The following is a 68,718-nucleotide window of genomic DNA, read 5'->3' on the forward strand; positions in this document are numbered from 1 at the left end:
TTGTTTAGGTTGTGCAGGTCACGGGTTGATTATTTGCTTACTTGGTTATTTGGTTACTTGATTATTTGCTAGCTTGATTATTCGCTAACTTGATTATTTGCTTACTTGGTTACTAACTATTTGTCTTGCTTCTTCTTTTGTTTTTTGTTGTGCAGGTCACGGGTTGAACATCTACTGGCGTGTTTAGTTCCTTCTGCAGGTCACGGGTTGTACTAGCTAGTGGTGTAGTTGTGGTTGTAGTAGGTGTGTTTGTGTCACGGGTGATGATGATCTCAGAGTTTTCTACAGGCTAGTCACGGGTTGTAGTAGGTAGAGCTGTAGTTGATGAATTATGTTTGTGTCACGGGTGTGAAAGTGTAGTATTTTGTTGGTTTCTACACTTCACGTGTGTTGTAAAACAATGACTATATAATCTGTCTCATTTATGCATTGCTCTCTCAAATATTGTTCACCTCTTTTTTTCTTAAACTTGTACTTCTTCATCGCTTCTCTCTAAAACAATAAGAACACAACTATCATCCTCTATCTTCTTTAAATCATATAGCACAAAACACTCAAGCCCACGCCACAAAACACTCAAAACACACTTAGCCATATATTCTTCTTCTATCTCCAATTTTTTTTTAAAAACCATTAATCATATTTTCTTCTTCGATATCCATTTTTTTTTAAACACACTTAGCCAAATATTCCTATTCTATCTCCACCTTTTTTTTTAACCTTTAATCATATTTTTACTAAATTAAAACAAAAAATGTCATCCTCATCGTCAGATGGCGTAGATGAAGCTGTTGAAGAATGGTTCGACGAAGAATTTGATAATCTCGTCGACTCCCTAGTTAATGATCAAGCAAAAAAACCAAAGAGACGGGCTTACTACGAAAGTCATCGGGAAGAAGGACACAATCAACTATGGAATGACTATTTCAGGGAACATGCTACATACCCATCGGAAATGTTTAGAAGACGTTTTCGAATGCACAAGCCATTGTTCCTTCGCATTGTGGATGCTTTAAGAAATGAAGTTCCATACTTTCACCAAAGAAGAAATGCTCACGGAAGGTACGGCCTATCTACACTGCAAAAGTGTACAGCAGCTATACGTATGCTGGCATATGGTCAATCAGGAGATACGTATGACGAATATCTCCGACTAGGTGAAAGTACTGCACTTTTATGTTTGGACAATTTCACTAATGCGATAATACAATTGTTTGGCCATGAGTATCTAAGAAGACCTACAGCTGATGATCTTCAACGACTACTGGATATTGGAGAGTTACGCGGGTTCCCAGGAATGGTAGGCAGCATCGACTGTATGCATTGGGAGTGGAAAAATTGCCCAACAGCTTGGAGAGGACAGTACACACGTGGTTCAGGAAAGCCGACAATTATCTTAGAGGCGGTGGCATCACAAGATCTATGGATATGACACGCATTTTTCGGACTTCCAGGTACCCTCAACGATATTAATGTTCTTGATCGGTCACCAGTTTTTGATGACATTATACAAGGTCGAGCTCCTAAAGTAAATTTCAAGGTCAACAACCACAATTATCGTATGGCGTACTATCTTAGCGACGGAATTTATCCGAAATGGTCAATATTTATCCAATCAATCTCACTTCCTCAAACTCCAAAAGCACAGCTATTTGCTCAACATCAAGAAGCCGTAAGAAAAGATGTCGAACGTGCTTTCGGAGTATTGCAAGCGAGGTTTGCAATAGTTAAAAACCCAGCACTACTATGGGACAAGGAAAAGATAGGAAGGATTATGAGATGTTGTGTCATACTGCACAACATGATAGTAGAGGACGAACGCGACAGATTCACTCAGTATGATACAGATGAATTCGAATCAGGAGAGTCAAGCAGAAGTTCCCAGGTTGATGTCGTCTCCTCTACGGAAAGCCTTTCTAATGTCGGTGAAATGCGTGGGATTCGCAATCAAATTCGGGATCAACAGATACATCATCGCTTGAAAGCTGATTTAGTTGAAAATATATGGCAAAAGTTTGGTAATCTTGATAAATAATCTTTGTATGTTTAAGATTTCTCTATGTATTAAATAATTTTTAACAAAAAAAAAATTTAAAAAATAATTTAAATTTCTAAGAACTCCATATTCGGGTTCACCAATGAAAAAACACAATCAATACAGGTTCATCACTATTTCTGACCCCTCCATAAATATAATAAAAAAATCCAATGAACCCAAAGGGATTCATTGATGTGGTTGCTCTTAGTTGTTGCTGGCTTTGGATCGGTTGTACAAGAGTGGCTCTCACGTTAACACAATAATGCCCCATCCCCTAAAATATAGTTTTATTTTCTTGAAAAAACATTAAGATTTTGGGATTTGATCAAAAAAAAAACATTAAGATTTTGGGCTAATGTTTATATGTGTACATTTATTGTTTGGTCAGAAAATACAGGACATTTGAATTGATTTTGTGCTAAGATTCTAATGTTTTCTAATAAAATATATCCAGTCTCATAAAAAATAATCAAATCAAATCCGAAAGAACGAATCAAATGCCAGGAACTAACTGGTTTAGAAATAAGAAAGTCGTAGAGATTTGGTCAACGATGTAAAACTCTGTTAGACTTTGTATTAGTATCATCAAAATGTACATTCGAACACTCTACCCACACATGTATATATAAATGATGATAATGTACTCTTGAGAAAGTCACATACGAACAAAGGAAAGCGAACAAAACAAACATTTGCTTTTTTACCCGCTTTAGACAACGATCTTTCATGGCTTACACTAACAAGATTCCAGCAGCAGCTGCGGTTGCGACAGCGATGCTATTTTTAGCAGTTATGATGGCTCCCCGGTGGACGGAGGCACAAACGATGCCAAATCTGGATCCAGTGTGCACAATATTGATTACTGACATCATGACAAAATGCTACTTATCGGGGAATTTGGCGCCATCTACAGAATGCTGCGATGATCTCAAATCGGCGAACAGTAAGCAAGTAACTTGTCTCTGCGACAATTTCATTGCACATCCTTCTAACAACAACGTCACACAAGCTCTCTTGGAGGTATACCACCACGACTGTGGCGTTGCTGACAAATTCGCCTGCAAAGGTACCTACTTTAAATTTTCCAGCCTTATATGCTTTTTTTATTTTGTGTGGTTGTAGCCTTGTAGGAGTTTTATAGTTTCAATCTTATGATATAGGTATGCATTTTATTATATGGTATATTCACATCTTTGCATTATTATGTGTATAATTTGTATTAGTTGTAGCGCTTGAGCTCGTCCTGCCAAAATCCAAAGAGAAATGACCTTAATTATGTTCAGAATCAGTTTTGTCTCCAAATATTAAAAATGTATAGACAAAAATGTTCAGGAATCTTTACAATTTTACTAGAATCTGCCATGAAAGGAATGCGGGATTGTAATTTTCTGGAAATTAAGCTTTTCAGTGCAATTTTGTAACAAGAGTTGTGGTGGTTTTATGGTAATTAAATTGAATTTGGTTTGGTTGCAAAGCAGGAAACTCCAATGGAGGAGCAGCTAAGAAGATCAGTGCATCAATTGGTCTACTTGGTTTGGCTACAAGTCTATTCTTTTAATTAATTAAAGATTGGGCTTATCAAATACTATTGTGTAATTCTTCTTCTTTCTTATTTTGTTGTTTATATTTTTGTTTTCTTCCAAATCTGACAACTGGAAAACCAATATATTCATTTAGTTGGTCTTTGCATTTGTAAAAAGCTTTGTTAGTAAATGGTTATATTGTAACTTGTAAGTCTGCTTCTGAAATATATTATTGGATTATCCTTCACTATTATTACAGAAAAGATCTTAGACCGAGTGCAATGGCTTGTTGAAAATATTAATTCAACAGTTGACCAGGTGCAGTGGTATGTTTAATCATGCGTTTAAAATGAGCTGGTACACAACTAGCTGAAAAAATAAACCCGTTGAGAAGGAGAGAGACAGTTCGATATGGCGCAATTCCATTGGCCAAAGAGAAAGCGGTTCTGGCGACTTTTCTTTGATTGACTGTGTTTTAGTTTTTTTCTCTCCTACATTATTTGATTCAATTATTGTATATTAAAATATTTATTTTTAAAAAAAGTTATATCAAAATTTATCATTTTCATACTCTATAAATAGAGACTTGTTTCATTAGATTTGGACACAGAAAAAAAATTATCTTTAGTCTCTCATAACTCTCGTTTTTATATTTTTCTATCTTTTTTGAAAAAATGGATCCCAACCAAAACCCTTATAATAAGGGAAATTGGGTGAGATAACACCCAAAAAACCATAATTCACTATCTAACTAAAATTCCACCCTTTCTCCTTCTTTCTCTTCCTATCTCTCTCTACCTTCTCTCTACAAAACTAATTTTCCTTTTTTTTCTTAGCTATTTCACAAATAAGCCCTTCTAATAATATTCAAAACCCTTCAAACAACTCTTTTAACTATCCAAATCCCAACAACTATTCATTCCAGCTCGCTTGTGGGAAATTTCCGATTTGGCTATCATAGAGATCGAGTATCATATTGCATAATATGATTGTTGAGGATGAACGAGATATATATGCTCAAAACTGGACTGATTATGATCAACCTGAGACAAGTGGATATAATGCACCACAATCATTCTCGACCGAAGTGTAACCTGCATTTGCAAATCACGTACGGGCTAGATCTGAGTTGCGTGATTCAAATGTGCATCACGAATTGCAAGCAGATCTAGTCAAACACACACAACTTTGACCTTCTTCTCTCTTTGTCCACCAAGGTGTCAGACTAAGGAAAGAGGAAACGAACAAACAAATAAATAAAAACGTCTATAAGAATGGCTTACATTTCAGTAATGTAATCCCGTATTGGAGACTTAAGAGATGAACATGAATCTCTATTATTAATTTTAATCATCTATCATCTCACATGTCTCTTGGAAATTTTTTTTTTTGACAAAAAACGTTAAATTGCTATAAAAATTAAAATTTTTAGATGCGTGTTATAACAATATTTTCTGGCGACGGCGACAACTTTCTAGGGTTTCCATGCTTTTTCGACGATGGGATCCGGGCAATCAGTGGAGGATACGGGATCGAGTAGATCTTTGTTAGGACGACAAGATCAGAGTGACATGGAATCGACAAGGGTATATGGTTACAAGGGTTTTACCGAAATCGCTACGAGATTTCTCGGATTCACGAAGGATTTTTTGGTATACGGGGAAGACTGGGATTGATAGGCTTCGGCTATCATTAAGAGGCACATCACAGGAGGAGCTGGGTCGGTCTTGCAGGGGCTCAAAAAGGGAAATAAGTCCTTTGTGCAATATACGAAAGGAACCACATGAAGAAGGAGAGATTCAGGATAACGTGTTACGGAGCGTTCAAAAGGGGGAGGAGCAGATAACTAAGCCAATCCCTTCAGTGGCCCAGCTGGAAACAAACCTGGCTCAGACAGACCCTACAGAGGTAATTATGAATTTTGTAGAGATGGAGAATGGCTTAGAACTAGCAAATAAAGCATTAGAGGTTGGCGCTAAGGTTTTAGATGAGGATGTGATGGAGGTAAATGAGGAACAGATTAATATGTAAAAGACAGGGGAGAATGAAGGTATTGATAATGACTTTCAAAACCTGATGGATGGGGAGGAAAAGGACAAGAGTCTGGATGGAGCTAGTGGTGTTGCAGAGGAGAATAACTCTATTGAGAATGTGGATCAGCTTAAGAAAGGGAAAAAGTTATGGGAGCAGTTTGTGATCGTGGATTTCCTTGTTTCTAATGTTTTAATAAGCTCTTTGAGCATATTTGGTTTTTTCTTTATATTTTCCTTATTTATTTTTGGGTTAACGATGTTGGTTAGCTCCTTAAAGAAGATGAAGGCTACTATGCTTATTATCATAGGTTCTTTCTTTTGATAAGCGTTGATACTGTTTGGTTGATCTTCATTGGGGCAGTTTCACATTGGTGTTTGGTTTTTATTTGGAACCTAAGAGGGATGTTTGGTGTTACTTGGTCACATTGTCTTGATATAAATTTTCTGGTTGTCTTGGTTGCATCGCTTGGATCACTCGCAGCAAGACAATTTCTCTGCCTGGCTTCATCAACCCAGTTGCAGAGATCCAGCTTTGGTATTACAACAGTTATGGAGCTCTTCTTCATGGTGGCACAGGTGGACGATATGGTATCAATAAAGCTTGATGTTTATCATCATCCTGTTGTAATTACAATTCTTTCAGAACAAATGAGGAGTACGTATGATGTTTGGATGGTATATTTGGTCAATGGAAAGAGTTTCAGGAAAGGAAACAATTCTGTTACTGATCTGAGCGGAAGAGGGGCCGAGAGAACATGGTCTCTGGTTTACGTAAATTGGTTTGCTACGGATTATTATTCGTATAATGCATTAGAGTTTGATTTCGGGGATGGGTTATATTTTCTAATATAAACCATCTTGTGGAAGCGGTTTTCTTTGGTCTGAAGGCTCAGTGATGCAAAAGGTCGAGGGTTTTTACAAATCCGGTTACGTAGTGACGGCATGAGACGTCTTACTATGCTACTTCTCATGTGTTTGGTCTCCTTAAGTCAAACACAGACACTATTGAAGTACACTGAGAAAACGGTTATGGGCGTGGATTATGGGTGCAAGGTTTTTCAAATGATGTTAATATGGCCTGTTTCTGATGATTTTGTCAAGTTGGAAATGTTTGATATGGAGTGGACTCAACAGTTAATGCAAATATGGAGTGTTTAATTTGATCAAGGCAACTGTATGGATATTTCTCAGTCGTGGTCTTTGTGGAAATTTATGTCGATACAAATGATATTTCTTAAGTACTCTTGGGTCGTCTCATTATGTGTTGTTCAAGATGTTGCATTTGTCGGGTCCATTATATTAACGCTTCCAAATTTATCATCTTGGGTGGAAAATGTATTAGCCTTATGCTCCCTTGTTGATTATATTTTTTATCGGAAAACATGGCTACAAGAGTGTTTATATGGGTATCAGGCTACAGGTTTAATGTTGCATAGTTTCAAGGACGACATAGAGATTGTAGTAATACTAAGAAGCCAAAGGGATAAATATAAACATGTTTCTGGGTATATGAGTTACGTAAGTACATCCATATCAATTTATGGACTGTTAGGGTCTCTTCACTCCCGGTTGACTAGCTCTGTAGAGCTTATTAATAGGAAATTTTTATGAAAGTATTGAGTTGGAATTGTAGAGGTGCGGGAAGTAATTAGACAAACAGTTACCAAAGGGAAATTTGGCATAAACACAAACCGGATTTTCTATTTTTGTCGGAAACAAAACAAGGTTTAACTTTCATTCAAGTTTTTCAGGCCCATTTCGGCTATGACAACTTAGTTACGGTGGACCCAATTGGTACAAGAGGAGGACTTTCTTTATTCTATAATAATGAATTCTAGGTAAATATTTTATATACTAGTATAGGATGATTGATGTGAAAGCGATGGCTCTAGGGAAAAAAGTTTTTATGACTTTTGTATATGGAGAGCCAGTACAACAGCTGAGAGATCACGTATGGTAACGTTTAACCAGGTACGGCCTGGAAAGATCAGAGCCGTGGTTTATAATATGAGATTTGAATGAGATTACCGGTAATCATGAAAAAGAAGGAGAAACGCTAAGGAACCCAACATCTTTCTTATCTTTTAATAATATGATTAGGGATGCGGGATTACTGGAATTCCCAGCCAGAGGAAATAGGATGTCCTGGCAAGGAAGAAGAAGTAAAAGATCGGTTAAGTGTCGGTTGGACCGAGCATTGACCAATGAAGATTGACATGCACTTTTTCCATGTTCTTTCACAGAATACTTAGGAATGGTGAGTTCTGACCATAGACTAGTGGTGGCTTACTTGGACAATAAAATACAGCGGCGACAAGGACAATTCCGTTTTGATAAAAGGTGGATTGGACATGAGGGTTTATTGGATTCAATTGAGAGGGGTTGGGGAGAATCGGCAGCGAAGAATTCGGGGGGTTTCATATCAAAAATTATTAATTGCCGACATGAGATTTCCACATGGCGTAAAAATAACCTACCATATGGGAAGGAAAAAATCAGTGAGCTGCAACAAGCGCTGGAAGAAGTTCAAAACGATAATAGTAGAACTCAAGAGGAAATCTTGGATGTTTCGAGGAAATTGCAGGAAGCGTATAAAGACGAGGAAAAGTATTGGCAACAAAAAAATCGTAATATGTGGCATACTTCAGGAGATTTGAATACAAAGTTCTATCATGCACTGATAAAACAACACCGGGCTCGTAATAGAATTGTTGGCCTATATGATACGAATGGTGAATGGATTATTAAGGAACAAGGTGTAGAGAAGGTAGCAGTAGATTATTTTGGAGATTTGTTCCAGACAGCCTCTCCTACAGAGTTTGATGGTTTTTTGGAAGAGATTATACCTACGATTACTCCTCAGATGAATCAGCGGTCAAATCCGGCTTGCAACTAAGGAGGAAGTACGTCAAGCTTTGTTTATGATGCATTCGGAAAAAGCCCCAGGACCGGATGGGATGACGGCTCTTTTCTTTCAGCTCTCTTGGCATATAATAAAAAAGGATCTACTGGAAATGGTTAATGATTTTTTGTCATCAGGGATCCTAGATACAAGGTTAAATATGACGAATATTTGTTTAATCCCTAAAACGGATAGACCTACGAGAATGACTGAACTCAGACCTATCAGTTTATGTAATGTAGGATATAAGATTATATCGAATGTCTTATGTCAGAGGTTGAAGGTGTGCCTTCCTTCTCTTATCTCGGAAACACAATCGGCCTTTGTGCCGGGAAGGCTGATCTCGGATAACATACTTATAGCTCAGGAGATGTTCCATGGATTGAGGACTAATAATGCGTGTAAGGACAAATTTATGGCCATAAAAACGGATTTGGGTAAAGCTTATGATAGAGTTGAATGGATTTTCATTCAACAACTTCTATCTAAAATGGGTTTTGATCACCATTGGATACAACTGATGATGGAATGTATTTCCTCAGTACAATATAGAGTGTTATTAAATGGGCAACCGAAAGGAAATATAATTCCACAGCGAGGGCTTCGTCAGGGGGATCCTCTTTCTCCTTATCTATTTATTATGTGCACGGAAGCGCTGGTAGCGAATATTAAAAAGGTGGAGAGGGAGAAACATCTGACGGGTATAAAAGTGGCTAGGGCTTGCCCTTCGATATCCCATTTACTCTTTGCAGATGATAGCCTCTTCTTCTGCAAAGCAAAAAAAGAAGAATGCCAGGACTATTCTGCGGATTCTTAAGGAATATGAAATGGTATCAGGTCAGCAGATAAATTTTGAAAAATCTTCGATTCAGTTTGGGCATAAGGTCGAGGAAGACTTAAGGCAGGATGTACAAGACATTTTGGGAATACATAATCTAGGTGGAATGGGATCATACCTGGGAATACCTGAGAGTTTGGAAGGTTCAAAGATACAAGTCTTTGGTTTTGTTCAAGAGAGATTAAATAACAGGGTCAATGGATGGACTTTCAAGTTTTTCACTAAAGGGGGTAAAGAAGTGATTATAAAATCAGTGGTAACAGCTCTGCCAAACCATGTAATGGGATGTTATCGTATTCTGAAAATGCTGATGAAAAAACTGACAAGCGCAGTGGCACGGTTTTTGTGGAGTCCAGGAGGTAATACTAGAGGGATGCATTGGAAATCTTGGGATAAAATCTGTGTGCCTAAGGATGAAGGAGGTTTGGGTTTTAAAGACCTTACATATTTGAATACGGGAATGCTTGGGAAACAATTCTGGAGATTAATTGAGAAACCGAACACTTTATTTGCACGAGTGTTCAAAGGAAGGTATTTCAGGAATGCTTCACCCCTATAACCAATTAGATCTTACTCTTCATCTTATGGCTGGCGTAGTATTGTCTCAGCTAGATCTCTGGTTAGCAAAAGACTAATCAAAAGGGTGGGATCAAGATCATCTATTTCAGTATGGAATGACCCTTGGCTCCCATCCACCCGCCCGAGACCAGCAAACAAAAATCAAAACAACCTTTACCCGGATCTTACGGTGGATTCTCTTATTGATGAAACATTAAGAACAAGGAATTCACAGGTTATCAGGACTTTGGTGGACCCGAACGATGTGCAGATAATGTAGAGTATACCTTTAAGACGGTTTCGAACAGCAGATCGGGATGGATGGTATTTTACAAAGAATGGTAGATACACGGTTAAATCAGGCTATGAAGTGGAGCGAGTGTATCCAGATAAAGTTAGGGCACTAACAGAGTATGGTCCATCAGTTTCGTTATTGAAAGCACACTGCTGGAAAGTGCGATGTCCACCTAAGTTAAAACATTTTCTTTGGCAACTGGTCATAGGTTGCATAGCGGTAAAGAAAAATCTACGTTCACGAGGAATTCAAGGGGATACGATATGTGCACGATGTGGAGCACCTGAGGAATCCATAAATCATGTCTTTTTTGAATGCCCTCCGGCAATTCAGGTCTGGGCACTTTCACGGATTCCGTCTAACCCATATATTTTTTCCCTTCATTCACTTTTTCCAAATATGGATCATTTATTTTGGAGAGTGTCTCCGGCAATGGAAGATCACCATTTTGCATGGATTCTATGGTATATATGGAAAGGAACAAACAACAAGGTTTTTAGCAATTTGGATATTGACCTCCGCGATACTCTCAAGTTGGCGGAAACAGAGTCGGTCCTCTGGGCTGAGGCGCAAATTAATCATGCACATAGATCTGATCAGATCCGATCGGTAGTGAATGCGTCGGTCCCCACTATCCTCAGTAGATGGTGCTTTACGGATGGATCATGGAAAGAACATGATAGATATTCGGGACGAGGATGGTGTAGTACTTTGGAAGGATTTGATAGTTTGATGGGAGCAAAGAATACTAGAGTGTGTCAATCACCCCTTCATTCGGAGATAGAGGCGCTCATTTGGGCAATGAAATGTATGAGGAATTTAAGACAGTATACTGTTACTTTTGCGACGGATTGTTCTCAGTTGGTGAAGATGGTTTCTGAACCTGAAGAATTACCCGCATTTGCAAGTTATCTGGAAGATATCAAGATCTTGCAAAGAAGTTTTCACAGCTCAGAGCTCATCTATATACCAAGGACGTTAAATTCAAGAGCGGATAGTCTAGCACGCAGTACAAAAAAGTAACCCTCGTTTGTAGTCCATATGGATGCGGAGCTACCAGTTTGGTTTACATAGTCTATATGAGTTTGTTTTTGTTGCTGACAAAAAAATATATTTTAATTTAATTTAAACTAATAATAATTATTAATACGTAATTACAAAATAAAAGATGTAAAACAAAACAAAAATATGGAAAATAAAAATGGTAGGGTAGGGTGTTGAATTTTATTAAACAAATCATTTTAGAGTATAAAAAATGAATGGTGTTAAATTATTAGGTGGTAGATAGATAAACTGATGTGAAAGAAATAGAAGATGATGTGGAGGGTGTTGTGTGTTGAATCTATTGTATATAGTCTTATAAAGAAAATGCTTTTAAAAATTATCAAAATTTTGGTAAAAAGAAAATGAGGAAAATGTTTACCTACATCGTCTCAAACCAAAACTTGAGTCCCACATGCATACTCTCATTACGTTTTTTAACACTTATTCTCGTTACTTTTTACTATATGATGTTGCCTTATTTAATATTTCATACGTTCCTTTAAGAAAAATGTTTTAGAAAAAAATATTTTACAAAGATATATTTTTTGTAATTTCTAAATTTTATTGAAAATTTATTAAAAATTAATAATTACAATATTATATATATATTTATTATACTGATTTAATGTGTTTTAATATGTATGTAAATACTAAAAATCTATCTTTGTGAAACATAGGTAATATTTTTTTGGTATAAGAGACTAAGAGTCTAACTGGTGACCAAAAAAAGAATAATAATAATGCATTCTTTAATGTTTCTAATTTTTTTTACCATTTATAAAGAGGTTTTTTTGTTTTTATTTTTTTACTGTAAAACAATATAGAACAAATTTGTTCCTCGTTAATTTGATGAATAATTATTCCTATCAACTATTCTCTTTCATTTCTATAATTTTATTCCTATCAATTTTTTTTTTTTTGTGTTCACAAGGTTATCGTGATAGTTACCGGTTAGATACTAATACTTTAGTCTTATACAATATGTGTAGTATTATTACATTTCTTTTTTTTTAAAATGTTTTTGTGCAGAATTGTTGGTATCATTTTAATATTGTGGGCCTTAATTGACGGGGTTATGAACATCGTGATTGGAACAAATGAATTGTCGCCGTGAATAACAAAAAAAAAATGTATTGGTCGACAAACAATATGTATGCACCTAGCAGCTAATAATGCAAATATATTCGAGTTTATAAATGTTATTTATGTTCAAAACACTTTGGTTCGGTTCAACTGAATCGTATACGGTTTTGTATCACGAAAAAGGTAAGAGTCCGGTTAAAATCCGACGATGATCTTATCCATTTAAGATAGAGAAAGAAGAAGAAGAAGAAGGTGCTAGAACAATATTTTCGAAATCGAAACAAAAGAAAAAGACACAGACTTTAATCAAAACACTTGCTTCCTTCCATACCTAAACCAAATCACACTCTTTGTCTCCTCTCTCTCGCAGATCGTAAAGGTATGGATGCGACGAAGCTTAGCGAACTCAAGCTCTTCATCGAGCAGTGCAAGTCTGACCCTTCCCTTCTCTCTACACCTTCCCTCTCCTTCTTCCGCGACTATCTCCACAGGTTCTGAACCCTCCTACGCTTCGATCTAATCTGTTTGTATCTGTCGTGGTTGAGATTCAAAAGTTTTGATCTTTGTGGCTCTGTTTACTTGTTCGTGTGTTATATATACTGATCTCTCGTGGGATTGTTAGACCCTTTCCTCTCTTGTTGAAGAAAGGTCCTGTCTTTTGATCCGTGAGGGTACTCTGCTTTGTGTTGTCTCTTTCAGTCTTGGTGCTAAGATTCCCACTGCTGGTAATGAAGAACACAAAGACTCCAAAGCGGTATATCATCATTACTTTTGGTTGAAGTTCGTTTGCGTGCGTGTGTGTTTGATTGATTTGTTTCTGTTTTAAACAGAGGAGTTTCGTAGTGGAAGAAGAGAGTGATGATGATATGGAGGAAACTGAAGAAGAGGACGAGATTGTTGAATCTGATGTGGAGCTTGAAGGAGACACTGTTGAACCTGATAATGATCCTCCTCAGAAGGTAGTAAGCAATATATGATTTACTAGCTCTTCTCTCTGCTTAATATCTCTTTTTAACTCCTTTTGCTTTAGATGGGTGATGCATCAGTGGAAGTGACCGATGAGAACCGCGAAGCTGCTCAAGAAGCTAAGGGCAAAGCCATGGAGGCTCTCTCTGAAGGAAACTTTGATGAAGCAATTGAGCATTTGACTCAGGCGATAACGTTGAACCCTGCATCAGCTATTATGTATGGAAACAGAGGTGAGACTTCAAGTTGATTCTCTTCTTTTAACTATTAACGAGTCTCTGTGCTCAACTTTTCTTAAGTATTGTGGTTTCAGCTAGTGTCTACATTAAGCTGAAGAAGCCAAACGCTGCTATTCGAGACGCATACGCTGCTTTGGAGGTATAATTTTTCTCAGGAGCTTTGTTTTTTTTTTCTAATGATGATGATAGCTAAAGCTTTCTGCGTTTGGGGATTGCAGATTAACCCTGATTCTGCCAAGGGATACAAGGCGCGAGGCATGGCTCGTGCCATGCTTGGAGAATGGGCAGAGGCTGCAAAAGACCTTCACCTTGCGTCTACCATAGACTATGATGAGGAAATAAGCGCTGTACTCAAGAAGGTATTGATTCTTTTTTTTGAATTTCATAAACAAAGCATTAGTGTAAGTTTTCTGATGGTCATTGTCTTGAAATAATTTATTAGGTTGAGCCAAATGCTCATAAGCTTGAGGAGCATCGTAGGAAGTATGACAGACTACGGAAGGAAAGAGATGACAAGAAGGCTGCACGTGATAGACAACGTCGCCGCGCTGAAGCTCAGGTATAGCTTTGTTAGACCATGATAGTATCAGTTAGTTAGCTAAATGTGGGTTTAATTGGATAATCATGTTTTAGTTTTTGTCTAATTATCTTGGGCTTATCCATGTATCTTTTTCTGTCCTGTAAGGCTGCCTATGATAAAGCTAAGAAAGAAGAACAATCATCATCAAGCAGACCATCAGGAGGCGGTTTCCCAGGTGGTATGCCCAGTGGATTCCCCGGGGGTATGCCTGGTGCAGGCGGTTTCCCTGGAGGTATGCCAGGGGGATTTCCGGAAGGAAAGCCTGGTGCAGGCGCTGGTGGTATGCCTGGTGGTGTTGACTTTAGCAAAATATTGAACGTAAGAGTGTGAACTTAGCAAAAGTTTAGATTTTTGCATGAACAAAGAAGGGATCTGATATTTTTGAGAATGGCTATAATATTTTTGTTGAGCAGGATCCTGAGCTAATGACGGCATTTAGTGACCCAGAAGTCATGGCTGCTCTTCAAGATGGTATTATAAATTACTGTTGATGTTAATACTTCTTGGTTTGAGTTACCGTGAGGTTTAAGTTATATATATTGTGGTTGAACAGTGATGAAGAACCCTGCGAATCTAGCCAAGCATCAGGCGAACCCGAAGGTGGCTCCAGTGATTGCAAAGATGATGGGCAAGTTCGGAGGAGCACCTAAGTAAAAAAAAAAACAGAACAGCTTTTGTCTTTTGCAATTTATGTGGTAACTTCGTGAGATGAGTGATATGTTGGGGATCTTTTTGTATTTTGTATTTTCGTTGTGAGAGAAGTTTGAACAGAAACATCACTCTTTTACAAGTTCGTTAATAATATTATCTCATGTTCGTTTTTTTACCTTCCCTAAAACCTATTAAAGGTTTGAAAGACTACAAAAGCAAATCGTTTTGTATTATGGCCATCCATAAATGGTGACACCGTTCTTTAAAGGTTGCTCTCGTCATGTCTATGAAAATTGGTGAATGTTATTTGAAATTTCATTTTGACATTTCCAAAAATTCACTATATACAAGTAATGAGTATACACTTTGTGTGTGCAAAAGAATACAAGTGCACACTTTGCACTATGTCAGTAGACAACTTGGCAATTCTTAAGAGACGAATGTGTTATATTTTGTGATCCACAAATCTTCAGTGGAAATGTTTTTTCAAGGGAATTTAAAGTGATGAAGAATAAAATGAACTCTTTTGTTTAAAGTCGTTCGTTGACGAGACCAAATATATACAAGTCTTAGTGTTGACGGTTTTACGTTCCCATTTAACTTTGTCGTCGTATCATCTCATTTCAAATGATTTGACCTGATAGTCTTAAAAACAACTTTGAAGTTAAACCGACACACACTTAATTTACCGTTTGACTTATTTGAATCTTTAAGAATCTGACCACTTGTAATTTAATAGCAACTGGTAGATAAGTAAGTACATACATTTCAATTTTAAGGGATTATGAGGTTGGTGAAAAAACATGTCGTAAAGTTATTTAACCATTAATTATTTGCACTAATGAACTTGTTTTGAAGGTTAAGAAAAACCTATTCCCTAAAATTATTTTGCAGTTAAGTTACTTACTGAACACATTTTGAAAACGATATGAAATCCAAGCTGTGATACGCTAAGAGCATAATTATTGCTGAAACCGGTGCGGTTTCTTAGTAAACCTTTTTGATTTTTTCTTCGTTTGAAATAAAAAAAAATTTAAAAACGAACTAATCGCAGAACGCCACGTGTCAGTGAAATCCGTGAACAGTGCAATAAACACTCCAAAATTGGTCCTTATTTCATAATTTCTGTGACAGATTCTTATGTTTTTTGTGGAACCCACACAATAATTTTTTTTAGAACCCCACTAAGGTATAATGGTGGCCTAAGATGCTTAATTCAATGGCTCTTACCGGTGTGACAACTGATTCAGCTCAGGGAGGATTGTGATGTTGATGTAAATTGAGAAATTCCTCCACATACTCAACTTAATTTGATTAGAATCATATCATCTTTGAAGATCAAAAAAAAAGAAATGGAAAGACCAAATATATATGGTCAAAGATGAAATATACCAAAATAAGAGCCACGGCCATTCTAAGCTAAAAGGTTCAAACGTTGATGGCGAATCTTACATCATCTCGTCTTATTCGTCGAGGTTATAATAATAGTTTATTGATCATTTTCTTGTTCGTCGAGGTTAACACATAAGATTTAACGTTTATTAATTTGTATACTAATATTTATCTTAAGATTATTCATGCATACAAATCTATACAATAAAGAGAAGAAAAAAAAAATACAACACATGCGCGAGTCCGGGAGAGGACATATATAGTGTCTCAAACTCTCTAGAGTTTTATTCTAACCTAAAGTTGGACCCTGATAGCGAAAACATACATTCACATTATCTTCATACGACTTTCTTTGGATTTGGGATGGGAACATGTGAATAATTAAGTAATTAACTATACAAAACCTAACTGACTTGAACTTAATTATCTTTTCTTGACTTGGACGTATCCCCACATATACTATAGACCCCTAGACTAATGCGTAATACTTGGAAACCATGGTGCACCCTTGCTGAGTTTATATTTGCATGCATGTATGTACATGTATATATGCCACTTATGCATAAAACATGACACTAATTAATGCGTGTGTGTTGTGACTCATCTCCATTCTCCGTAGAGTTTCCATTATGTCATGTGGTGAGGAGAGAGTCAAAACCCAAAATCATGTACACCAAAGTCTTGGCAATAATCCAGAAACGTCCAATCATTGCCGTTGATTCCTTCCGGTGACCATATCGGAAAATCTGCTCCTGCGCCCGACATATTGTTGTCATGATGATATAATGTTCCACCAAAGCCATCGTTACTATCACTCCACGGAGCTTCAGCGGTAGTAGTTTCATCGGACCATAAATGACTAAACAATTCTTCATCATTATATATGTTACTAAGTAGATGATTTTCATTATCCGTTGAATTGTTTTGACCAGTAACCGTGCTGCTGCTTTCGTCTTCCGTAAGCGTGCCATTTGTCTCTTTGGTACTGCCGCTCCTTGGTTTCATTGAGATATCATCTGAAGTCGAGGAAAGGCTTTGGGGATTATTGGTGTTATTCGGTTCTTGGTTTAGAGGTTGATGTGTCATAGGGTCGATTCCCATCTTAACAAGTTTTTTCTTGATGTGAGTATTCCAATGGTTTTTTATTTCGTTATCAGTTCTTCCGGGTAACCTTGAAGCTATCTTAGACCACCTATAGTAAACCAATGATTTAAGAAATTATTAATTACAATAACCTTACATAATATTTTACGAAGTGTTGGTGGAGATGTTCAAATCTTGAAATATTAAAACAAGGAAATTGACAAAAGTAAGTTAACATTATCTTTGGACGAGAAAGACGTTACTTTGTCTTGAAGTTTATATCAAAAAAAAATACATGTAAAACGAATTAGTTCGTCTACATAATTCTACTATTTAAAAGAAAAATATTTAAAATCTACTATTTTGACCATCTTCTTTAGAACTATCTAATTTATATTTTGGCACATTATACACAATCCACAATTGACACTATACATTTTCATTACTATGCCCGATCCAAACCAAACGTTTAATTACCTTAAGCCTAGTTTTAGTTAACTTAAAAAATAAACATATTTTGAGAAGTATTAAGCTCCAATATAAGATACAAAAGATTGAGAACAGAAAAATTATGTCGAATTAACATATGATTAGTTATTAAAGCTTACTTGTTGCCAAGATGAGCATGAAGATCGATGACAAGTTGTTCCTCATCGTGAGAGAGAAGGCCTCTTTTCAAGTCAGGCCGGAGATAATTGGTCCACCGCAGGCGGCAGCTTTTCCCACAGCGGCGGAGACCGGCCAGCTTCGGCAGAGCACGCCAGCAACAATGGCCATTGGTGAGTATGAAGTTTATGAGCTTCTTGTCTTCCTCCGCCGTCCACGGCCCTTTCTTCACCACCAGCTTGTCACAACATGGCTGCCTCCCCATTAAATATTACTGCGGATATTACTTTTTTTTAAAATGTTATTGCTTATAATATGTTTGATTTTTGTATATGTTCGAAGGGATTGATTATAACATAGCAGAGGGAGGGAAGAGAGATGCGAAAATTAAAGTTACTGAGAATTGAAATCTCAACAGCTTGGAAGTTTTGTCATAAGCTTACCCACCTATATATAACATTCTGATCACACCTTTCCCCCAAAATTAATATTATTAAATCAATTGAATTTACACACGCATTTATATATTATATATGTATTTATCAATTTTGTCAAACGATTGCATATATATATATACTATATATAAATGATATAGAAGATATATTAATGGTTTAAACATTACATATGATAAAGCTGTTTAAATTGTAAAAAAAACATATATCAAGAAAAATGCTTGTTAAAAATGAAAAATAAAAACAAAATTTACCTCACTATAGATTTAAACGACAAACTTACTGCCCTAAGTTTTATTTTCATTAACTAAAAAGAAGCATAGTTTTACTGTCTAAATATTCAACGATTTTCATTACATAACATTAGCGGTTGATTCTTAACAAATTAGAGAAAATAGAACTAACTATTTTGTGGCAATATATTAAAGATACATAAATTGTTGTAACTTATAGTATTATGTACGCTTTACACGATATTATAACTAATCACAGAAATAACAAAAGAATATATATGCTCTAAATCAAAATTATGCATTGCTCGTTCATATATATGTGTATATTTTAAGGTACATACAACATATGTATATACAGATGTCATGATGGGGAAATTACAACAGTTTGGAAGAAGATTTTTATATCTTACTTCATCTATGAATTTCTATTGCAATGATATATTATACACACACAAAATGATTCCTTTAGATTTTATATTGAATGGTTCATTTTCATATATTTGATAGATAAATTAGGAGCTAATTAGCTAAAAACTTGAAACTGGTTATATAAATAAGACTAATCTAGTATATAATGATTAAGGTTAAGAAGTATATTTTGTCTTACTTTGTCAAATCTGTCGCAGATAGGCTCAAAGAAAGGAGTGTTGGGGATGTTGCATTTGGTTGGTGAAAATGACCTTGGAACTAATGTGAAAGGATAGGGTGCGTGCCAACGTACGCAATCACACGTGCGACTCATATGCTTTTTACCCAAATACTCGTTCCATATCAAATAAATACATAAGCTCGTATATTTTATAGTCCCACGGTTTCATAGGTAATGAGATAATCCACATACAAATAAACAAAATAAATTAGACAATATAATGTAAAGAATGAATAACACTCCAAATCATAAACAAACTAACCTTTTTACTAGAACGAATATATCTAGTCGTCGTCGATACGGTAACACAAACATTAACGGGTATCTATCTGACACGTAGGGGTACACGTATAGATCACTGTATCAATTTAGGTTCTAGATAGTTCTGATCTTGCGACTTGTAGGTGACTTGCAATTTTGGGTTCATGGTATTGTTACAAAGTATTCTTTGTTTCAATATTTAAACTAAAATATTCTTTATCGTATCAATTTACACAAATGTTTACCAGACGTGTGATTCTGTGATGACTAGGTGCTTTGTTTATTCAGATAGAAGTGTTTCAAGAAAATCTTCTATAAAAGATTGTATGCTAAATATATATGATACAAATTGACCTGCATACTGGTGAATGATATTGCAAAAGTTTAACAAAAATGACATTGTTAAATACTCTTATGTAAAGCGAGACATTCATTGACCTGCATACTTCTTTTTAATTAAAATTTTATAAATAAAAGCTGAAACGGGAATAAAATTTTGATTCGAAGCGTTGATTCGAAAAAATTCTCATTGACCTGCATACTGATATGGAGTTTTCTTTTGTCGAAAATACCGATATAGAGTTGTGACCCAAATTCTAAATCAATATGGCATTTTAGGGTTTAGGTGTAACGGTGTTGATATGTTGCATATGTAAACTTAATTTGGGCCATTGAAGTGCAATGCCAAAGCGTTCATTCATCTACTTTCAACCTGAAACTAGTTTTTAAAGAAAGGTTGTTGACTTTTAATTCTGATGGATTGGGATACAAAAAATCCGCAATTTACATTACTATTTCTTTTAGAACCCCTATTTGTTCACATGGCAACTAATCAAAAGTAAGCCTAAAACTTTTATCCGAGATCCGGATTCGATCCGAAATTCGATCCGGATCCGATCCGAAAATTCGGAAGGGCCGAATCCGGATCCGGATAGTAAAATGTTGGATCCGTCAAAGCCGGATCCGGATCCAGATATCTTAATTTTTAAGTCCGGATATCCGGATCCGTAAGTTTTATTAATAAATATTTCAAAATAGTAATATCTATATATAAAAATTAATTTTATTTAATATATTTTCATTTTTGTAATAGTATATATAAATTTTATGTAAATTTTGTAATATTATACATAGAAATAATTAAAGACATTATACATATTTTTAAAAAATTATTGTTAATATTTTTTATATATATTAATATTATTTTTTATTTATTTTAAGGATTCAAATCCAGATCCGGATATCCGCCGGATATTATAATTTTTAGAAGGATATCCGATATCCGGATATCCGAGAACCTCAGATCCGGATAAAGATAGTAAAATTATAAATCCTACAGATACCTTAAAATTACCTGGATATCCGACCCGTCTCTGGCGTAATCAGAAGTGCGTTATATTTCTGGTCTACGAGACATGACAAAGTTAATTTCAATGAAATGAGCTAGTAATTAATGCTTTAGCCTTTTTTTCTTGATTCCGATTTCGCTGACTTGTGTTTCGTGCTACTGCTCAAAAAAATATTTACAAAACATAAATTTTCTTACTACGATTTTTCCACGCCAAATACATATATATGTTCCCACTTCTGACGTACAAAAATCTCCGTTGCATTGCCCTGTGGCTGTGAGTCACTAGATTCACTACTCTTATAATCATTATTCGGTAAGTAATACGTACATATATTTACTGAATTTCTATCTTATCAAAATAATTAAAAAGATTAGGAAGTGGTTATCAAACTATCGTACAACTTGTGCCTCCTGTCTTCTTTGTTAGTCATGGTCCCCAGATAAAATGTAACATACACAAGTCCTAAGTGTTTGTTTGCGTGTAATTAAGACAACCCTAATGGCAGAAAAACAAATAAAACTAGTTTACAGGTGCTCGTCAACAAAATGCGTCTCTAAATATATATACATAACCGGAAGTACACTGCCGACTTCTGACGACAATTCCACTGCAAATCGGTTTTAGATCGTCTTTTCTCATTGATTCCGACAAATAGTATCCTATTTTTCTTGTTAAAAACAAATGAATGGTAACGAATAGTTTGTTTTTAATACACTAACAAGTAATAAACGTGTTTTTCTTCATTTTCTTAAGAATCTTATGTTGTTTAAAGATTTGAACTATCTGAAGTCCCCTTAATTATTAGCATAAAAGGTCTCCAAATGAGAATATATATGATTAGGTCTCTTAAACACAAATAAAATGACAGTTCAACACCTTACTAATCGATACTTCCGCTCTAAACCCCACCACTTTCTTCTATTTCTACAACTCTCATGTACTAATTATTAGTAATTAATTATAATTCTTTGATCAAAAAAAAAATTATAATTCAAGACTTTTAATCATCGCTTGTTCCATCAATCAAAGTTTAAAATCATCTTCTTGCTTTATTCCCATTTTAAAGTCACCACTTACGTTACTCATGAGTAATGCCATCGTCACTTATTATGCATGCATATATATATATAAAAATAAATGTATGGAACTCTATAAATAAACGAGGTGCTATTATTATCGTAAGTTTGTAATCCACTTTTGCCCCCCCCCCCCCCCCCCACACACACACACACAGTCTACATGTATACGGTATACATACATGTTTATTTTCTGTAGAAACGTCATGTTGATACTAAAAACCGGTTGTTCAAAAAAAAAAAAGGTACTAAAAACCAATTTAACCAAATGATTTATTTTGAACAAACAAATCCTTCTCACTCCATAGTTTGAGTGACACATAAGGCTGGGCAAAAAACCCTGATCCGAAGAACCGAACCGAATCCGATCCGAAAAAGTAGTACCAAACCCGAACCGAAATTGATTAAATATCCGAACGGGTTCAAAATTTTGGTATCTAAAGAACCGAAACCGAACCCGACCCGAACCGAAGTATCTCGGGTACCCGAATATAACCGAAATAGATTTATATACCTAAATATATTACTTGTTTTTAGATTTAATATATATTAAAAACATCCAAAATATATAAGATACTTTTAAGTTGTCCAAAATACTTGAAAATATACATAAATAGTCAAAAGTAAATATCTAAAATAGCTAAAATATATTCAAAACACCAAAATGCTTAAAATATCTATTGATTTTCTATCCAAATATTCAAATCCAACCAACTTATATGTTAATTTTAGGTATTTTGACATATATTATATAAATTTATATGTAATATATTATTTTATTTTATAGATTTTGAGAAATTTTAAGCATATAATGAATATTAAAATTTTAAAAATAATTTAAATGGGTTATCTGAACCCGAACTGAATCCGCATAGATCCGCACCGAATCCGAACCGAAATTTAAAAATACCCGAATGGATCTTTAAACCCGAAAACCCGAAATCCGATTAGATCCGAACCGAACCCGAATGGGTACCCGAACGCCCACCCCTGGTGACACATTGCGTACCCTCTAACTAACAGTCTGATTTTATATTTATAAATCTAAAAAAAATGAAGACATGATATATTTGCTGTGTTATATATTTGTTAAATCATATTAATAAGTATAGATTCACGACTTAATTAGCTTTCTGTATTTGCAAAAAAAAAAAAGATTTTATACAATTAAAATTTAGGAAACTGAATTAATACGTACTAATGTACACATTGGCCTCTATGAAGAACTCCTCTCATCTCTTACTTGAATATACAGTTGGTCAATCTGGAAAGTTAACTTAGGTTTATCTGGGAGATGATGGGTTTGGTTCACTTTTGGAATGCTATTCCTAAAGCTTCAGTAAGAAAAGTACTTGCATAAAAAAACCTTCGATCAACTTCAATCAAGTGATTTAAATATTTAAACATACAAAGGAAAGGTTGTTCAATAGAAAACATACAAAGGAATTTTACCCCAAAAAAAAACATACAAAGGAAAATATTTTCAATAAAAAAAAATCAAGCTTCTCGTTGGGTCTTGCATTGAGATGATCAAATATTTTCAAGGCCCAAATTATTTCTGAAATTATATTTAGGCCTAGGATAGTTTCAACTACTCCAAACTAAGCCCATACACGTTTTTATTCAGACCAATTCGAAGCTGATCAACCGAAGAAAACCAAACTCAAGTTCCTCTAACACCAAAAGGCAGTACTGCCAGTAACAGTTGCATGATTATGAAAAACCAAAACCGATTTCAGAATTTCAGATGCAGCCACCATTTTACTTTCTACTGCAACAAGAAGCAGCAAAAGCAGAATTGGAAGGGATAAAATTGGTACTGAAGAGAGCTAAAACGTTTTAGAAGCTGTCAAAAAAAAAAAAAAAAAACGTTTTAGAAAAAGTGAAGAAACAAAAGAAGAACGTTACTGATGAATTAATTGATAGAGCCAAAGATGTGTATGAGAAAGAGTTCAAGACAGCTGAACTGAAGCCAATGCCGTGTTATTTGGAGAAAGATGTGGTTAAAATTTTACAAGGAGAACATCAATGACACTATAATGTAGCGGTTTCGTTAGGAGTTTCATGTAATGCGCACGTCTAGTTAGACAGTCAGACCCGGCTCTGAGGGGAAGCTAAGGAAGCATGGGCTTCCGGCCCTCAAATAATATAAATAAAATTCGACCATTTTTCCAAAAAGTCTTCTTAGTCTAGTGGTGTAAATCATCTATCTTTACAATTAGCAGCCTGATTCGAACCTTGTATATACCAATCTCAGCCTTTTTTTTTTAGTGAGCTTGTGGTCTTGAAATAGCCAGGACCGCTACTGCAGACAGTCAGTGGGTTATTAGGTAAAGTAGAAAAAAATAAAGTTTTAAAAGGAGGAGGAGAAGAAGCTTATGGGATCTGCTAAGAATGAATGTATTCATGAAGGTTTGAGTTTTTGGTCTCATAGTAGTGTCAAGGTCGAATTGACGCAATTTTAAAAGTTACTTCGCCTTTCTTGACCTTATTTTTGAATGCAGTAGGAACTTCAACCATTAACTAGGCTAAGATGTGCGCAACATTGCATATAAAAATTATTTTATGTATTTTATATTTTTATATATTATGAAATAACAAATATATTAAAGAGAAATACCATAGGATAGCACTAAAAAAGTTTCAATCACAAATATAGATTCTAAGGATTAAAATAACCAAAATATTTCATTAAAGAGGTAAATATTGTACCCCTAGGGTTAACTAATCCAAACCTTAAGGTTTAGAGTTAATCGGTTGAGATTTGGGATTGAGATTTAAAATTTTATAAAATAAAAAATAAATATAAAGAAAATAAAAATTTTTAAAATAGTTTCAAAATGTATTTTTGAATTACAAAAAGAAAATTTGAAAAAAAATTTATAAAAAAAGTTTGAATTTGAAAACATATAATCTAACACTATAAAAAAAAATTATTTTTAAATTTTTTTTTTCATTTTTTTATATATAGGGTATTAGGGTCATTTTTCATATTAAATAAAACATTTTGGTCAATTTCCTCCTTGTGGTCTATTTTTGTGATCAAAACTTGAAAATTGTCTATTTAAGAGAATTGCCCTATATCTTATATATAAGCCACAACCTTAATTCATGTTGATTTTAAAAAAAATAGACATAATGGATCTATTCCTAAAAAGTCATGATACATTTAATCTTTAATCTTATCATTTGAATTTTGGACCTATCAAAATTTTTTATTGGGCTATCAATAATTAGATTTAAAGAATAGATGATTCATTGGATTTATAGATGGTATAATTTAAATATATATAATTTAATATTGTAATACTATACCTCCATAAGTTAAATATTTAAATATTTGTCGATGTTAACTTTTAAAATTATAAAGATACTTTCAAAAATAACAAAAATATATTATCTAACAATGATTAATCTTTACTACCTTAAACCAATGAAAACAAATTTTAAACTATATATTTTATTTTTAAAATTAAACAAAAAGTAAATGTTTAATTATTTACTCGATAACATAAATTTATGAAGCTAAAAGTTTAATTTTTTAAAAACTTTCTACATTTGTGAAATGTTACAATATCATTGAATATGAAAATAAAAAAATATTTTACTAATCTTTATATATATAGTTACGATTTTAATAATGAAATAATAATCCGAAAATATATATAGAAGAAGATACAAATACATGTGAAAGTTTAAAACAATCTATTCAATGAAAAAAATATACCGTAAACTTATTATGTTTTAAAAATTGATAGACACATATATTATAATATATACCAATTTAGAATTGAATACAAAATATTTATATAAAAATAAATGAAAACCAAAATCCGCGCGGTTGTACGGATCGAGATCTAGTTAAATAGTTAAAAGTCAGTAACTATTACATATATAACTAAATTGGTGCAAATATATAAATCAATTTTATTAATCAAAACAATATTTTTTCTATTTGATAGGATGTATAATTAGATTTAAATGATATTAACATACATTGCATATTTTTAATATTAATGTCTATTAAATGATGATTTCTACTCATATGGTTTTTTTGATCATTTGTATATTTTATTTCAAAAACTCTAAATTACTCATGACAAAATTTTCATTGTGTAATTAATAGTTTAGTAGTTTATGTTTTCTAAAAATTAAGTTGTCAATGTTCGTTCAAAGCTTTTATTAAAAAAATATTGTTCAACATAAATTTCGAAATTAAAATATTTATGTATTTTATATGGTATATAGTTTAATTTAAAACGCTATATATATATATATATATATATATATATATATATATATATATCTTTTAATCTTAATAATTAATTATATTAGACATTTTACTTATACGATTTTGTAATCATTTGTATTTTGTCATAGCAAAAAAATTAAACTATGGATCACAAAATTTGAATCTGAGACTTTTAACAATTTTCGTAATTTGTACTTATTTTAAAAATTTCAAATATAACATATACAAAAAAATCTAAATTTTTATTATGTGGTTAATATGGTTGCTTAATTTATTTTAATAGTTTAATATTAAACAAATATGATAGAAGATACACTATTTTTTTTTGTCAAATCTTTATTATTCAAAATTATTAATTGTCATATATATTTTAGCTATATTAGGGAATTCCGTAATTTCTATTCAAGGAAATAATAAAAAATATTAATAATGAATTATGGTTAGTTTAATAAAAAGCTGATTATATAATTAGATGAACCAACTTATTTCTCCAATGATTCTAAGAATCATCGTAGTGATGACACATGAATACAAAAAGAAATTGTAATATTTCTCAATTAGTATATAGAGGATTAGTTTAGTTCTATTATATATATATATATATATATATATATATATATATCCCCTATATATTAATTGAGAAGCATTTGAAAAATTAGAACCTTAATTTTGTATTAATTAAAAAAAACCCCAAATCCTAGGTGGTACTCTAAATGCCTTCTAAATTCTATTTCAAAGAATTCTAGAGCATCTAATATAAAGTATAGTTTCATCTAATGGTGTCACATTATTTCATAATTATATAACACTAGAGAACATTATATTAACCTAAAATATATGAAGTGTGTATTCTTTCCTTAAATAAAGGCTACAGAATTACCTAATATGATTTACATATATACGGGAATTAATGATTATGAATAATAAAGATTTGATAACAATTTTTGCATCCTTCTTCATTTTTGTTAAATTTATATTATTAAAAAAACTTAAACAATCACATTAACAATATAATAAAAAAATTAGATTTTTTCTTATATGTTATATTTTGAATTTTTTGAAATGACTTTAAATTACAAAATAAGGAAACCTTTATATGTTATATATATTTTTTAAACGACTTTAAAATACAAAAATGAGGACACCTTATATGTTATATTTTTCTTATATGTTAGAATTTTCTTATATGCTATATTTTGAATTTTTTTAAAACGACTTTAAATTACAAAAATGTAAGTTTTCCTTAAGTATACGACTAAAAACATTAAAATGACATGTATCAATTCGATGGTTGATTTGAAAGCTTTCAAAACCATATGAAAGATAAAAGTCAAAATAATTCAACTGTGAAAATAATACTGTTCACTTTTTTCAAGAATGTGTTCGCTGGAAAAAATAAGATTTTTATGTCATAATTTGTTTAATGTCCACTAGAGAACATTATATTAACCTAAAATATAAGAAGTGTGTATTCTTTCCTTAAATAAAAGCTACAAAATTACCTAATATGATTTGCATATATATGACAATTAATGATTATGGATAATAAAGATTTGATAACATTAACTATATAATAAAAAATTAGATTTTTTCTTATATGTTATATTTTGAAATTTTTAAAATGACTTTAAATTACAAAAATGAGGAAACCTTATATGTTTTTTTTTAAAACGACTTTAAAATACAAAAATGAGGACACCTTATATGTTAGATTTTTTCTTATATGTTATATTTTGAATTTTTTTTAAACAACTTTAAATTACAAAAATGTAAGTTTTCCTTAAGTATACGACTAAAAACATTAAAATGACATGTATGAGTCCCATGGTTGATTTGAAAGCTTTCAAAACCATATGTAAGTTAAAAGTCAAAATAATTCAACTGTGAAAACAATACTATTCACTTTTTCAAAATTGTGTTCGAGGAAAAAAATAAGGTTTTTATGTCATAATTTGTATAATGTCCACTAGAGAACATTATATTAACCTAAAATATAAGAAGTGTGTATTCGTTCCCTAAATAAAAGCTACGAAATTACCTAATATGATTTACATATATATGTCAATTAATGATTATGAATAATAAAGATTTGATAACAATTTTTGCATTCTTCTTCTTTTTCTTTAATTTATATTATTAAAAAAAAATAAACAATCACACTAACCATATAATAAAAAATTAGATTTTTTCTTATATGTTATATTTTGAATTTTTTAAAATGACTTTAAATTACAAAAATGAGAAAAACTTATATGTTATTTTTTTTTAAAAACGACTTTAAAATACAAAAATGAGGACACCTTATATGTTAGATTTTTCTTATATGTTAGATTTTTTCTTAGATATTATATTTTGAATTTTTTAAAACAACTTTAAATTACAAAAATGTAAGTTTTCCTTAAGTATACGACTAAAAACATTAAAATGACATGTATCAATTCGATGGTTGATTTGAAAGCTTTCAAAACCATATGGAAGATAAAGTCAAAATAATTCAACTGTGAAAACAATACTGTTCACTTTTTTCAAGAATGTGTTCGATGGAAAAAATAAGATTTTTATGTTATAATTTGTTTAAAGTCCAATCCGATCAACCCATGATGTATTAATTATAGTTTTGTTCCATTATTTTAGATAAAAATTGATCCGATCCATCGGAAAGAAATTATATAATAACAACAAAAAATATTTTATATATATAAATAAAATGATCACATATATAAAAAAACTATCGATAATATATACAAATAAACTCATCATGCGCAAGGCGCATGTCTTATCCTAGTATAATATAATATAGAGCTCCACTGTTTTTTTAACCCATATGTAGAGCTCTATTGTTTGCATTAGTCATTTGTTTTGACGCTTACTCTGTAGTTTTTCTTCTTCTACATTTAACTTTGTTACCAAAAACGATTAGCACATTGATTTGTAAAATGCAAATGGTAAGAGCATGTTCAATGGTAAAGGTTCTTAGTCAATATTAAACTACTAAACATGGTTTAAGAACCTATTAAGGGTTCTTAGTGGATTTTGTGGTTTATTGGAAGAACCCCAAATGGGATTTTTTAAAAAAAAACAAATTTTTAAATAAACAAAAGCATTACCAAAAAGGTTTGAAAGCATTACCAAAAGGGTCTAAAACATCCAAAAGAGAGTTTGAAACCAAAGTCAAAATTACAAAAGTCCCAAGTTTTAAACACAAAAACAAAATACAAAGTTGCTTGCTTCCTTGCGTCTCCTCTCTCAGTTTTTTCTAGACCTCTTCTTACCATTACCCTTAGAGGATTGTCCATCTTCTAGTTTGATTGCCAACTTCAATACCTTGAACTTCTCCTCTCTCAGCTTCTTCTCTTCCTCATGCATTCTCTTCCTCATGCATCATTTTCAGCATTCTTCTGAATTCAGGTTCAATATCATCTTCTGATTCCTCCACCCTAATCAAGTAGCTTATATTTCTCATGTATTATTCTCTTGATAACTCCACCATATCTTCTTCTTCATCTGAAATCTCCACCACTTGTGCTTCAGTTGGTATGATATCCTCAACATCATCATATGTATCTTCTTGTGGGAGAGGTGGTCTGATTCTGCTTGCTGAGAGGCCACAAACAATCAGTTTTCTTGCTTCCATTTCTGTATGTGTGTGACTTGTTCCTCTGAAAAGCAAAAAAAGAAAAACAGAAGCGTATTAGACAAGAAAAAGCCTAACAGATTAAAAGAGTAGTGGATTTCAACTACTTATACACATCAACTTATATTTCACAGCAACATTGATAACATTGATTACAAGACTACTATCTTAGAGAACATTTCATAAAGTTTTTTGACAGTTTAAAAGATTACATTGATAACATTTCAGTAATCAGTTTGTTCTTAAGCGTCACTTCTAATTCACTAAGTGGCTCTGTATTTGCAAGCAAACTGTCAAGCAGTTTGGTCTTGCTAAGCTTATCCTTCAAAGCAAAGTCCTTCTACTTTATCTCCCACATTTGCTGAAACTCTTGCAGATTCTTCCCTTCTTCTCCCACTGACCTTTTGGCCTTGGCCTCCGCTGCCTTAACACCAATAGGCCTAGCCATTGCTTCATCCTCTCCATTGACACTGGACATAGATACTGATGACTGAAAAGATTGTTCTTCCCCTACTCTCTTTCTTTTTGAACCAGAGCTTCGTTGACTACTTCCATAAGTCTCACACCATTTCTGATCATTCCTAAGCTCCCGCCAGGCATGCTCCAATGAGAACTTAACCTTGTAATCGTTGAAGAATATTTCATGTGCAACCTTTAAAACATCATCTTCATTCTGGCAACTGGTCCTCTGTTTTGTTGCAGCATCATATGACCCCACAAACTTGCAGACACCTTCGTTTATCTTCCCCCACCTTTGCGTACAGTGGCTTGGCTCTCTCTTAGCGAAACAAACCACCTTTGGACTTGCATTATAATAAGAAGCAATTCTCTTTCAAAAGGTTCCTGCCCTTTGCTCATTCCCAACTAGTGGATCCTTGGAGATGTTCAACCATGCACTGATGAGGACCAGGTCTTCAGCTGTTTACCACTTACACCTTTGCTTACGGTCCTCACCACTTTGTGCACATGAAGCAGATCCTCCAAGGCCTGGACTAGGTGAAAAACTCATAAACTGAATTGGGTATTCATTGTTAGGTAGTTGAGTGTTTAGTAAGTGTAAAAAGCTTGAAGACTGACTCTGAAGAGAATCCATACAGAGAAGAAGTTGAGAAGAAAGATGAAGGAGATGATAAGAAAGAGAAGGAGGAATGTGTGTTTATAGATGGCAGAGAATGAAGAGAAGAAATGAAGTTTCAGATGCATTCATGACAACCAACAAACAAAAATGAGTTGACATTTATGTACGACATTCATCACAGTACGCCTTAGCAATTCTAGCTAGCCATCACTTCTATTTATCACACAACCATATTCTAACTCTAACCAACACATTAATTACACTCGATTCAATTCAAACCACAACCTAAATCAATTCGTTTGCAGAACCAGATCACAGAGTAACACTAACCTTATTTGTGCATTGTACTCCTGTGCTCGATGAACCTTTGCTCGATGAACCTTGATCCTTCTATCTGACAACAGAAAGACAGAAACAAAAAATGATTCAGAAACCAAAAGCAACACAACAAACAAATCAAGCATAATCAATTTATTACACTTCAACAGCATTTTCTATCTAAACATTACACCTATTTATTACTAACACAACCATAATCTACAACTAAGCAAAACATTAACTACTACCTAACTCAACCATAAAGCTTTCAATCAATTCAAAAGAAGAAGAATTTATGATTCACGAGACAGAGAATCAAAAGCGAAAACAAATCAAAGAACAGAAACAAAGCAAAGATTGAAACATAGCAAAACAACTTTTATCCATCCGTCTTAATTGAAACAAACTTACAAACAAATCTTATTTTATCTATCTATCTTAAAACAGAACATACCAAATCAAACATATCAAAATTTTGAAATTACGATCAGAACAAGATATACAATAATCAATCACATGCATAATGAAACAACAGAAGAACTGGTTTACCTTTCGATTTGAGGTGAGCCACCGAGGGAAAACTTGGAGGAGAAGACCCACCGAGAGACAGATTCGACGAGAACCAACAAACTACATAGAAAAACAACCGATCAGACCAAGAAGATGAATAATCTAAGACATGCATAATCAAGAACACAACAACCGCTTACCTTTCGATTTCAGGAGAGCCACCGAAGGAGACGTCTAACGAACTGAGAAAAGGAGACGTCGCCGACGCGAGCCACCGAAGGAGACGTCGAAATCGCCTTTCGTCGAAGAGAGGTTTCGAGATGGGGAGAGAGAGAGAGAGAGAGAGAGAGAGAGAGAGAGAGAGAGAGAGAGAGAGAGAGAGAGAGGCAAGTTGATCGCGTTAAACGTGTAACCGAACCTTCAACCTCTCATTTCTTGACACCTGGCCACTAAGAGACGGGCCTTCCCGGCCTCGGCTTTTTTTTAAAATTTTTTTTAAAATTAAAATTATCCTAAGAGACTTAATAAGGCTTGGCGATAATGGTGCTCTAACTGAAAAATTAAATGTTTTGATTTTTGAACAATTATAATAGAAAACTATTGCTTTTGATCATTTTATTTTTTGATTACGGGAACTTAGAATTACTGAATTTATTCTACCGTTTTGATTTTAATATAGTTTGTATGTTGGAACAAAATTTTGCTTGATCATGTGGATTAGCCGGTCTTACAAGTAACACCAACAACCGACATATTGTATTTTCCTTTTAACGCATTTAAAAAATATCCAAGGTAAACAAAATAAAATCAGCAATCACACAATAAAACAAGTCAAATTCAACCTATTACTACTACTATTAATTAATGGAATTGATAAGGTTTTGAATATTCACAAGTGGAGTGATGTGTTAGTACACCATTAAATTCTTCTTTGAATTATTGAATGGGACTTCAACACTGGGGGCGACTGAGTCAAGATTGGCGTTTATAGCTCTCTTCTCTTATTTATTTATGATATTAACATCAATATTAAAATATTTATTTATTTTTATTCTTAGTATTATTAAATGCCTACCCTCTCATCATAATGCAAAAAATATTTTGTCTATTTTCAGGTCTTTTTTACTCATGAAATTTTAACATTTCAATTGGTTTTACTAAAAATTTTAATTTGTGTAAATAAGATACGGCGGTTTAGTGTTACTTTTTTGGATTTTTTCTAGAAAATTACATGCAAAATCTTATACTAATAATATCAACGCCGTCGCAAATCTTCACTTTTGAGCGCTGAGTATGAAGGAACCTAAGAGCATGATTAATGGAAGTGTTTAGAGGGAGGTGCTTAGCAAAAAATTAATATAATAGTGGTGGAATCCACACAAAAACTAAGTACATGTGCTTATTGTGCTTAATTAAGCACCGGTGCTAGCACTGTTTCACGGGCCCCACTGATACGTGGCGGCCCGCTATTGGTTCATTTTTAAATATTTTCTTTTCTAAAAATCAGAAAAAAACTAAAAAAAAAAAAAAAAAATTAAGCACCCCAAATGGATGCTAGGGTTAATGGTGCTCTAAGAAATTTCTTACAAGTTGATATGATAATACATTAATAATAAAATAATAACATCATTCTCCCCGAGCCTACAATATAAAATCTCCATACTATACTCCCATTTTATCTACCACCACACCAAAACCTCCAGTAACCAAAGTCTCTTGTCTGAAAAAAAAATGGAAGCGACTTCGTCTAACTTCACTCTCTCAACAATCCTCAAAACAGAGGATCCATACAGCTCCCTCATGCTCGCCGTAGCTGCTCTCGTCGCCATCTTCTGCTACTTTTGGATTCAAGGAAAGGCTAAATCCAAGAACGGCCCACCATTGCCTCCAGGACCATGGCCACTTCCCATCGTGGGAAACCTCCCGTTCCTAAACTCCGACATCCTCCACACACAGTTCCAAGCCCTAACTCAAAAACACGGCCCTCTCATGAAAATTCACCTCGGCTCCAAACTCGCTATCGTCGTCTCTTCCCCAGAAATGGCTCGCGAGGTTCTCAAAACCCACGACATAACCTTCGCGAACCATGACCTCCCCGAAGTAGGGAAGATCAACACTTACGGTGGAGAAGACATCCTCTGGTCTCCTTACGGCACCCACTGGAGGAGACTACGTAAGCTCTGCGTCATGAAGATGTTCACCACGCCGACACTCGAAGCTTCTTACTCCACTCGCCGCGAAGAAACCCGACAAACCGTTGTCTACATGTCGGAAATGGCTCGCGACGGGTCTCCCGTGAACCTAGGAGAGCAGATCTTCCTCTCTATCTTCAACGTCGTGACGAGAATGATGTGGGGAGCTACTGTTGAAGGAGAAGAGAGGACGAGCTTAGGAAACGAGCTCAAAACCCTAATCTCTGATATCTCCGACATCGAAGGGATTCAGAACTACTCCGACTTCTTCCCCATGTTCGCGAGATTTGACTTCCAAGGACTTGTTAAGAAGATGAAGGTCCACGTGAAGAAGCTAGATCTTTTGTTCGATCGTGTCATGGAGAGTCATGTCAAGATGGTGGGGAAAAAAAGCGAAGACGAAGAAGATTTTTTACAATATTTGATTAGGGTTAAAGACGACGATGAGAAAGCTCCTCTCTCGTTGACACACGTAAAGTCACTGCTTATGGACATGGTTCTTGGCGGTGTGGACACATCGGTTAACGCATCGGAGTTCGCAATGGCGGAGATCGTTAGTAGACCAGAAGTTTTCAAGAAAATCCGACAAGAACTAGATCAAGTTGTTGGTAAAGACAGTATCGTTGAAGAGTCGCATTTACCAAAGCTTCCTTATCTACAAGCTGTTATGAAAGAGACTCTTAGGCTTCACCCTACGCTTCCTCTTCTTGTGCCTCATCGGAACAGCGAGACCTCTGTGGTTGCGGGGTACACTGTGCCTAAAGACTCGAAGATATTCATCAACGTTTGGGCGATTCATAGAGATCCTAAGCATTGGGATGAACCAAACGAGTTTAAACCTGAGAGGTTTTTGGAGAACTCGCTTGATTTCAATGGTGGTGATTTTAAGTATTTGCCTTTTGGATCTGGGAGGAGGATTTGCGCGGCGATTAACATGGCCGAGAGGCTTGTTCTGTTCAACATTGCGTCGCTTCTTCACTCTTTTGACTGGAAAGCTCCTAAAGGACAGAAGTTTGAGGTTGAAGAGAAGTTTGGGCTTGTTCTTAAGTTGAAGAGTCCACTTGTGGCTATTCCTGTTCCGAGGTTGTCTGATCCCAAACTCTACACAGCTTAAATAACTAAATAAAAGTTTGGTTCAGGGAAGTTGATTATGATTTACTTTTATTTTATTTTGCGGTGAGAGTTTTTAAAATTTAAATGCTTTGTAAAAATGGAGTGTGTGAAGACGCATATCTGATTATATATAGTAATAATTTTATTTATTTATATAATGTCTTATATTTTCATTTGCCAACATATCATCATCTCTCATCAAAATAGTCTAATAGTCGATCCCACAAATGACAGAATGGTAGTTGAAAAACAAATAGAAATTATAAAGTGGTAGTTGGTATAATGCAGTTATGGAAATTCAATTCATATCCATGCATGGACATGTAAGCTATACATGTATGTGCTAATTATTACCAGTAGAAGGAAAGAATTAAAGAAATTAACCACACGGGTCTGCTCTAAGGGACATGGGTTCAAAACTTCTCTAACTCAGATTACCCATTTGTGTGGCCACACATATATAAACCATATTTGAATACTCGGAAAAAGGTCCATCTGTGAGTTGTACCTCCACTTAAAAATAAATTTGGATCTCGGTCTGGAATAACCTGTATTAAAAAAAAATCAAAGAACTTTCAAGTGACAAAAGATGACCACAATGACTATGGGTGGGCGTTCGGTTCTTTGGTTCGGTTCGGGTCGGTTCTTTCGGTTTCTGAAGTTTGGTAACCATTAAAGAACCGTGAAAATTTCGGACCAGATCGGGTCGGTTCTTTCGGTTCCTGAAGTTTGGTAACCATATTAGAACCGGAAAAAAAGTTCCAATCGGGTTCGGTTCTAAATGGTTACTTTGTAACCATATTACCCAAATTAATCTGATGTACTTGCAAATAAATCAATTAAAACCAATACCAAAATAACATTCAAGCGATTTCCTCATTCAGAAACCAAAATCCAAATTGTGGGAATAAAACATCCAAACAATACAAGCTTCTCCTATAAGATAAGTGTTGATCAATAAAAAATGGCAAGTGTATAAAATATAAACTATAAAGATATATGTATAAGGTAAGTGTATAAGGGTTTTTCACCCGTTCTATATGGGTATTCGGTTATCGGTTCGGTACGGGTTCGGTTCCAGTTATTCGGGTATAAAATTTCAGTATCCAATTGGGTAATTCATAATTTCGGTTCGGTTCGGTTTCCGTTTTTTCGGCTAATTCGGTTCCGGTTTTTTTGCCCACCCCTAACAATGACTATAGGGATGTATTAGATCGGCTTTGGCCTTTGCCTCGGCCTAGAACTTAACAAACTAAAACTTTAGACGCAAACATTACCATTTTAAAGATTATCATTTTTGTAGTATAGTTTTAGGGTTTCCGGTCACAACTCACAACATTATAATGGACTTTAGTTGCTAGTCCGGTGTCTTGTGTATTAAAAACATGAGTAATGCAAGTCTATTAGGATGAGGTTTTTAACGTAATATAAAATACGTCTTTTAGTTTTTAACTAAGAAAAACTAAGAAACGTTTATTAAATAAAAAATATAAGAGAACCACATCTTAAGAGATCTGCATTAATCATGCTCTAAATTTTGATTATTTTTAAAGTATTTAAATGGACCACTATATTTTTAAAGATCATATTGGAACGGCCCTGCCTCTACCGCAAGCAACAAAGGCAAGAAGGTTTAGGTTGGACTTCTTAAAGCATGTCCATTGGTTAGAACTCTTGATGGGTTCTAATTATTAGTTTAATTATTAATTGTGTACTTTATAAAGTTTAGAATCTTTGTTAATGTAATTAGTTTTGTCAAGGTCCAATGGGAGAACCTCTTTGAAGTTCTTAAATTTTTTTTTTTTTTCAAAGTTGAATTATTAAATTCAAATTTTACAAAACTTATAAATTATTGGATTTCATAAAAGGAAAGAACAAAATATTATTGTTAAAGTAATTATTTTACATAAATTTGAAAATTCAAAGATGATGTGATGATAAATTTGGCATTAATAAAACCATACTCAATTTCAATTTCAAACGCCATTTGACAAAATATTATCTTTCAATATAATTTCAAAAACGTCTAATGATCAAGAACTACTACAAGCTAATGCTCAAACAACATAACCATAGTAGAGTTGAAAATGACTCCAACATAATCATACATTCAAAGAAGTAGATGGTACCTTTGTTCAGATACTGAATCAGGAGCTTGCGTCGCATAATCACTTGAGGAATTCATGGCACCGATACAAATTTTGCTATCTTTACTACCAGCATAGAAAAAAGTCCCGCCAGGGTCCAACGCAAGTGCATTGATGGCTGCAGGAAAGATGATGTTTCTCAACAGTTTCCCCTTGGACAGGCTCCAAACCTAACCAAAGGCCATGAAATTTAAAAATCGCTTACACTTTCATCGCAAGTTAACAAAATGCATATAGATTACTACCAGTCACAGCCACAAAGCATGATGTTTCCCCAAATTCAGAGTATACCGTTGCCTCTCTTCCAGGGTCCTGCAACAATGGGTTACTATCATCAAGCTCCAGTGTCTTGGTCTGCAGCTCCAGCCAACAGATTGATGCCATTCCCTCATCCTAACCATTATGTATACGCAGACCCTCTTGCATACAGTCTGAATGGAGAGTCTCCATTATGCGTGCAGTATGGGACCCCATTGAACCATTCAGCAACCCCTTTCTTCCACTCCGGGCCAGCTCCACTTTTTTATCCGTTTGTTGAAATCAACACAATGAACACTGTGGACCAAGTTCAAACTCTTGAGCCATCAGAACACAGTTATTTAAAGGAAGCAGCAGATGAAAGGAAACTAAACTTTACATATTAAGACCATAAAAACAAAATAAGAATCAGGCACAAGTAAGTATTGACATCCACATGGAACCAAAACTGAAGGAAAGGAATATAAAACTAGATAACATAAGTAAAAGACAACTTCCCCAATCATTGGTCTCTCTACTCATATGATTCTAGTACTCAACTACCAGACCCTAGATCCAAACTAACTCGAGAAAAGCTCAGATCTTTCTTTGTTTATGTGTGCAATGAACCTCCTTAACTTCTAAAATTGGAGTTCTATCTTTTGAATGCAGTCAAAGCCTAAATCTGGTTCTTCTCTGTTACTATGAAAAACTACAGAACAATGGAATGTAATCAAACCAATTAAAGCTATCTCTCTTCTCTACCAGAAGATTAGAGAAGCATCAAAGAACTCGGCTTTACGAATACAAGACATAGAGCTTAGTTGCTTACAGGGCACTTCATACCCAGAATGGGTATAAGTGTATAACAAAAGAAGGAAACTCAGAATCATCAGCTCATGGGTGATTCAAAAACTGATTGATGAATTACAATGAATCAATACAGAGTTGAATGTATAGCAAAATATTAAGACTTTACCTCTTCTTCGTCCAAATCAAACATGACTCCAGAAACAGAGTCGAATCACAGAACCCAAATCACACTCCCTGATTGCTCCACACATCGCCCGACTCCACCACGAAACAAAAACAGTAAGTAAAACAAGTCTATTAATGTAATTCTCGAGATTAAAAAACTGATAGTTAATTAAAATAAAACGGAAAAAGGAGGAAGCTTTCAAAAACCTTTATTAGATTCAGAAGAATACTTGATTCGTCTTCAAGCATCATTTGGGTAAGAAAATCGAAAGAAGAACGACAAAAGAGAGAAGGAAGAAGATGGAAAGAGAGATGAAATATTTTTTCCCTTTTGTCAAGGAATAACCAATGGGTGATGGCCACGTAAGAGGTGTTTACTGATTCTTAGAGCAGCCGCATTAATGAACCCCCGGTTGGGGTTCATCATGTGAATTTTTTATTATTTTTTTTATTTTTCGTTTGATTTTTTTTAAAAAAAAAAAAAAAATTGACCAATAGCGGGCCGCCACGTGGCGTGGGGCCCGCTGAACAGTAACGACCCGGATTCACTCCAGCGAACCTGCACGAGCCGGGTTCATTAAAATCCGATTATTTTAATATTTTTCTTCTCGAAAACCGTGTGAACTTTTGTCTTGAAACTCCAATGCGGATGCCCTTAAAACTCTATGTTTGACACCGGTTCTATTGTTTAAATGCATTTTTGATTTTTTTTTTTTTTTTGCTTTTTTCTTTAGAACCTCTTCGTTAGACCCTCTGATGGAGGTGGTCATATACACCAATGATCTAACCGACATGTGATAGTTAATCTAGTAATGAGAAGAAACCGGCATTATTGAGGTTAATTAGAGGCGAGTTAACAGGGTTAATTACACGAGTAAACCAACCGGTTAAAAACATTTAATCCCCAGGTTCAATTTCGAAACTGAAACCGAACCGAAATTCTCGAACCAAACCCGAGCTAAAATTGAACCAGAACCCTAAATCTCTGTGGAGCAAAAGAGAAAGACAGAGCTTCAAGCTCGAACGCCTCCAGTTTCAAGTATCAACCGAACATCATCATCAGGGGAAGAGCAAAGACGCGAGACTGAAACCAACAGAGATAGGATTAGTTTCGTTCGAGCTTCTGAAACCTATAACCAAAAAGAAGGAGAAACTGTGTCCTTACTCGAAGAACCTTGGTCGGAATTGAAAAGAAGAGAGAGATTTAGATCGAAACAGTTGACTCCGAGAAGTAGTTGAGGTATGAAAAAATGATTACTTTACTTGATTATCTCTTGTGAAAACTAGTTTCACGAATCAATGAATGTGAAAGTTTGGATCTTTCTTCCTCTAAACCCTTACTTTGATGTTTCTGCCTGACTCTGTTTCTGTTGTTCTGTTACCAAAGAGAGATGAAGAGAAAGATAGCTATAGGTTTCGAAGGTTCAGCCAACAAGATCGGTGTCGGAATCGTGACGTCAGACGGCACAATCCTAGCCAACCCTCGCCACACATACATAACCCCACCTGGTCACGGTTTCCTCCCTAGAGAGACCGCGCATCACCATCTCGACCACGTTCTTCCTCTAGTCAAATCAGCTCTCGAAACATCCAAACTCACCCCCGAAGAAATCGACTGCATCTGCTACACCAAAGGTCCCGGGATGGGAGCGCCGTTGCAAGTCTCGGCCGTTGTCGTTAGAGTGTTGTCGCAGCTTTGGAAGAAGCCTATCGTCGGTGTGAATCACTGCGTTGCTCATATCGAGATGGGGAGGGTTGTTACCGGTGCTGATGATCCTGTTGTGTTGTATGTGAGTGGTGGGAACACTCAGGTGATTGCTTATAGTGAAGGGAGGTATAGGATTTTCGGTGAGACTATTGATATTGCTGTTGGTAATTGCTTGGACCGGTTCGCTAGAGTTTTGAATTTGTCTAATGATCCGAGTCCTGGGTATAACATCGAGCAGGTAAAAGTTCAAGAACCTTGTTGTGTGTTCTGTTACAATGTTGTTAACTCGTTTTTTTTTATAGCTTGCGAAGAAAGGAAACAACTTTATTGATCTACCGTATGCTGTTAAAGGAATGGATGTGTCATTCAGTGGGATATTGAGTTATATCGAAACTACTGCTGAGGAGAAGCTCAAGAAGAATGAGTGCACACCAGCTGACTTGTGCTATTCTCTTCAAGTAAGTCTCTATCAGTTTTTAATCATAAATGAGAGATAATTTGGTTTATGATTATTATGATTTGTTTGGTGTTGCAGGAGACGTTGTTTGCGATGTTGGTTGAGATCACGGAACGAGCGATGGCTCATTGCGACAAGAAAGACGTTTTGATAGTTGGTGGTGTCGGGTGTAACGAGCGTTTGCAGGACATGATGAGGACTATGTGTTCTGAACGTGACGGTAGGCTGTTTGCGACGGATGACCGTTACTGTATTGATAACGGAGCGATGATTGCGTACACGGGTCTACTTGAGTTTGTTAACGGTATTGAAACGCCGTTAGAAGACTCTACCTTTACGCAGCGGTTTCGCACGGACGAGGTTCATGCGGTGTGGCGAGAGAAGGAAGAGTTGGTACGTGGAGATAAGAACGTTGCCGCTGCTAAGTGATTGTGTGTACTCATTTTTTATTGATTGTGAGAAATGAATATGTCTACTCGATAACTTTTGTTTTTGATGAGTTAAGGTTTAGTGAAATGTTACGAATCTTATCATTTCTTTTGATTTAAATGACTTCCTAGATTGTTGTAACACTTTCAAAATTCAAAGTTAGTTGGCAAGTTTCTTTGTAGCAGTTCTAATTTCTTTTTTCTTTTTTTTTTAGCAGTTCTAGTTATTTGTATGTTTTTTGGCTTTCATAGAATGCTGTACATGTTAAAGTCGATATTTCTACCGAGAATGGCGGAGAGATTATTGCATTATTCTTCCTTAATCATACGAAAGCAAAATAGCAATACTAAAGTTATAACTTTTTATGCATAACGTATGTGATGGTCCAATCAAAGGACACTTTTATGGAATATATCACTGCGTATTGAAAGAATATTTAAGAGTTTCCTGACCTAAAAGTAGGCCGTGAAGACCGGAAGCATGATATCTTGTAGTGCTATATTTTTTTGGCGAATGTGTAGTGCTATATTTAGTATTTACTGAGATAAAACTCCTCTGTCACTATGTCAGTAGTAAAAATATTTCAAAAGTTCTCTAAAGATAGATGATACAGATTCAAAAAAGAAGACGAGCGCAAAAAGAGTTTCAAAATAGACACAAGTTGCGAGTAAAACAATCGATAAAAGATGAAAGTAATTAAAGAAAAGATAAAAGTATCTCAAAAGTCTTCCTTCCTCCATCTTCAAATTCAAAAAGGTCAAAAAATGATTTTTAAGAACAAAAAAGTTCTCTAATGGCAATTATCAATTTGTCCCGATTTTCTTGTTTCAAAAGTAACACTTGGCTATTATGGTTATTCACCTGAAAACCGCGAATTAATGCTAATTCTGCTTTTATTATATTGTTTTAAAACTGATAGAAATTTGACTTCTAATACATTATTCCACCAATTTGTGTTTCTTATTATTTCCACCAGTCTCGTTTATTGCTAATCTGTCACACGGTGGAGAATACTAGTGGTCATGGTTTGTATTAAGTTAAAGAGCATGTATACTTATCTAATGAGATGAGTGTTGGAGTCCACATTGGATTCTTCTAATAGTCAAACTTCCATGTTCCAACCACAAGTTAGGGTTTATAATAATACAACAAGCAAGAACTAGCAAATAGTTTTTCTTATAACTAAATAACTAATAATCAAGTAATTAAGCTCAAATGTTTATCAAATTGCTTTATAGTTTACAATTGATTAGCTTACAAAGTAAAAGCTAGTGGAATGATTGTCCACTAAATCTCGATATCATCATTGACTTCTGTAAGCTGTATATACTAGTATTTAGAACATTATAAGACATGCAGATCTAAACAAAAAGATTCTTTAATCAACTATTCTAATCCAAAAAATCTACTCGGTTTTAGAGACTGTATGTGAATGTGTAGGAGTGTATGCACGAGTAAACACGTACGTGCACGTGGAGAATGCAAAGGAGTCTTGACAAGGAGCAAAAGGATGATCCAAGTTTCAAAATGATTCCAAAGTTATGACTATAAGCCAAAAAATGCCAATCGCCGAACCTGAACTTCAACTACACTCTACGCTCGTTATATCATTTTCTCACACTAAAGCCGCTTTACAACTTTACCATTTATATACAAAGGTGGAAGGCCGGTTCTCAAATTTAAGGAGCGGAGCTATAAATATTTAGTATAAATTTTAATGATATTTTTCTAATTGAAAATAATAAAATATGTTGTTTTCTAGTTAAATGTGTTTCTTCTAATGATTCAATCATCCTATCTTATTTTTAAGAAAAATATATAACTTGGTAAACTTTGTTGGCAATAACACTTAGGCAGAGAGCCAGAAGACTATTAATCGGTATTAAAAAAATGGTCATCCAAGTTGTATTTTGATTCAAATCAAAATTATAGTAACAAACTTAGCTGAAAATGATCCTGGTTATTGTGCCAAAGATCTCCAAGTGACTGTTGGTATAAAACTAGTATCATGATCCTGGTCAATGTGCCAAAAATCTCCAATTCAAGTAACCGTGGGATGAAACTAATATTATACTGTGATTCTAGTGATATTCAAAAAGGAAATTATAGTATAGGAGATTACTAAAATATTGCCAAAAACCTATCTAAGCACACTGAGTTATCAAATCCAAAAGTGAATTTATCTAAAAAAAAAAGCTAATTACACTTCATGAAAATACATCACATTTCCCACTTATTATAAGATACAAATGTGAACATCTACCGTCATCAAATAAAACCAAAAAAGTCATCAAGATTTAGCCTTCCTTTTCAAAAGCAGAACACGTCTCTTTCTCTCTTGGAGACACAGAGACAGACAGAGTATTCAATGCTTTGTTGCCTTCCCACTTTTCACCAGCTAAGCTCTGTTTTTCCTCTTTCTCTTCCCATTCTCTCCAAAACAAGAAATATTCTTGCACAACTTTGATTCACGAGAGTTGAGAGGCAAAAGTTTCCAACTCCGTGATACAAACAAAAAGTTTTCTTCCCTTGATCCTGATAAAATTAGGTCCATCTTTAAAAGCTTCCTTATTCTCTTCGTCTAGCTTCAAACCCGCAAGAAAACAGAGTACTCTGCTCCATAAATTACGTAACTTTCGTTGAAAGTTCATTCCTTTACTTCTTTTTCCAAGTCAAGAAAGAAAAGATTTCTACATAGAGAGAGAGAGAGAGAGAGTAAAGTGAGCAAAGAGCAGTAATGGATGCCTTACATGCCACGTTACTTGTTCTTCTCTCAATCCTTCTCTCAACTTCACCAGCTGTTCAAGGAAACGCCGAGCTGAAAGCTCTAATGGAGCTCAAATCGTCGCTTGACCCCGAGAACAAGCTTCTCCAGTCATGGACGTTCAACGGCGACCCATGCGACGGATCTTTCGAAGGAATCGCCTGCAACCAGCATCTAAAAGTCGCCAACATATCGTTACAAGGGAAACGCTTAACCGGGAAGCTATCTCCGGCCGTTGCAGAGCTCAAATGCTTGTCGGGTCTTTACTTACATTACAATAGTCTCTTCGGAGAGATACCTCAAGAGATCACAAATCTCACTGAGTTGTCAGATCTTTATCTCAATGTTAATAACTTCTCCGGCGAGATTCCGGCAGGAATTGGCTCCATGGCTGGCTTGCAAGGTTAGTTAGCATCTCACAACTTTTAAACCGGTTTAGATTAACCGGAGCTAGGGCTAGAAACAGAGCTGAGTTAACTAACACCACACTATACACAGCGTGGACCAGGGGATATAATTGATTTAGTAAGGGTTTTAATAATAATATTTTTTTAATATAAATTTGGTAGCTTATGTTTATGACATTTTTTTCCCAAAATTTGGGATGCCATAGGCCAATGTTTCACTTATTTGATTTGAGTGGTTATTGTTGTGTTTTGATGCAGTTATGGATCTATGCTGCAACAGCTTAACAGGGAAGATACCAAAGAGCATTGGTTCCTTGAAGAAGCTAAGTGTTCTGTCTCTGCAACACAACAAACTAACCGGAGAGGTTCCTTGGAGTTTAGGCAACTTGAGTATGTTGAGTAGGATTGATTTGAGCTTCAACGATCTTTCAGGAACAATCCCAAAAACCCTAGCCAACATTCCTCAGCTTGAAACACTTGACTTGCGCAACAATACTCTCTCTGGCTTTGTTCCTCCTGGTGAGTGATGTCTTTCTAAAGCTTCTCTTTGTCTTCTTGACTTGAATTTTTTTAATTAATGTTTTTGAATCTTGTGAAAGGTCTCAAGAAGTTGAATGAGAGATTCCAGTTTGAGAACAACACAGGGCTATGTGGAATCGATATCCCTTCTTTGAGAGCCTGTTCTGCTTTTGATGATTCAACCATCGAAGTCAAGCAGCCTCAAGGTGAAAAAGACACTGATAAGTCAACTCTACATAACATTTCAGACTCTGTCTATCTCAAAAGTCATTGCAACCAAACACATTGTCATAAACCCTCATCAAAACTCCCACAAGTTGCTTTGATCTCAAGCGTGATCACCGTCACTATAACTCTGTTTGGTGCTGGTTTATTAACCTTCTTACGCTACAGAAGAAGGAAGCAGAAGATTAGTAACACAGCAGAGCTTTCCGAGGGAAGACTCAGCACAGATCAACAAAAAGATTTTAGGTCATCGCCTCTTGTAAGTCTTGCCTACACCAAAGAATGGGACCCCCTTGGAGATAGCAGAAACGGAGCTGAGTTCTTACAAGAGCCTCATCATCTCTTTGTTGTCAACAGCAGTTTCAGGTTTAACCTAGAAGAGGTTGAATCAGCAACACAATGCTTCTCAGAAGCTAACCTATTGAGCAGAAACAGCTTCACCTCGGTTTACAAAGGAGTCCTTAGAGATGGTTCTCTTGTAGCTATCAGAAGCATCAACATAAGCAGTTGCAAGAACGAGGAAGTCGAGTTCATGAACGGTCTGAAGCTTTTGTCCTCCATGTCACATGAAAACTTAGTGAAGCTGCGTGGCTTCTGCTGTTCTAGAGGCAGAGGAGAGTGTTTCCTCATCTATGATTTCGCTTCGAAAGGAAAGCTCTCAAGTTTTCTTGACTTGCAAGAAAGAGAAACCGGTCGAGTTCTTGCTTGGCCCGCAAGAGTCTCTATCCTCAAAGGGATTGCAAAAGGTATTGCTTACTTACATGGAAGTGATCAAGAGAATAAGCATGCTATTGTTCATCGAAACATATCGGTCGAGAAGATCCTACTAGATGAGCTGTTCAACCCGTTGATCGCTGACTCAGGTCTTCACAACCTTCTAGCAGACGATTTGGTCTTCTCAGCACTCAAAACAAGTGCAGCAATGGGATACTTAGCTCCAGAGTACGTTACAACCGGAAGATTCACGGAGAAAACCGACGTTTTCGCCTTTGGAGTCATCATTCTCCAAATACTCTCTGGCAAGCTCATGCTTACAAGCTCACTGAGGACTGCAGCTGAGAATGGAGAACACTTTGGATTCATGGATGAATATCTCGGCGAAGGGTTTGATAAAACAGAGGCGGTTGCAATGGCGAGGATGGGGATAAGCTGTACTCAGGAGATTCCAAACAATAGGCCTAATATAGAGACACTGCTTCTGGAGATAAACTGTATGAAGAGTGAATGAGTGTATTTTAGTTAACAACTTCGTTTGCAGAAAATGTTTCAACGTTTGTGTTGAGTATGATTCTCCGGTTAAGCAGTATCACAACAGTTGGTTTTAATTTTTACTCTCTCCAGAAAGAACCGGGTCGGTTTACATAAATATCAATTGGAGAAGTATCATATAGAAGATTTGATTTGATGTATCATATATATTATACTAGGGGTTGGCCCGTAGGGCGGGCGGGTGATTTTACACTAAAACTATTTTATCTCAAATATATTTTAATTTTATAAAATATTTGAAATTTTATTTTTTACTGGAAATAATAAATGTAATCTTTTTATTCTAAAATTATATTTTAAGTTTTATTAAATTTTGTTGGTCTTGAATTGAAAAGACCACTAACAATTCTTTTTTTGTCAAAAAAATAAAATTATTAAATTAAAAATTAAGGAAAATATAATGATTTATATTTTTTCCTATTTGATTTTCATTTCAGTTTTGATATAGTTGAAGAAAATTAAAAACTAATATTTTTTATTTTTAAGAGTATCAAATTTTAATATTATTATAGTAACTAACTTTTCACGATAATAAATTAATACAATTACCTCCATGCTAAATCAATTTAAAATCAAATCTATTGTGATAAAATTATAAAACATTATATTTTAAAGTAATATATAAATAGTTTCAATGACGTCATAAATAATAATTAGTATATATTATGTAACAACAAATGATGTTTTATAATATATGTTTGTTTCAGTTAATATATCAAATTGATGAACTTAGGAAGTTGACAAGAAGAAGGAAATAAAAAGAATATGGATGAATCTATTTAATCGAGAATGTGCTTTGGGGCCAAATTGTTTGCAATTACTTTATGAAATTGAGAGTATAGCTCGATTATTTCCCCTGCAACAATTTTTTGTTATCATGTTTTGCAGGAATAATTTAAGAATTTGATACTTTTGATGAAGACATACAAAGTTCCAAATGTTAAACATGTAGCCTGGTGACTGTTAAAACACGATGTGTAAATGAAAGATAGTCTGCTAGTTGGGACCTATCGAGTTCTTTTTCCTCGTTGTTTCAAGTGATAGTGGAATTAAGACCTATGAAGAGAAACAGTTTGAAGAAATTCATGTACCAAAGCTTTGACTCTATGAACCAAGATGTGTACTAAACGAATTTGTTCTTGTTGTTTTAAGAAACGTGGGAGGATGAACCTCTTTCTCTTTAGATATTAATTCAAAAACAAAGCAATCTATGTATTTTGTGTCGACCTTTTTGATAGCTATTCCTAGCAATGTTGCTGTCCTTTTAAGATATGTCTCCAGTCAGTTGATTTGGCCGTTATTTTTAAAAACTGGAGCGCTGTCCCTAGCTGTTACCTGCAATGTATGCAGAGAAAGCGAGGCTGATATGTATAGTTGTTTTGATCGAACTTTCAATATTAGGAGAGGTTTATAAGTGACTTACTTGACCTGATACAATATTTGCGTGGTATGACAACGACAGTTCCACACGGTACCTGTAGACAGGAAAGGTAACGTCTTAGAACATTAGTCATGGGGACTATACGGCTTGGTTTATTACATGTGAAATATACAAAGTTGAAAATTCCTGACCTCAGACAACCCTCAGCATCGGTCTTTTCACAAAACATACATGTGAATGAAGATATCTCGCGCAGTAGTTTCTTTGAACATTTGGAGCATCCAATATAACACCAAACGTTATATGGCTGAACACCCGTCTTTTTGGCTGTGCAGAGAAACTCAATTTTATCTGTGAAACATTGAATAACATGCAGAATGAGCAGAGTAATTTCGAAGAGTTTTCAACTTCGATAGATGAAACGTTCACCTGAGGGTGTGCAGTGATAACATATTCATTTAGCTAGAAACGGTGGTTCAATTTTCTGGGCATGAACCACCTTTGATGAAGATGCTGTTTTCTCTGTTCCATCACCTGTTAAACTGAAAGAGGATAAGTGTCAAACGGCAGTCAAAATAAGAGGGAAGAAGATGCCAATATATCAGGTGGAGTTTATCTAATTAGAATAAGGAGAACTTGCTTGTCAAACTGCTCTTGTTCATATCTACATGCACGATAAGAGCAAACCAACATTAAGAAACACCCAGTGGATTGCTTCTTGGAATGAGTGAGGCCGACAATGGTAAAAGCTTGGCCAGACAAAAAGTTGGGAAAACATCCAAGCCCGATAGAACCTGAAGCAATGAAACAAATCCAAGGATCTACACTGAGATCAATCAAAATCAATCCACACAAAAAAATATAACCAATCCAAGAAAAGGTGACAATGGGCTCAACTTACATTAGACACTCGTCAATTCAGAATCGAACAAATCCCCAAACACATGATTGATAATCAAACATAATCAGATCCAATCTGGACAAACACAAAAAAAAAAAACAGACAAAAAGACAAAACAAATTGATGATCTAAATCATAATCAGGAAAACAAATAGAAGGAGATCTGTGGTAAAATACCTAAGAAACAGCCTGCCTTCAAGTCGGGCAAATGGAGCTGAGAAGTTGCCATTCTGGTAGCAATTAGACCAATTAGATCAATCAACAGAGAAGGTATATATATATATACTCTGTACTAAGCTTATATGAATGAGTTAGACGTACAGTTGGATTAGTGGGTCGTGTTGATTGATTGCCATACGGAGGAGCGTTTCTTCACCGGGGAAGGGGAATCGGGAACGATAGATTTCAGGTTAGGTTAGATAATCTCTTGTGAAGATTAGGCCAGAAACCAACGATTGAACTAAAGCCCATCGAGTTTTTTTAGAATGATAGCCACGTGTCTAAATTTGCCCCTATGCAAAATGATGACTTAATGAGGAGAGAGACAAGTCTGTTTTATTGTATAAGATTCTTTGCACCGTTAACTTTTTTTTTCAATTTTCTATACATTTTTTATTTTATTTTAATGGACGATTCCCTATTTCTCACTCCTTTATCTCTTAAAGTTTTGCTGTTTTGTGAAAATTTCTCTTAATGTTTTTTTTTTTGTTAAGTATGTGAATTTCATTAAACAAATAATGACACATGGAGATACATTTTAGTGCATCTAAGTTGCTAATCAAAGCAAGAGTGTCTTAGGGAACCACCAAAAAAAGTAAAAAAGACTCACTAGGACAAGAAAGGTTCAATCACAACACAATGGAAGTGATTAAAGCTTAGCTAATACTAACAGATCCATGGACAACTTTGAAGTTTGCAGTAGACACATCGAGAGAGAAGATGCCGGAACCTACATCAAAACCGCACAGGCCCGAAGAGATAACAACCGGAGAACAGTCCAAGGGACCGCAGACCGTCCTGAAGGCGACTCGAACCGTAGAATAGGCGAAGCAGGATTGACCTCGCCCTGGTCCGGCCATCACTAGCGGCAGAGTCCACTCCAGACGCTGCAATCTCAAGTAGATGACAAACCGTGATCCCGGTAATCCAACTCGACGATGAGAAGCCATAAGTTGAAGCACAGGTGGGTAACAAGCAGATACAAGCGGAGGTTTTAGCAGCTCGACTCCGGTCCCATCACGCTAGTAGAGCACAAAAGGTACCAGCTTCAGAACATCAAGAGAGGCAGGAGACATAGGCCTTCTTCCTTCTGAAACTTGAAGAGCGAAGGAACATGAACTCCCATCAGCAGGCGAGAGAGGAGAAGAGACCCATCAAAGGGAGCTGAGACATCGCAAAGTAACGGCACGAAACTCCGAGCTATCCCGACATCCCCCGATCGATCTGGATCCTAACAAGACGCCATGGTAGTTGTCAAGAAAGTGTACCAGAAAGAAGTCCCCAGCGAAGAGTCTCACCATCGCCTTTTTCATCTCATAACTTGTCACAAGACAGGGAAGTTCTTACCTTTAGCAATCGGAGAAGGAGACAGAAGAAGACATAGGAGGCAGTGAACTGACCGGAAAGGCGAAGGCAGCGATACTTATCCATTCCGGCGACTCTCCGTGAGAGATCTGACCCATATCCGCTCAAGTCAAACCCTAGATCTACTTCCAAGATGACGCCTTCTGCTCAGATCTGACTCTCCACGACCTCGCCATCACTCCAGGGAAGCTGAAGACGCCCTTAGACGCCGGTTTGGTTCGCTGGATCCGGCCGCTATCCGACGAAAACCAGAGTAAATGAAGCAAGGAGGAAGTAGAGAAACCAAGTCGTAAGAGGGGAGAGACTGGACACAATAACGATTGGGGTGGCGACCGACGGGTATAGATCCTCCGTCAGCCACCGGAGCTAATGACAGATACGGTTGTGGCGAGAAAAAAGCGTATGGTGGGGAGAGAAGAAAAGAGAGAATCCACTCTCCAACCTCTCTCTTAGGATAACTTCTTTTTTCAAATTTCTCTTAATGTTGCTCGTCTGCAAAGCAAATTGTCCATAATTACTAAGTAGAGAAACGATGTTAATTAAGCACCTATATTGTACAATTTATTAGTTATAGTAATAATTAAATTATTTCACTAAAACCATATTTAATACATATATAGTTAATTTTTTTACTAAAATGTCCATAAGTGATAAGTCCTACATTCAAAAATGATTTTTTTTTTTTTTAAAAGCTATCGTATTTTTGTGGGACTTTCTCTTAATGTTGCTCGTCTGCAAAGCAAACTGACCATAAATACTAAGGTGTGAATGCATGGAAATATGTAATGATCTCTATAACAAATATGAAATATAAAGTATATAGTAAAACTGTAAAAGTAATATGTAGTAGTTAGAGAAAAGAAGATCGGTTCGTGCCATATAGTTTCAGTATATATACACATACCAAACGGACTCATCCATTCACTTTCATCAGAGCTCAGAAAATCTAAAGGCACAAGTCACTTTCTCTCTAGTTTAATTTTTCGTTTTTATTTATTATGTCTACACTCTCATCAACAGAAACAATGTCAGAGCAATGTCCCTTCGACGATGGTGTTTACGACTGTGTAAAGAAAGTGATTATAGGAGAAGACTCTCAGGGCGTCGCTTACATCACGATCCAGTACGTGCGAAATGGAGATGTCGTGCAGCTAGAACATGGAAGCGAAAGAGGAACACAAATCACTGAGGTAATATTTTGATTTTTTTAATATCAGTATATATTAGTCATAAACTTTGTTTATTTTTGTTTGCTCTTAATTGCTGTTTGTTTTCTGTTTGACTCAATATTTTTAAATTTTAAGACCGAGTTCAAAGTTAAGGACCCAGACGAATACATCACATGCATTGAGGGAACATGGGGAGAAGCTAAGCGATACGATAGTGATATCCATATGTGGAATCAAACGCTTAGTCGTACGGTGACAGAGCTTCAATTCAAGACATCACACGGGAGAACATCTCAGAAGTTTGGTAAGCCTGGAGCTGACAGCATAGAGTTCAAGTTGGAGGGCAACAATGGAACGAAGCTTGTTGGGCTTCTTGGAAGCTCTGGTCGATTTCTTGACGAGATAGAAGCTAACTTTGACGTGGTTTCTTCTGCTTTAAAGCAGTTAGAACCTCAAGGTGGGTCCGATGGACATTCTTGGGATGATGGGGCTTATGACGGTCTGAGGAAAGTGTGTATTGGAGAAGATGGTGGCCGGGTGAGCTCCGTTGAGTTCGTGTATGCCAAGGGAGACCAACGTATAACTCATTGTCACGGCATGGATTCAAATGAACGTAAAGAGGTATGTATACACATATTCATTTTTAAAATATTTTTTAAAATAATATTTATCTAATCTCTCTATTTAAAAATGTTTTTTTGTGCAGTTTGAGCTGGAGTATGAAGATGGTGAATATATTATATCCGTGGAAGGAACTACCGATGATGATGGTTTTGTCTCGTCTTTAATCTTCAACACATCAATGGATAGAAGCTCTGAGGAGTTTGGAAAAGCGGTTGCTAACAACGAGTTCTTCCTCAAGCCAATAGGGTTTCATAAGCTTGTCGGCTTCCGAGGAAGGTCCTGCGTTGATCGTATCAATGCTCTAGGTGCAAATTTCGCTGTGGTGGTCGTTCCTCCAGTCAAGAAACTACAAGCACAAGGTACTAACTCTGGTGAAGAGTGGGATGATGGGATCCACGACAATGTTCGTATGATAACGGTAACATACGGCCACGAGTCTGTGATAGCGGTCACGTTTGAATATGCCAACGGAACGGAGACTGTGGTTGGAGACGCTCGCGGGGACTTCGATGAAATTGGTGATAGAAAAGAGGTATATGATGCATACATTTATTTTCAAATTTGATAGCGTTATGTAAATTTTTTTTATCAACGTTTATATATGATGCATAAATTTCGTTCTGTGTGTAGTTCAAGCTCTTTGATAATAGTGAATACATAACATCCGTTGAAGGATTCTTCGGTGAAAAGTTGCTCACTTCTGAAACCGTAGACGAATTTGAGTCTATATTCTATAAAATGAAGAGGCTTGATTTCATCACAAATATTACAACATATTCAGTGTTGGAAAACGATCCAAGTGACGGTTATGTGGACGTAGTACCGTTCAAGCTGGAGGAGAAAGATCATAAGATTGTTGGGTTCCATGGCAAGTCTACAGAACTTTCTCTCAAACAAATTGGTGTTTATGTTAAGCCAATCGATGACGCTTAAGCTTTTAATATTTGCCTTGGTAGAATAATTATGAGAAAAGCTACATATGCTTAGACTCTTTCCTTCAACCATTTATGTTCTCGTCGTGATTGTTGTTTTTACTCTGGTGCGTCCAGTATCATTTTTGACTATGTTTTAAGGTTTTTTGTTTGAATAAAGAAGTATGCTATATCTACTCCGCTTTTATATTTACCCTGGTTATAAAAATTTCTTCAACAACTGTTTGTGTCATCGATATTAATTAATTAAGCACTTATATTGTAAAATCGATATTAATTAAGCACTTATATTGTAAAATATACTAGTCATAGTAATAATTTAATTATTCCACTAAAATCGTATTTAATACATATATAGTTAATTATTTACCAAAAAGTTCATATGTGAACTCGTACATTCAAAAAATGAAAAAAAAAAATTAAAGTTATGCTATATTTTTTTTTTGGGAATTTCTCTTAATGTTGCTATCTGCAAAGAAAATTTTCCATAAATACTAAGTAGATATTAATTAAGCAAACAAGTTATAGTAGTAATTAAATTATTCCACTAAAATCATATTTAATACATATATAGTTAATTATTTACCAAAAGTCCATATGTGATAAGTCTTACATTAAAAATGAAAAAAAATTATGCTATTTTTGTTGGAATTTCTTTTAATGTTGCTCGTCGGCAAATCAAAGTGTTCATTAATACTAAGTAAATAAACGATATTAATTAAGCATTTATATTGTACAATATACTAGTTATAGTAATAGTTATTTCACTAAAATCACATTTAATACATATATAGTTATATATTTACCAAAAAGTCCAATATGTGATAAGTCTTACATTCAAAAATGAAAAAAAAGTCTAATGTAATTTCTGGTTTGCAAAGTATATTGTCCATAAATACTAAGTAGAGAAACAATAAACTGTAATTGATCTCAAAACTTATATCGGTTTAGTTTCGGGTTCGGTTTGGTTTGGTTAATTTGGGATTTATAAAACTCAACCCAATTAAAACCAAAGTAGCTTTGGTTTGGGTTCGGTTTGGGTTTAGTTTGGTTCAGTTTAGTTCGGCTTGGTTTAGATTTAGTTTGGTTTTCTTTAAAATCTATGAAACAAAAAACAATTTAAAGCTCGATGACAAAACTCTTAACCATGTCAAAGGAAGAAATACATAATAAGAAAAAAACAGACTATTTGTAATCTAATTAGCGTAACAAAGACTTGTAAGCATTCCAAAACCTATTAATTAAAAGACTATTTGCATCTATCTTTTTGTTTTTATTGATCTTATAATAACTTTGTTACATAGAATGAAAATTGGAGAAGATGAACAAAACGAGATGACTACGATTTAGATTCTTCTAGTTTTTAGGTTTTGTTTTCAGTACAATCTTTAGGTATTAGGATTATTTGAATCATATTTGAATTTTATAAAAAATATACGGAAGTTAAGAAAAAATGGAAAACAAAACTTTAACTAAAATTTACAATATGTTAACATATATATATATATATATATATATATATATATATATATATAGATATAAATATATTGGATTATTGGTTTGGTTTGGTTTGAATCCAAACCAAACCAAACCAAACCATTCAGATTGAATAAAACATGAACCAATTGGGTTATGTAAAGAGCACGGTTTGGTTTGGATCGGTTTAACTTCGGTTGGTTTGGTTTCGATCAGTTCGGTTAGGGTTTTTTGCCCACCCCTACTGAAGCGCACTATAACTAAGAGCCATAAAGTATGGTTAAGGTGTGAATGCATGGAAATTTGTAATGATCTCTAAGCTTAAAAACCGTATAACAATATGAAATATAAAGTTTATAGTAAAAGTAAACTAGTAGACTAGTAGTTAGAGTTGTTAAAAAAAAAGACTAGTAGTTAGAGAGAGAAAAAAAAAGATCGGTCCGTGCCATATATATAGTTTCAGTATATATACACATAACAAACGGACTCATTCATTCACTTTCATCAGAGCTCAGAAAATCTAAAGTCACAAATCACTTTCTCTCTATTTTAATTTTCCGCTTTTGTTTATTATGTCTACACGCTCACCAGTAGCAGCAACACTGTCAGAGCAATATCACCCCTTCGACGATGGTGTTTACGACTGTGTGAAGAAAGTTATTATAGGACAAGACACTCAGGGCATCGCTTACATCATAATCCAGTACGTGAGAAACGGAGATGTCGTGCAGCTAGAACATGGAAGCGAAAGAGGAGCACAAATCACTGAGGTATTAATTTATATTTTTAAAATCAGTATAAAACTAGTCATAAACTTTGTTTATATGTGTTTTAGCAAAAGAAAAAAAAACTTTGTTTATATGTGTTTGTTTGCTCTTACTTGCTGTTTGTTTTCTGTTTTGCTTATATTTTTTTTATAATTTGAAGACGGAGTTCGAAGTTAAGTGTTGACATAAAACAGAAGTAAGCTGTCAGACTTGAGAAGTAAGCTGCTAGACTTGAGAATTAAGCTAGAGACTTATACGGTTTTATAAGGCTTTATAAGATTTTATAAGCTCGAGTATTTTATTGAAGAGAAGAAGAAGAGAGAAGAAGACCGTTGAAGATATTTTAAAACAATGAATATTTTATTATATTGTGTACTGAGGCAAATACTTGTATTCAGATCCACAATCAATATCAAGGGAATATAGTTTCTCCCAAATCTACTTTCTCTCTCTCTTTGTTCTTCAATGTTCTTCATCTAAATCTCTTTATCCTCACATTCTTTCATGGTATCAGAGCAAGTAAGCTCCTGAGATTCATTTTTCTCTACTCTATTCTCTTTACTTCCGCAAATCTCTGATTTTCCCTTTCTATTTTTGGTAAAGTTCATCCTGTTCTTGAGTTGTTCTTCATTTCCAGACCTAAAACTTACCAAAAATGGAAAACTCCTACACTGATGTCTTTAAATCCGTGTCTATTCCGGTTACCCTCAAAGGAACCAACTACTTATTGTGGTCTAGACTTGTTACATAACTAATCAGTTCAATGTTAAGATCAAAGTATTCATGTCAGATAATGGAGGGGAATATACAAGCACAGCTTTCAAATCCCACTTGGCCAAGCATGGAATAAGCCATCAAACCAGCTGCCCTTACACTCCACAACAAAATGGTGTAGCTGAGAGGAAAAACCGACATCTAATGGAAGTGGCCAGGTCTATGATGTTCTACACCAACATGCCTAAGAGGTTTTGGAGTGATGCAGTCATGACAGCATGCTATCTCATCAACCGAACTCCAACAAGAGTCCTTGATGATGCCACACCTTATGAGGTATTGAACAAAAGAAAACCATCTATTGACCATTTACGGGTATTTGGGTGCTTGTGCTATGTATTGCAAACAGGTGATCATAGGAACAAACTTGAGGCCAGAAGCACAAAGGCAGTGTTCATTGGGTATTCTACCACTCAAAAAGGTTACAAATGCTACTCTCCAGAGACAAGAAGAGTCTTAGTATCCAGAGAGGTCAAGTTTGTGGAATCTAGGGGCTATTATGAGGAGAAGAGTTGGGACAATCTCAAGGATCTATCTCAAGGAGCCTCAGATAGGGCAAACAACCTACGAATTATCATGGAGAGCCTAGGTATCATCATGACACCAAATGAAAGAACTAATGGTATGGATGCGGCTGAAGAGGCTTCTCATCCTAATCCTGAAGGGGGGAATCAAGAGGATTCGTCTACTGGTCAAGAGGAACCACACATGGGTCAAGAGGATCCGCAGACTACTGATCAAGAGCAAGAGGTTCATGATCAGGATGAAAGCCAACAACAAGAGGAATCAGATCAACAAAATGAAGTTGAAGCTGAGATTGTTGGAGAGGTCCAGCCGCTTAAGAGAAGCACAAGGGTGAGAAAGCGTCCATCAAATTGGAAGTATTTCAACAGTCAAGCAGTAGCCCATCCCACTCAAGCAACTTGCTCCCTTGCTTACTATCCAAGAGATCATCAAGCCTTCATCACCAACATAGATCAAGATTATATTCCGAGGACCTATGAGGAGGCAATGGAGATAAAGGAATGGAGAGACTCAGTAGATGATGAGGTCAGTGCCACGATCCGAAATGGAACTTGGTTTGAGAGTGAGCTTCCCAAAGGCAAGAAGGCTTTCACAAGCATGTTACTATTCACTATCAAGGACTTGGCTAATGGGCAACCAGAAAGAAAAAAGACCAGACTTGTTGCAAGAGGCTACACTCAAGTCTATGGTGAAGATTACCTTGACACCTTTGCACCAGTAGCTAAGCTTCACACGATACAGATTGTACTCTCATTGGCTGTGAACTTAGAATGGGATCTGTGGCAAATGGATGTCAAGAATGCTTTTCTACAAGAAGAGTTAGAAGATGAGGTCTACATGAGACCACCACCTGGTATGGAACACCTTACCAAACCAGGAAATGTATTGAGACTGAAGAAAGCCATCTATGGCTTGAAACAATCACCAAGAGCGTGGTACCACAAACTAAGCACCACACTCAATGGAAGAGGTTTTGTCAAGTATGAAACTGATCATACCCTATTCACTCTCACTAGCCAGCAAGGAATCATTGTCATTCTCATCTATGTTGATGACATTATCATCACGGGCAGTGACAACGAAGGGATCATCTCGACCAAAGCGTTCCTTAAGGCTTCATTTGATATCAAGGACTTGGGAGAGCTCAAATACTTCCTAGGGATCGAGATGTGTAGGTCTCAGGAAGGGTTGTTTCTATCTCAAAGGAAATACACCCTTGACTTACTAAAGGAGGCTGGAGATCTTGGTGGAAGAGCTGCCAAAACACCTCTAGAGGAAGGATACAAAGTGATGCGTGAGGGGGAGATTGAAGACAAGTCATATGAAGATGTAAAGCACTATAGGAGAATGGTGGGAAAACTCATTTATCTTACCATTACCCGACCAGATGTATGCTTTGCAGTAAACCAAGTAAGCCAACACATGCAAGCTCCCAAGGTACACCACTGGAACATGGTTGAGAGGATTCTCAGGTACCTAAGAGAGGCACCAGGCCAAGGAGTATGGATGAGATGCAATATAAGCACTGAGATTGTTGGGTACTGTGATGCGGATTGGGCATGAGATCGAGTAGATAGAAGATCAACTACTGGATACTGTACCTTCATTGGAGGCAATTTGGTAACATGGAATAGCAAGAAGCAAAAGATGGTGTCTTGTTCAAGTACTGAGGCAGAATATATAGCTATGAGGAAGCTCACAAGCGAGTTGATTTGGATCAAGGAACTTCTTAAGGACTTGGGAATTGAAGTTACAACGCCAATCACAATGCATTGTGATAACCAGGCTGCTATACACATTGCTAGCAACTCAGTCTTCCATGAAAGGACCAAACATATAGAGGTAGATTGCCACAAAGTGAGACAAGCCATGGAGCAGAAGATCATATTGCCGTGCTACACAAGGAGTGAAGATCAGCTAGCTGATATCTTCACCAAGGCAGCAAGCACTAAGGTATGTGAGTTCATTCATCCAAAATTGGGACTCATAGACCTCTCATGTCACTGATATCTCCTTCATGAAGTGTTCTACTATTTTTCCTTGACTTGGGTTTTCTCCCAAAGGGTTTTACCTAGTTGAGGTTTTAACGAGGGAATACTTCATGGCTTCCAAGCTTGACTTGTTCCATAAGGTCAAGCTTGAGGGGGAGTGTTGACATAAAGCAGAAGTAAGCTGCCAGACTTGAGAAGTAAACTGCCAGACTTGAGAACTAAGCTGCCAGACTTGAGAATTAAGCTAGAGACTTATAAAGTTTTATAAGGCTTTATAAGGTTTTATAAGGCTTTATAAGGTTTTATAAGCTCGAGTATTTTATTGAAGAGAAGAAGAAGAGAGAAAAAGACCGTTGAAGATATTTTAAAACAATGAATATTTTATTATATTGTGTACTGATGCAACTTGCCTTTTAAATACTTGTATTCAGATCCACAATCAATATCAAGGGAATAGAGTTTCTCCCAGATCTACTTTATCTCTTTCGTTATTCTTCAATGTTCTTCATCTAAATCTCTTTATCATCACATTCTTTCATTAAGGACCCAGACGAATACATCACATGCATTGAGGGAACATGCGGAGAAGCAAACTTTTATGACAGCCCCATCGCCCTGTGGACTGAAAAGTTTTATCATACGGTGTCAGAGATTAAGTTAACGACATCACACGGAGAACATCTCCGAAGTTTGGATGTAAGCCAGAGGCTGACAGCTTCCAGTTCAAGTTGAAGGGAAAAAATGGAACGAAGCTTGTTGGGCTCCATGGAAAATCTGGTCGTTTTCTTGAGGCTCTAAGAGCTTATTTTGTCGTGGTTTCTTCTACTTTAAAGCAATTAGAACCTCAAGGTCGCTCCGATGGGCATTCTTGGGATGATGGGGCTTATGACGGTCTGAGAAAAGTGTGTATCGGAGAAGATGGTGGCGGTGTGAGCTCCGTTGAGTTTGTGTATGCCAAAGGAAACGAATGTATAACTCATTGTCACGGCAGACATTCAAATGAACGTAAACAGGTATACACATATTAGTTTCTTGAATGCATTGTTCTCTCCTCGCTCTCTCTTCTTGAATTCATATATTGTGCAGTTTGAGCTGCGGTATGAAGATGGTGAATATATTATATCCTTTGAGGGAACTACAGATAATGATGGTTACATCTCGTCTTTAATCTTCAACACATCAATGGATAGAAGTTCAGATGAATTTGGAAAAGCGGTTGCTAACAACGAGTTCTCCCTCAAGCCAAGAGGGTTTCATAAGCTTGTCGGTTTCCGAGGAAGGTCCTTCGTTGATAGTCGTTGATAGTATCAATGCTCTTGGGGCAAATTTCGCTGTGGTGCTAGCTCCTCCGGTCAAGAAACTACAAGCACAAGGTACTAATGACCAGGGGGAAGAGTGGGATGATGGGGTCCATGACAATGTTCGTATGATGAGGGTAACATACTGCCACGACTGTGTGGTATCGGTCACGTTTGAATATGCCAATGGAGCGGAGACTGTACTTGGAGACCCTCAGGGGATCTTGTATCCGTTTTAGTTTCAAAATTGATAGCGTTATATATATATGATGCATGCATAAATTTTGTTTTGTGTTTGTACTTGTGTGTAGTTCAAGCTCTGTGATAATAATGAATACATCACATCCGTTGAAGGATTCTTCGGTCAAAAGTTGATGACTACTCTAACCGTACGTGACGAGTTTAAATCTATATACTATAACATGAAGAGGCTTGATTTCAACACAAATATTAGAACATATTCAGTGATGGAAAACAATACACGTGACGGTTATGTGGACGTAGTACCGTTCAAGTTGGAGGAGAAAGGTCACAAAATTGTTGGCTTCCGTGGCAAGTCTACAGAATATTCTCCCCAACAAATTGGTGTTTATGTTAAGCCAATTGATGACGCTAATTAAGCTTTTAATATTTGCCTTGGTAGAATAATTATGAAAAAAAGCTATATATGCTTAGACTCTCTCCTTCAACTATCTGTGTTCTCGTCGTGATTGTTGTTTTACCTCTGGTGCTTCCAGTATCATCCTTGACTATGTTTTGACTATGTTTTATGTTTGAATAAAGAGGTATGCTATATTTACTCTGCTTTTATATTTAACCTGGTTATCAAAATTTCTTCAACAGATGTTTGTGCCATCGATATTAATTAAGCACTTTTTTCTTGTATCACAACTTCTATTAAATTCTAGCCAATGTTAGGTGAGGCCACGAAGGCAAACTCAGCGGACAGAACCTGTTTTGATAATCCAGCACACTTTCATTAATTAAGCACTTATATTGTAAACTATACTATTTATAATAATAAGTAAATTATTCCACTAAAATCATATTTAATACATAAGTAGTTAATTATTTACCAAAAAGTCCATATGTGATAAGTCAATTACATTCAAAAATGAAAAAAAAAGTTTAAATTATGCTATTTTTGTGGGAATTTCTTTTAATGTTGCTCGTCTTTCAACCGCTGCAAAGTAGATTGTCCATAAATACTAAGTAGAGAAACAATAAACTATAATTGATCTAAAAAAGAAACATAATTTAAGAACCACAAAGTTATGGTTAAGGTGTGAGTGCATAGAAATATAACGTTGCTTATTATTTTACCATTGCAAAATTATAAAGGCAGATTTAATAAGCTTAATTAAGAGATGCACATAAATATCAAATGTTGCCCCCAAAAAAGATATAAACATCAATTCCTTTCAGAACGTTGAAGAAGTTCCATGATACCCAATGATCCTGTGATCAGTCTTCTCCACATACCACATTAGCTTCTAAAGAAAGTAAACCCACAAATTAAAATAAGAGATGTGAAAGTTCAGAGACACACAAATATGAACCGTACACAAGTCTTTCAAGAACACTTTCTTGTATATTAGAAATCTTTTAAACAATCCTCCTAGATCTGTTTAATCCGGTTTATGTTCAGTCACACACGACTAGCGACAGACCAATTTCTAATCTCTAAATTATAGAAACCCAAGTTGAAAACTTTTCACTTGATTTCTATAGCCGACAAGAACAAACCTCTTGCTCTAGCTTTTACTCTCTTAACGCTCAACCTAAAACACTTCTAGGTTCCCTCGTTAAGTACACGTGAAAGACAATATTCTACTTGCTAAAATATCGCCAACAGAAGATCTTCTTTGCTTCGCGCCAAAGCAATATCTTCTACTTCCATAAGTTTGTGACACATCATCACGCCGTAACAAAATTAACGTACTATGTTACACACTCATCACCATGTGTAACACACTCTTGGCTCAGAACGAACAAGCTCACAATTCTTGAGCTTACATTCTCCCCCTTTTTATCTGAATGTGACAACCTACTCAACCTGTTGCAACAAAGCTCAACACACAAGACAATCTTCCATATCAAGCATAAGGATTAGTCTACCATCATACCACAAGATACGAGAAAGCGGAAACACCACACACTTAAGAAATTAAGAGTTTCAAATCATACAAGCAAACGGAAGCAAAAACAATAGTACGATGCAGACTACAATATCTAGGTTCAGTACATAGTGCATAGAGTAAGAAACAATAGATTCACTCATTAGAAACTCTCACTCTCTTCACTATCCAGTTCCACTTCATCTTCCTCCTCATCCTGTGAGGTTTGACGAGGATACTGTGGATATTCTCCCCCTGAGTAGATGCACATTAAGATAAAAACATAAGGTCAGAAACTCATAGAATTCAAGAAAAAGGTTCAACAAGTACTACACCCTTACTCCTCAAGCGAATCCGAATGCTTTTGAGTCAGCCCCTTGCCCTCTGCCTGCCTTTTTGTCTTTGACAACCAGCTTCGGATACCCGGTATACTCCTCATCATCTTCAAATGACAGCACTGTACGTTGATAGTCAATAACTTGCTGAATCAATGTAGGGAAAATGATCCTCCGAGACCTGTCAGTGTTGATGTTAGCTGCAAAGCTGATGATTTGATCGTAGACCATCTGACCAAAGTCAAAGCTTCTGTGATGATGAATCATGTAGAGAAACTTGAGTCGTTCCTGGTTCATTGACGTGTAGCTGGTGGTGGGAATCCAATTTGAGCACACTAGCTTGTAAATGACTTAATTCGTCGGGGCCAGATACTTGGAGCTCATGGCTTCCCAACGCTGCACACGATTATCCGTCAGAAACGAGCACACTCGATCAATGTCTGCGGGCAAGTAGTCATGATCTTCTTCAAATCCCGGAACCAGATACAGAGCATTAATCAGGCTAGGCGAGAAATCAACCATAGACTCACGAAGAAACACAGCAACACCATTTCCTCTATCCTCAGCAACACCCAAATTGGCAATAAACTCTTTCACCACATTAGGGTGAAACAGATCACTATCAATCAGAGTGTAGATCAAACCCGACCTAACTACCACCCGTTTCACATCAAACAAGTTCTCATCATTCACATCTAACCTCTGTTGAATCACAAACTCACGTGGAGCCAATTTTTCATACCTCTCAGCCGAATTGCTCGTGACGAAGCGACTCGAGAACGGAGTGATGTTGAAACGAAGCATCTCGGGGTTCTCTTGATTTCGTGCTTGGAAGATAGCATGGCTTGCTTGATAACGCGGCTCTTTGGGTTGAAAGGCTTCAACCTCGTCGTCGGTAGATGAAGAAGACGTATACGCAGCAGGCGGAGAAGACGGCGGCGGAGTGATCTCTCGCCGTTGTTTCTGGATTTGTTTGCGGGAAGGTCCGGAAGGACCAGCGGCGGAGGGAGCCGGAGTAGATGTTCCTCTCTCAGACAATCGGGAGCTTCTTCGGGTGGGTTGCATGTTTCGATTTGGGAGTGAGATGTATCGGAAACTGTTTTTGAGAGTGACACAACCGATGACCTAATTTCACTCAATTTAAAACATTAGCCCCATATCAAGTAACTCGGCTCAAATAAAATAATCGCAAATAATACACTGTGTGTGATGCAATAGAACTTATGTGTAACTCATGCAAGTAACCAGGAGTATAGACTTCACTTACATTCGTCTGAGAGTACGGAAGTCATGAGAATTGTGATGATAGCCAGCCTTATACACATAGACATCGATGGGTATGATGCCTGCATCTCGGGGGTATAGTCACTGAAGAACGATTTCACCACACATCTAGCTACCAAAACAGTTTTTATTGAAATCAATGAGTCAACCCAAGTCTGTAGCTATTTCTCAGCCGAGTAGCTGTCACAAACGAGATTCTACTGTGTTCATTCAGTCAACCCAACTCTGTTTTCGTACTCGCTGTATGGTCTGGAAACACACGTTAGGCTTCTTGTGTGTCTGTCTCTCCAACTCACAGACATTCACGTTTTATCAACAGGCAATTAATACACAATTCTAATTCTAGGAAAGAGATGGAATCCAAAGACAAAGTGGGGTAACACCCTGCTCCGAAACATGTATCCCAAGAGATTGGTAACATACCTGCCCAGTAAAGACAGTGATCGAAATCAGAGACAAAGTGGGGTAACACCCAGCTCCAAAACGAGTATCTATCATTCCGGGCCTTCCCTTATATATATATATATATATATATTTTTTTTTTTTGAGTCACATACCTCTTTCATGAAGTTACACATGAACCTTACCTTTGACACTTTTGCGTGACCCACATTTCCTCTTATGTAACACTCATCCCCTTATGTGTTTTCTCATTCAATCCAGGCAGTGATCAATGGCTCAAACGTGAAATGGGATAACATCTCAGTTCAAGATGAGTGCCCTTCACCAGTGAATCAGAAAAGCGAGATAACAAGAGTCAGGTGACAGAACTTACACAGTAGAACTTGTTGACTCAAGGTGTTAGTGAGGGGGTAACATCGAAGCATAGAGTCCAACATTTTTACAGTGACTCTTCCCCCTTCTTCAGGACTTAATCAGAGTTCCATGATTCCCAATGCCTTTCTAAGACCCAGAAAGGTGTTGTAATCCAGTGTTTTGGTAAAGAGATTCGCAAGTTGTTTCTCTGTTGGGACATGTTCTAAAATCACAATCCTCATTTCCACCAACTCTCTCACAAAGTGATGTCTTATATCCACGTGTTTAGTACGTGAATGCTGAACTGGATTTTTAGAGAGATTTATAGCACTCATGTTATCACAATGAACAAGCATGGGAGCAGAGGTGATACCATAGTCAACAAGCATTTGTCGCATCCAAAAGAGTTGAGTGCAACAGCTTCCTAGTGCAATGTACTCAGCTTCTACTGTGGAAAGAGAGACACAGTTTTGTTTCTTGCTATCCCACGAGACCATGTTGTTTCCTAAGAAAAAACAACCACCCGATGTGCTATGTCTGTCATCTAAGCAACCTGCCCAATCAGCATCACAAAAACCTGCAAGATTCACATTAGTCTCAAATGTATAATGAAGACCAGAGTCATGGGTGCCTTTCACGTATTTGATAATACGTTTTACCGCATTCATGTGAGATTCCTTCGGTTTAGCTTGATAGCGAGAACAAATCTCCACACTGAGGCATAGATCAGGACGACTTGCCGTGAGGTAAAGAAGACTTCCAATCATGGCTCGGTAGAGTTTCTCATCAACTGGTTTCCCATCGATATCTCTGGAAAGTTTGATTGTTGTGCTCATAGGCGTTTTTGCAGTCTTACTTGTCTGCATTCCAAACCGTTTGATGAGATTTTTGGCATAGGTACTCTGTGACACTGTGATTCCATCGGTTAGTTGTTTGATCTGAAGTCCGAGGAAATATCTCAGTTCGCCAACCATACTCATTTCAAATTCCTTTATCATAGTCTTCACGAAGTCATCAACCATTTGCTTAGACGTTCCTCTGAAAATGATATCATCCACGTAAACTTGAATGATCAGCATATCATCTCCATCTTCTCCGATGAACATAGTCTTGTCCACACCACCTCTTTGAAAACCAGCTTGTACCAAGAACTCCGTCAGACGATCATACCAAGCTCGTGGAGCTAATCCATAAAGAGCTTTCTTGAGTTTGTAGTCGTGATCCGGAAAATGTGGATCCTCAGACCCTTTTGGTTGTGTTACGTAGACTTCTTGTAATACACCGTTTAGAAAGGCAGTCTTGACATCCATCTGATAGAGTTTGATTCTCAGGTTGCAAGCCATACCAAACAGTAGTCGTATTGATTCAAATCTCGCAACTGGAGTGAAGGTTTCATCAAAATCTACTCCTTCAATCTGAGAGTGTCCCTGTCCAACTAATCGCGACTTGTTTTGAATGACGTTCCCTTCCTCATCAGTCTTGTTCTTGTGAATCCACTTGGTTCCAATGATGTTTACGTTCTTTGGTCTTGGTACCAATACCCAAACTTGGAGTCGTTCAAACTGCTCAAGTTCCAGGTGCATCGATTCAGTCCAGAATTCATCATCTAATGCTTCCTGAATGTTCTTGGGCTCAATAAGTGACACAAAGCATTCCACTTCATTCATTTTCACCATGAAACACGCCAACTTGACCATCGCTTTGAAGTTGATTTATTTCTTTCTTGTAACTCTTTCATCATACAGTCCGCCAATCTCATCTGACGAGGAGTGGTTTTTGTGTACTTTTCCTTGATCAAGATCGACCTTGGTCATCTCAGGTTCGTTGTCTTCTTCAGACTCATCCTTCACTTCATTTTCAGCTTGTCTTGAAGAACTTGGCGTTACACCGTCTATTGTCTGTGTTACTCGAGCCTCATAGAATCCAATGCTATCATCAAAGATGACGTTAATATTGTCACCAACAAACTTGGTACGCTGATTAAACACACGGTAGGCTGAACTGTTCACTGAGTATCCTAGGAACATCCCTATGTCACTTCTTGCTTCAAACTTTCCCAGATGTTCTTTATCATTCAGAATGTAGCACAAGCATCCAAACACATGCATGTGGCTCAGATTCGGTGTTATATCCTTGAAAATCTCATAAGGAATAGTCTTAGTCTTTGGCTTGACATAGACCCGATTTATCACATAGCACGCAGTGTTGATTGCTTCCGCCCAAAAGCCAGATGGAACACTGTTTCCACACAACATTGCTCTAGCCATTTCTTGCAATGTTCTATTTTTTCTTTCCACAACCCCATTTTGTTGAGGAGTTCTCGGAGCGGCATACTGATGACGGATACCTTGACTGTGACAGAACTTATCGAACTGCTCATTCTGAAACTCACCCCCATGATCGCTCTTAATCTGAATGATTCCTCCCTTATTCTGTTTGAGTTGAAGAGCCAGGATTCTGAAACTCTCAAGAGCATCAGACTTGTTGCGTAAGAAGTCCGCCCAAGTGTACCTGGAAAAATCATCAACCAATACAAAAATATATCGGTTACCAGCAACGCTTTCAGGTGTTATAGGACCCATGAGATCCATGTTAACCAGTTCCAATATCCGTGTAGATCTGATCTCTGAAATTTGTTTGCGCTGTACCTTGACTTGCTTTCCTTGGCAGCATGCTCCACATACTGTCTCTGTCTGTTTCTCCAAATCAGGGACATCTCTTACTACTTTAGCATTCACGAGTCTGCTAAGCCCATTGGTGTTCATGTGACCCAGTTTTTTGTGCCAGAGATCAAGTTTGGATTCAGTAGCCGTAAAACACACGTTTGAAGGTCTCCAAAGATAGCAGTTGTTCCCTGAACGAATACCTCTCAGCACCACATTGTTTCTTGCATCAACGGCGCGACATTCCTTGCTGTTAAAGATAACCTCTAATCCTTCATCACATAGTTGACTCACACTGATCAGATTCGCCTTGAGACCCTCAACAAAGTAAACGTTTGAGAGTTTAGGCACATCAGGTCTGGAGGTTATTCCAATTGCACGAATTTTGCCTTGTCCTCCATCTCCAAAAGTAACTTTTTCACCTCTGATGAGTTCGAGTTTCTCAAGATAGTCTTCACTTCCAGTCATATGCTTTGAGCACCCACTATCAAAATACCAGGGAAGTTGAGATTGTGATGCTTCTTCAGCAGAGGTATAAGCAACATTACTAACGATCTCTGTGTCTACTTGTACTCGCACAAAGTTGCAAACAAGATCATGTTCTGCTTCAGTGTGTGACTTAACAGAAACGGTGTTTAGTTCAGAGTGAGTGTTCTCTTTGTAGTTCGGATATAGATCACGTTTGGCTATCCACACGCAACCGTAAGCAGTTGGTTCGGTGAAACACAGGTTCAACCTCCATGCTCTCTCATACTGACGTCTTCGAAAGTAACAAAACCTAGCGTTGTGTCCTCGTTTCCCACAGAAATGACATCCGTTTCCACGTCTTCTTGGTTTAGGAAGGACATTCTCGTTTCTTTCAGCAGGGACCCCTCTCTCTTCAGGTTTCTTTTCTTCATTAGGAGCTTCCCTCACAAACTTCATTTCAGTAGCCTTTGAGGTAGATCCTTTATATCCCAAGCCAATGTTGAGACTCGGACACTGTCCCAATGTAAGTATGTGATCAAGAGTTGCAGTACCAGTTGAGAGCATGCGAACCTTCTTGTGATTTTCAGTTAGTTGAATTTCGAGTAGCCTACTTCAATCAGTCTCTACGGCTAAGAGATCGCTCAACCTTTGTACGTGTGCTTCAGCTTCCTTACGAACTTGTTCCTGCTCTGTCATCGCTCTCTTAAGTGCAAGAACTTCTTGATCCGGCTCTCGGTCAATTGAGTAAGCTTTTGCCTTGGTGGAAGGCTGATCAAGTTCCAGTATGTTAATCTGAGCTTTCAGCATTGCTTTATCCTTGAGAAGCTCGAGATTCTCATGACTGAGATCATAGAACTTGTCAAATAGAATCTTGTACTCAGTTTCAAGATCTTGCTCAAGATCATCATCATCCTCGTTGTAAGCATTAGAGTCTTTTCCACTTTCTTGACCAATTAGAGCCATGAAGTTTAGGTGCAGCTCACCTTCATCACTGTCGCTTTCAGATTCAGTGTCACTGAAGCACATAAGAGACTTCTCTTTCTTGAGAATGCTAGGACACTCACTGCGTGTATGCCCAATGCCTTTACACTCAATACATTTTTGCTCTTTTCTCTTAGCAAGGGGACACTCGCTTCTGAAGTGGCCGTAACCTTCACACTCATGACACTTCTTTGTGTTCTTGCTCGAATCCTGCTTTGAGTGCTGAGAGCTGCCCCTTTCAACATCATTCTTTTGGTAGCGTCCATTGGATCTACCACCACCTTTCTCCATACGCTTGACAAACTTGTTGAAGTTTCGAGCCATTAAACTCAGATTCTCTTCAATCTTAGTGACTTGACCATCATCCTTAGACTCAGCTGTGAAGGCAATGCTCTTCTGGTTAGTAGATTGTCGGTCGGTTTTCTCAAGATCATGCACCTTCAGAATGCCTGAGAGTTGATCAAACTTCATCTCATCTATGTCAACATCAAGTGTGAGAACAGCTTTATAAGCTTCAAACCGTGGTGGTAAGCACCTTAGCAGCTTCTTCACCAAATCCTTTTCTTCATACTTCTTGCCAAGAACAGACGCTTCACTTGCC

The 68,718-nt window shown here is 36.1% G+C and overlaps 10 protein-coding genes and 2 long non-coding RNA genes across 23 annotated transcripts; 8 read left to right on the forward strand and 4 right to left on the reverse strand.

Moving 5' to 3' along the window:
• Positions 1–754: 754 nt before the first annotated feature.
• Positions 755–1,432, forward strand: LOC106358746. Its single transcript, XM_013798553.2, has one exon. The coding sequence runs from the start codon at positions 755–757 to the stop codon at positions 1,430–1,432; it is 678 nt and encodes a 225-aa protein (XP_013654007.2).
• Positions 1,433–1,561: 129 nt separating this feature from the next.
• On the forward strand, positions 1,562–2,035 carry LOC125579792. The gene has a single exon (XM_048743640.1). It carries the CDS (start codon positions 1,562–1,564, stop codon positions 2,033–2,035), a length of 474 nt encoding a protein of 157 aa, XP_048599597.1.
• A 633-nt stretch (positions 2,036–2,668) lies between these two features.
• LOC106443413 (non-specific lipid transfer protein GPI-anchored 33-like) lies at positions 2,669–3,806 on the forward strand. Of its 2 annotated transcripts, none has more exons than XM_013884980.3 (2): positions 2,669–3,104; positions 3,514–3,806. In XM_013884980.3, exons 1-2 carry the CDS (start codon positions 2,765–2,767, stop codon positions 3,594–3,596), a joined length of 423 nt encoding a protein of 140 aa, XP_013740434.1. In that variant the 5' UTR covers positions 2,669–2,764; the 3' UTR covers positions 3,597–3,806. The 2 variants fall into 2 exon arrangements, with proteins under 2 accessions (XP_013740434.1, XP_013740435.1); XM_013884981.3 differs by having other exon boundaries at positions 3,517–3,806.
• An 8,737-nt stretch (positions 3,807–12,543) lies between these two features.
• LOC106437614 (FAM10 family protein At4g22670-like) lies at positions 12,544–14,920 on the forward strand. The gene is made up of 10 exons (XM_013878525.3): positions 12,544–12,805; positions 13,014–13,068; positions 13,145–13,273; positions 13,345–13,513; positions 13,594–13,658; positions 13,738–13,878; positions 13,962–14,078; positions 14,205–14,417; positions 14,513–14,570; positions 14,653–14,920. The coding sequence occupies exons 1-10, from the start codon at positions 12,696–12,698 to the stop codon at positions 14,751–14,753; spliced, it is 1,158 nt and encodes a 385-aa protein (XP_013733979.1). The 5' UTR covers positions 12,544–12,695; the 3' UTR covers positions 14,754–14,920.
• Positions 14,921–16,278: 1,358 nt separating this feature from the next.
• LOC106443412 (MYB-like transcription factor ODO1) lies at positions 16,279–18,261 on the reverse strand. Its single transcript, XM_013884979.3, has 2 exons — positions 17,834–18,261; positions 16,279–17,334 (listed from the first exon to the last, which is right to left on the reverse strand). Exons 1-2 carry the CDS (start codon positions 18,094–18,096, stop codon positions 16,794–16,796), a joined length of 804 nt encoding a protein of 267 aa, XP_013740433.1. The 5' UTR covers positions 18,097–18,261; the 3' UTR covers positions 16,279–16,793.
• A 10,948-nt stretch (positions 18,262–29,209) lies between these two features.
• On the reverse strand, positions 29,210–31,976 carry LOC106443410. The gene is made up of 4 exons (XR_001288015.3): positions 31,847–31,976; positions 31,686–31,766; positions 31,149–31,212; positions 29,210–29,765 (listed from the first exon to the last, which is right to left on the reverse strand). It is a non-coding gene; the product is annotated as an uncharacterized LOC106443410 (long non-coding RNA).
• Positions 31,977–33,228: 1,252 nt separating this feature from the next.
• LOC106437612 (flavonoid 3'-monooxygenase CYP75B137-like) lies at positions 33,229–35,104 on the forward strand. The gene has a single exon (XM_013878521.3). It carries the CDS (start codon positions 33,378–33,380, stop codon positions 34,950–34,952), a length of 1,575 nt encoding a protein of 524 aa, XP_013733975.1. The 5' UTR covers positions 33,229–33,377; the 3' UTR covers positions 34,953–35,104.
• Positions 35,105–35,190: 86 nt separating this feature from the next.
• On the reverse strand, positions 35,191–38,712 carry LOC106437613 (protein ROOT INITIATION DEFECTIVE 3-like). Of its 5 annotated transcripts, XR_007318421.1 has the most exons (5): positions 38,521–38,712; positions 38,315–38,406; positions 37,344–37,653; positions 37,081–37,268; positions 35,191–35,499 (listed from the first exon to the last, which is right to left on the reverse strand). XR_007318421.1 is itself a non-coding variant. In XM_013878524.3 (4 exons), the coding sequence occupies exons 2-4, from the start codon at positions 37,480–37,482 to the stop codon at positions 35,466–35,468; spliced, it is 315 nt and encodes a 104-aa protein (XP_013733978.1). In that variant the 5' UTR covers positions 37,483–37,653; positions 38,315–38,660; the 3' UTR covers positions 35,191–35,465. The 5 variants fall into 5 exon arrangements, 1 of the variants encoding a protein (XP_013733978.1); XR_007318420.1 differs by having other exon boundaries at positions 38,315–38,630; XM_013878524.3 differs by having other exon boundaries at positions 37,390–37,653; positions 38,315–38,660.
• A 577-nt stretch (positions 38,713–39,289) lies between these two features.
• LOC106437611 (probable tRNA N6-adenosine threonylcarbamoyltransferase) lies at positions 39,290–41,091 on the forward strand. 3 transcript variants are annotated; one of them, XM_048745629.1, is made up of 5 exons: positions 39,306–39,436; positions 39,467–39,553; positions 39,705–40,259; positions 40,324–40,479; positions 40,557–41,091. In XM_048745629.1, exons 3-5 carry the CDS (start codon positions 39,705–39,707, stop codon positions 40,905–40,907), a joined length of 1,062 nt encoding a protein of 353 aa, XP_048601586.1. In that variant the 5' UTR covers positions 39,306–39,436; positions 39,467–39,553; the 3' UTR covers positions 40,908–41,091. The 3 variants fall into 3 exon arrangements, with proteins under 3 accessions (XP_013733973.1, XP_013733974.1, XP_048601586.1); XM_013878519.1 differs by having other exon boundaries at positions 39,290–39,553; positions 39,701–40,259; XM_013878520.3 differs by having other exon boundaries at positions 39,297–39,553.
• A 2,123-nt stretch (positions 41,092–43,214) lies between these two features.
• On the forward strand, positions 43,215–46,217 carry LOC106437610 (somatic embryogenesis receptor kinase 4). Its single transcript, XM_013878518.3, has 3 exons — positions 43,215–44,074; positions 44,337–44,597; positions 44,678–46,217. The coding sequence occupies exons 1-3, from the start codon at positions 43,645–43,647 to the stop codon at positions 46,048–46,050; spliced, it is 2,064 nt and encodes a 687-aa protein (XP_013733972.2). The 5' UTR covers positions 43,215–43,644; the 3' UTR covers positions 46,051–46,217.
• A 962-nt stretch (positions 46,218–47,179) lies between these two features.
• On the reverse strand, positions 47,180–48,872 carry LOC106437608. Of its 5 annotated transcripts, none has more exons than XR_007318422.1 (8): positions 48,695–48,866; positions 48,551–48,603; positions 48,374–48,448; positions 48,176–48,293; positions 47,902–48,014; positions 47,664–47,823; positions 47,515–47,566; positions 47,180–47,426 (listed from the first exon to the last, which is right to left on the reverse strand). It is a non-coding gene; the product is annotated as an uncharacterized LOC106437608 (long non-coding RNA). The 5 variants fall into 5 exon arrangements; XR_001287293.3 differs by having other exon boundaries at positions 47,902–48,006; positions 48,176–48,266; positions 48,695–48,864; XR_001287292.3 differs by having other exon boundaries at positions 48,176–48,266; positions 48,695–48,860.
• A 1,806-nt stretch (positions 48,873–50,678) lies between these two features.
• On the forward strand, positions 50,679–52,858 carry LOC106443409 (jacalin-related lectin 45-like). The gene is made up of 4 exons (XM_013884978.3): positions 50,679–51,147; positions 51,262–51,747; positions 51,833–52,282; positions 52,381–52,858. Exons 1-4 carry the CDS (start codon positions 50,956–50,958, stop codon positions 52,681–52,683), a joined length of 1,431 nt encoding a protein of 476 aa, XP_013740432.1. The 5' UTR covers positions 50,679–50,955; the 3' UTR covers positions 52,684–52,858.
• Positions 52,859–68,718: the final 15,860 nt, after the last annotated feature.

The sequence above is a fragment of the Brassica napus genome, chromosome C1, assembly GCF_020379485.1.
Source record: "Brassica napus cultivar Da-Ae chromosome C1, Da-Ae, whole genome shotgun sequence".
Classification (NCBI taxonomy): Eukaryota; Viridiplantae; Streptophyta; class Magnoliopsida; order Brassicales; family Brassicaceae; genus Brassica; species Brassica napus.

Excerpts from the sequence above, each read along its gene's own strand:
- LOC106437610 (XM_013878518.3), top strand. The coding sequence starts at position 43,645 with ATGGATGCCTTACATGCCACGTTACTTGTTCTTCTCTCAATCCTTCTC. Across the intron at positions 44,075-44,336 it reads CTCCATGGCTGGCTTGCAAG|TTATGGATCTATGCTGCAAC; the intron begins GTTAGTTAGCAT and ends GTTTTGATGCAG. Across the intron at positions 44,598-44,677 it reads CTCTGGCTTTGTTCCTCCTG|GTCTCAAGAAGTTGAATGAG; the intron begins GTGAGTGATGTC and ends ATCTTGTGAAAG.
- LOC106437611 (XM_013878519.1), top strand. The coding sequence starts at position 39,705 with ATGAAGAGAAAGATAGCTATAGGTTTCGAAGGTTCAGCCAACAAGATC. Across the intron at positions 40,260-40,323 it reads CTGGGTATAACATCGAGCAG|CTTGCGAAGAAAGGAAACAA; the intron begins GTAAAAGTTCAA and ends TTTTTTTTATAG. Across the intron at positions 40,480-40,556 it reads ACTTGTGCTATTCTCTTCAA|GAGACGTTGTTTGCGATGTT; the intron begins GTAAGTCTCTAT and ends TTGGTGTTGCAG.
- LOC106437612 (XM_013878521.3), top strand. The coding sequence starts at position 33,378 with ATGGAAGCGACTTCGTCTAACTTCACTCTCTCAACAATCCTCAAAACA.
- LOC106437614 (XM_013878525.3), top strand. The coding sequence starts at position 12,696 with ATGGATGCGACGAAGCTTAGCGAACTCAAGCTCTTCATCGAGCAGTGC. Across the intron at positions 13,069-13,144 it reads AACACAAAGACTCCAAAGCG|AGGAGTTTCGTAGTGGAAGA; the intron begins GTATATCATCAT and ends TGTTTTAAACAG. Across the intron at positions 13,879-13,961 it reads TAAGCGCTGTACTCAAGAAG|GTTGAGCCAAATGCTCATAA; the intron begins GTATTGATTCTT and ends ATAATTTATTAG.
- LOC106443409 (XM_013884978.3), top strand. The coding sequence starts at position 50,956 with ATGTCTACACTCTCATCAACAGAAACAATGTCAGAGCAATGTCCCTTC. Across the intron at positions 51,148-51,261 it reads GAGGAACACAAATCACTGAG|ACCGAGTTCAAAGTTAAGGA; the intron begins GTAATATTTTGA and ends TTAAATTTTAAG. Across the intron at positions 51,748-51,832 it reads ATTCAAATGAACGTAAAGAG|TTTGAGCTGGAGTATGAAGA; the intron begins GTATGTATACAC and ends TTTTTTGTGCAG.
- LOC106437613 (XM_013878524.3), bottom strand. The coding sequence starts at position 37,482 with ATGGCATCAATCTGTTGGCTGGAGCTGCAGACCAAGACACTGGAGCTT. Across the intron at positions 37,269-37,389 it reads ACCCTGGAAGAGAGGCAACG|GTTTGGAGCCTGTCCAAGGG; the intron begins GTATACTCTGAA and ends GCCTTTGGTTAG. Across the intron at positions 35,500-37,080 it reads GATTCAGTATCTGAACAAAG|GTTATTCCAGACCGAGATCC; the intron begins GTACCATCTACT and ends TTTTTAATACAG.
- LOC106443412 (XM_013884979.3), bottom strand. The coding sequence starts at position 18,096 with ATGGGGAGGCAGCCATGTTGTGACAAGCTGGTGGTGAAGAAAGGGCCG. Across the intron at positions 17,335-17,833 it reads CATGCTCATCTTGGCAACAA|GTGGTCTAAGATAGCTTCAA; the intron begins GTAAGCTTTAAT and ends GGTTTACTATAG.
- LOC106443413 (XM_013884980.3), top strand. The coding sequence starts at position 2,765 with ATGGCTTACACTAACAAGATTCCAGCAGCAGCTGCGGTTGCGACAGCG. Across the intron at positions 3,105-3,513 it reads TGACAAATTCGCCTGCAAAG|CAGGAAACTCCAATGGAGGA; the intron begins GTACCTACTTTA and ends TTGGTTGCAAAG.
- LOC125579792 (XM_048743640.1), top strand. The coding sequence starts at position 1,562 with ATGGCGTACTATCTTAGCGACGGAATTTATCCGAAATGGTCAATATTT.
- LOC106358746 (XM_013798553.2), top strand. The coding sequence starts at position 755 with ATGTCATCCTCATCGTCAGATGGCGTAGATGAAGCTGTTGAAGAATGG.